This window comes from Rutidosis leptorrhynchoides, chromosome 10 (genome assembly GCF_046630445.1).
Source record: "Rutidosis leptorrhynchoides isolate AG116_Rl617_1_P2 chromosome 10, CSIRO_AGI_Rlap_v1, whole genome shotgun sequence".
NCBI classification, from domain to species: Eukaryota; Viridiplantae; Streptophyta; class Magnoliopsida; order Asterales; family Asteraceae; genus Rutidosis; species Rutidosis leptorrhynchoides.
Window position 1 is genome coordinate 203,878,688 of NC_092342.1, and position 72,089 is coordinate 203,950,776.

At 34.9% G+C, this 72,089-nt stretch overlaps 2 protein-coding genes across 5 annotated transcripts; one reads left to right on the top strand and one right to left on the bottom strand.

Moving 5' to 3' along the window:
- The first annotated feature begins 43,465 nt into the window (after positions 1 to 43,465).
- On the top strand, positions 43,466 to 49,780 carry LOC139871804 (long chain acyl-CoA synthetase 4-like). Of its 3 annotated transcripts, none has more exons than XM_071859539.1 (19): positions 43,466 to 43,656; positions 44,982 to 45,045; positions 45,136 to 45,225; positions 45,349 to 45,405; positions 45,559 to 45,607; positions 45,915 to 45,991; positions 46,089 to 46,128; positions 46,219 to 46,313; positions 46,850 to 47,017; positions 47,104 to 47,214; positions 47,305 to 47,392; positions 47,469 to 47,535; positions 48,022 to 48,097; positions 48,197 to 48,314; positions 48,423 to 48,668; positions 48,741 to 48,880; positions 49,004 to 49,186; positions 49,298 to 49,417; positions 49,512 to 49,780. In XM_071859539.1, exons 1-19 carry the CDS (start codon positions 43,505 to 43,507, stop codon positions 49,545 to 49,547), a joined length of 1,977 nt encoding a protein of 658 aa, XP_071715640.1. In that variant the 5' UTR covers positions 43,466 to 43,504; the 3' UTR covers positions 49,548 to 49,780. The 3 variants fall into 3 exon arrangements, with proteins under 3 accessions (XP_071715640.1, XP_071715639.1, XP_071715638.1); XM_071859538.1 differs by lacking the exon at positions 43,466 to 43,656 and adding an exon at positions 44,219 to 44,297; XM_071859537.1 differs by lacking the exon at positions 43,466 to 43,656 and adding an exon at positions 44,233 to 44,352.
- A 7-nt stretch (positions 49,781 to 49,787) lies between these two features.
- LOC139871803 (cyclic nucleotide-gated ion channel 1-like) lies at positions 49,788 to 54,275 on the bottom strand. Of its 2 annotated transcripts, none has more exons than XM_071859536.1 (9): positions 54,077 to 54,275; positions 53,609 to 53,697; positions 52,915 to 53,497; positions 52,606 to 52,818; positions 51,775 to 52,070; positions 51,580 to 51,691; positions 51,228 to 51,464; positions 50,728 to 51,122; positions 49,788 to 50,283 (listed from the first exon to the last, which is right to left on the bottom strand). In XM_071859536.1, the coding sequence occupies exons 2-9, from the start codon at positions 53,635 to 53,637 to the stop codon at positions 49,971 to 49,973; spliced, it is 2,178 nt and encodes a 725-aa protein (XP_071715637.1). In that variant the 5' UTR covers positions 53,638 to 53,697; positions 54,077 to 54,275; the 3' UTR covers positions 49,788 to 49,970. The 2 variants fall into 2 exon arrangements, with proteins under 2 accessions (XP_071715637.1, XP_071715636.1); XM_071859535.1 differs by having other exon boundaries at positions 53,609 to 53,711.
- Positions 54,276 to 72,089: the final 17,814 nt, after the last annotated feature.

Genomic DNA, 72,089 nt, shown 5'->3' on the forward strand with positions numbered 1-72,089 from the left:
TTCTAGATGCTTCAATGATGGTTTTCACCCATGCAATAACTCATAGCATGTTTTACCCAGTCGTTTAACAGTTAATACCCGATTCATAGTGTAACAAGCATTTGCAACAGCTTCACCCCAAAAATGAACAGGTAAAGATGAATCAGCTAGCATAGTTCTAGCAGTTTCAATCAAAACCCTATTCTTTCTTTCAGCAACACCATTCATCTGTGGAGCGTATGCAGAACTGAACTGCATATTGATACCTTTTTCAATACAAAAACCTGCAAGAAACTAATTCTTGAATTCTGTACCGTTGTCGCAACGAATCTTTCTAACTTTCAAATTAAAACCTGTCTCTAATCGATTGATTAGCACTTTCAAGTTCTCAAACGTATCAGACTTCTCTTTCAAGAACATTACCCAAGAGAATCTTGAATAATCATCAGTTACTACTAGACAATACTTACTTCCATCAATGCTTTCAAAACGGATTGGACCAAAAAGGTCCATATGTAACAATTCAAGTGGAGCAGAGATAAGATTGTACTTCACCAACTTATGAGCTTTCTTGCTCTGCTTACCCTTCTTACACGGAACACATGTTCCTGGGATCTGAAAAGATCGAAGATCAACACCTTCTACAAGATTGTTGTGAACCAGATGGTTCATCTTCCGAAAACTTAAATGACCCATGCGTTTGTGCCATGTAATAGAATCTTGTTCAGTCGCTTTAGAAACAAAATCTTGATGATGTTCAGCAGTTGAAGTAGCAACATTCATATCTATCATGTATAAATCAGCTTGTCTAGGAGCCTTCATCAAAATCATTTCTGGAGGAATCACAAACTCTGGTTTCAAAATGTAGCTGAAATTGTCATCAAATGCTACTTTGAAGGATTTTTCACAGATTTGTGAAACCGACAACAAATTGTTTGCAATCTCTTTACAGTAGTTTACTTTGCCGAAACTAACTTTATCATTCTTCAATAAACCTTGAGCTGAAATGTGACCTCCTTTATCTCCAGCAAATGCAACATAACCTCCCTTAATTGGGTGTACATCCGAGAGAAGAGATAGCTGTCCAGTCATATATCTCGAGGCACCGCTATCCACTATCCAGGTATTGTTTGCAGGTAGCCTGGTTCCCTGCATATCACATTAAAAGAATTAATTGATAATGGGAACCCACGCCCGGACGACAGTAGGTTGTCCATTAACACCCATAGCTTGAACTTCCATCCATTTCCCATTTGAGTTAGGTGGAACCTCATCGTCTGAAACCATAAACTTAGACAGTTAAGAAGAAGCAACATTGCTCTTCTAGTTTTTCACATTTTGCTCATCTTCAGAGCGATTTACTCGTGGTCTGGTACTGGAAAAATATTTCCTACGACTAGCTTTTTGCGAAGGTGATCGTGCCTTAAATTCTCGATCACTTGATTCGGCAACTCTTGCCTCGGTATCCTTCTTAGGAACCTTCATCTTCACAGGGGAAATTGACCTATTGAAGTTCTTTCTCTTATAGTCTCCATAGACAACATTTGTCGTATGTCTTCGAGTGCGAACTTCATCACGAACAGGTGAACCTGTTCTGTGAATATAAGGTGATTGGTGATCATCATATGTGTGGTCAATCTTACGTCTTGGTGTTCTAAACCTTGTAGGACAATTAGCAGCAATGTGTCCAAACACACCACAACTAAAACATTGTCGAAATTATCTATATCCTCTAGATTGATATTGATTATTAGAGTTAGAGGAAGAGGGATCTTGTGTTTTTGCATACACAGGAGAAATGTTTGACCTCTTTCTAGGAACAAATTTAGATACAGGTTTAGGTGTAACTGGTGGAACCACTCTATTAGCAAACTTTGGATTTTTCATAATCCGAATTGGCTCATCAGGTGTTATCACCTTCCTTTTCTCCGACTTATCTCCTAGGACAGTTTTCTTATCTTCCTCATCATCTAAAGATCCTTCAGTGGTATCATCAGAAGGTGCATTCTCAGTTGAGCTACACTTTTGGTTCTTCTCAACATAGTCCTCATAACTAGGTGGAATACAGTCTTCTGGTCGTCCATCAACAACATCTGCATTAACAAATTTGTTCTGAAACGGTGGAGATGCGGCCTTTAATCCAATACCCTTTCCCTTGGTGCCATTTAATTCCACCATTAATGCATTCCATTGTGACGCACTTGCCCAACATTTCATCTTAATTGACATAGCTTCTAAATCAGCTTTAACACATTCATTTTCTTTCTTCAATTCGTTTATTGTGTCAACACGTTTAACTAAAGCTTGATTTATATCAAAGTTATAACATTTCAGATCGTGAAGTTGTTTTTTATAAAATTTGATTTGCTCTTTCAACTCATTTTCAACCTTAGTGGTGACATGGTCAGCATGCCATTTTTCTTTCATTTCCGCATATGCCTTAGTTAAATTATCTATTGTTACCTGTTGAGCATTATTTGATGGATCAGTAGATGGATCAGAAGATACATGTTGAGCATTATTTGATGAGGAAGTCTCAGCCATAAATGCAAAGAAATCTGTCTTCTTCCCATCATCGAGCTCATCTTCTGATTTTGACGAGTCTGTAAGAAACTCTGAAGTATCAGTATCTTTTCCCAAATGAATCTGCTCAAGTTTATCCCATATATCCTTAGCTATTGTCAAACCGGAAACCTTTTCAAGATCACTAGCTGATAAGCACATCTTCAATAAGTCAACTGCTTGATTGTTCAATGCTTCAAAATCAGTTTGATCTACCCCAGTATGATCAGCTTTATCTTCAACCTCTGATTCTGATGTCTTGTCTGAATCATCAATTTCTGAATTTACACTCTCTAGATCTGAACCTTCACCCAAAAGAACTAACAGCTCCAATTCAACAGCAATCATTCTACCCCATTCGTCTAATTCCTTATCAGCATCAACCAATGTTTCTTTACTATGATCACTGTCCTCAAACACTGAGGTATCACCATACTTATCCTTCCAACTGTTGAAGTAGTAGTCCTCTGATGATGTCGGTGAAACACTTCCAGATTCAGGTGTACGAGGAACTAAATCATGTGCCTTTTTGAATTTGCTCACAACTTGCTTCTGAACCTTCTCTCTACGAATGGTTCTTGACAATTCTTCAGCTCTTTCAGCACGAGCAGTCAGCTTCTCAATTATGTTTTGACTAGTGACGCAGTCTTCTTCTACTTCGGTGATCTTTGCCATGTTGACTTTAGGTTGCTGGTCAGCCACATTTAACTTCATAGACCAATCATTATCATCATCTCCATGAATAACAACCAACGCTTTGTTCGGACTTTCAGCTGCATCAGCTTCATTTACTTTATCAGTAATGTAGATCTCACATTTAGTTGAATGACTCTGAGAACTGTAGTTCTGATTCTTGAACGGATTACGATTACCCTGCTTCTTATGTTTTGTGCACTGTATTGAAAAATGACCTAGTTCTCCACAGTTGTAACAAGTAACAGAATTCATATCAAAACCCAGTTTTGTATCCTTGGTCAGACTGATCGGTTTCCCAGTTCGCTCTTCATAATCTCTAGCACGTCTCACAAGATTTGCCATACCCCACATAATATCCATCTTCTCGGCTTCGTTCTTATCAAGTTGATGATAATCTTCAGTTGTTAGATGAATATTACCTACGCGACCATTAAGATAACTATCATAAGAATTAACAAGGCTTGACAGCAAAGCTATATCTTCACTAATATTCTCTTTCCCGACTTTCCTCATGTTTTCGATCTTAAGTGCAGAAAGAACATCTAATGCAGTCGGCGTAGATGACTCAGTAGTATTTGAAGTAGGCTGTGATTGATTGTTGAGTGAACATGGTGAAACTTGTGGTGATACGAAGTTTGTTGAATAGGTGTACTGCTAACATTCAAACCATACATATTCTGATTGTTCGTAGCAAAAGCTGTTTGAAATGGTGCATGAGCCGACTTAGGCGGTGTGTAACCATTTGGACAGTACATTTTGGTGTCTTGAACTTGTTTAGACCTCTTGACTTTGTTTAAAAACTCTAGTTCTTCTTCCTGAAGTCTTGCGATAAATGAGTTCACTGTAGCAGTAGCTAATTCTCCACTAGTTTTCATAGTTAATACAAAACCATTCCATTCTAACGGTAATGCTCCAGCTAGACATGTCACTTTGTCTTTCTCTTCGATAGTTACATCATGCTTATGTATTTCAGCTAGCAAATGACGATATCTTTCAACCAATTCTGTAATAGACTCTCCAACTTGCCAGTGAAAACGATCAAACTCAGATTTCAGCTCTAAACCTTTTCTCGTTCTGTAAGGTGAATTTCCTTCATTGAAAGTACGAAGTGCTTCCCATATCTTGAATGAATTATCATGACACAGAAATTGATGGAAAATCAGACCATCAAGAGCACTTGTCAAATTACAGTACATCTTTTTCTCCAAGTTATACTCCTCACGTTCTTCAGAAGGCATGTTGTGTAGTGTATACAACTCATTCGTAACTAGTGAACGTGGCCATTGAAATTCGGTATCAATGTACTTCCAAAGCTTCGTGTCCTGACCATCAGACCAAATCTTAAACCTCAACTTCTAAGTAGAATAATATCCCATATTCAGTAACCTCGGACATTTCGTACCACTTCCTGATTCACTCTCAGCAAGGAGTAATCGTTGAGTCATATTCGTAATGCTCTAAACTAACGGTACGGCCAACGCGTAATCATTTGAATTAAACATCTTGAAAACTTTACCAAAGGGTAAACCGTGCGGTTCAGGTTATCAATCGTACGTGTGATAGTATCAACCGTACGTGTGAAAGTATCAACCGTACATGTCACAGACTCAAGCGTATGTGTTACTACTTAACCAACAAACCTAACACAAAGAATCAATCATGCGAGTGACAATCACCCATGTGATTACTCGTACGTGTCACAATCAACCGTTTGATCACCCGTGTGATCAGACTGTAGTCACTTAACCTCAAAAGGTTATGCTAATCCGTGCGTGTGAGTTCACCAGTGACGATCAACAGTGTGGTCAACCGTACGTGTGATCAAAAAGTATGACCCACTCGTGTGAACTTCTGTTCAGCTCAATTCACTCAAAAACCTTAAAAATTGATGTTAAACCTCAATTTCTTCGTCCAAAAGCTGGATTAACACTAAACAAATATAAACACACTCTCTAATTACAATTACACACGTAAAAATGATTCCTTTTTAATTAAAATCACTTTTATCTCAAAAACCCAAATAATACACCCTATTAATTACCAAAAATCACTTGATGATGTTGAAATCACAACCAATGCTCTGATACCAATGATGAAACATGACTAGGAACTTCGAGATCAACAGGTTTAATTCACACAAAGGCGGAATTAGTTAATCAAACCAATCAAAGTGAATATGGGTAGCTTTTTGGGATTAAATTAGTCAAACCACAACAAGGATTGTGATTAGATTAATGCCTAGAGCTATTATTCACTACCATGAGTGATTTGGGTTGAGAGAGAATCGGATCAGGTGAACCAGATCTGAGTAATTGTGTGTGAGAGAGGCTTAACCTAAAATGAAGAACATAAGACTTTATATACCCCTGCTGTTGACTCACCCGTACGAGTCATCCATCACACGTACGAGTTAGGTTCATCAGCCGTACGGGTGATCACTCACTCGTGTCTTCTCATTCAGGTTATAATTATGAGTTAGCTCAGCATCAACCGTGCGTATGAGCCTGTCAGCCGTACGAGTGATACTTCACTCGTACGTCTGACTAAGTCTATCAAAGTCAAACATCCGTATCGCGTTCCTGCAGTACCTGTAACCACATACAAACACAGATAGGATAATAATGAGCGATCTTGGTATCCCATAAACTGAAGTACCTGCAATGGACGTAGGTTAGATGTCTAGGGACTTTACATAAAATGCATCAACAAGATGCTTTATGGGTGTAGGTGTCGAACCCCGATTTGTTGGGGTGAAGTGGGTCAAAGAGAAATCGGGAGTACCGATTTGGTTTTAGAGATGAATAGCAAGATTGATATGATTCGGGCTCATTTGAAAAAGGCTCAAGATAGACAAAAGGCATATTCCGACAAACGAAGGCGACTGATTGAGTTTCAAGAAGGTGACATGGTGATGCTTAAAGTTTCGCCATGGAAAGGTGTTATTCGGTTTTGAAAACGGGGAAAGTTAGCTCCTCGGTTTATTGGGGCATTTAAAATTTTAGCTCGTGTTGGTGAAGTTGCGTATCGTTTGGAATTACCCGAAGAGCTTACGAGGATCCATAATACATTTCATGTTTCCCATCTCTGTAAGTGTCTTGCGGATGATTCTTCATGGGTGCCATTAGACGAGATTGAGCTAAACAATAAGTTCGAGTATGTTGAGGAGCCGATTGCTATACTCGATGAGAAGGTCAAAAGGTTGAGAAATAAAGAGGTGAGAACTTTTAAAGTTCAATGGTGTCGTAGTATAGGTTCCGAATTTACTTTGGAGCCCAAAGAGTTTGTGTTGGTTTATCTTCCCTCTTATCATGCGGCTTGGATCGCGAGGACGCGCTCTGATTCAAGTGGGGGAGAGTTGTAAGACCCGGATATTTTATTGTACAGATGTGTAAATAGGATACTTGAAGTGTGGGTTGCATTGTGTAATTAAAAAGAGGTCAGATTCTGCCCAGATCCTTGTGCGCGCCGCACAAGGGTATGTGTGCGCACCGCGTACTACTGCTGTTAGCAGCTTTATGCTTTTTAAATTAAAGTTTAAGGAAGGGTATTCTTGTCTTTTCATATGGGGACGAGTTAGGGCATTAAAGGCTAGATTAGATGGTGGTTGAAACACTCTTAACTTTATCACCAACCACATCATCTCTTCCAAATTCAATTTCTAGAGAGAGAAACCCATTTGAGGGAGAGAAAGCTCAAATCAATGAGGAAGAAGTTGGTTTCGGGCCAAACCGCGTGTGTTAAAGTTGTCCATCTAATCACTAGCTACGTTGTGATTGTGGTGGTAAGCTCTAACTTTGATTTTCTTATTTTAATTTATTTAAGGGTTAGGGTTTGGGTTAGTGATGAACATAAAACCCATATTTGGTGATTTTGGGTGTTCTTGGGTAAGATTGGGTCATGAGGACCCAAGGATGACTAGCCTAGGGTTTTGGAAATGTTAAATGGACTTACGAGTCATAATTAGTTAGTTAATTACTAGCACACCTAGTTATTAAGCAAATGGGTGTTAATGGGGTTAGTGTGAAATGTCCCGTTTTTATTGATTAAAAACGTTCCATATTAATTGATTTCGTTGCGAGGTTTTGACCTCTATATGAGACGCTTATCAAAGACTGCATTCATTTTAAAACAAACCATAACCTTTATTTCATCAATAAAGATTTAAAAAGCTTTACGTAAATTATCAAATAATGATAATCTAAAATATCCTGTTTACACACGACCATTACATAATGGTTTACAATACAAATATGTTACAACAAAATAAGTTTCTTGAATGCAGTTTTTACACAATATCATACAAGCATGAACTCCAAATCTCGTCCTTATTTAAGTATGGGACAGCGGAAGCTCTTAATAATCACCTGAGAATAAACATGCTTAAAACGTCAACAAAAATGTTGGTGAGTTATAGGTTTAACCTATATATTATCAAATCATAATAATAGACCACAAGATTTCATATTTCTATACATATCCCATACATAGAGATAAAAATCATTCATATGGTGAACACCTGGTAACCGACATTAACAAGATGCATATATAAGAATATCCCCATCATTCCGGGACACCCTTCGGATATGATATAAATTTCGAAGTACTAAAGGATCCGGTACTTTGGATGGGGTTTGTTAGGCCCAATAGATCTATCTTTAGGATTCGCGTCAATTAGGGTGTCTGTTCCCTAATTCTTAGATTACCAGACTTAATAAAAAGGGGCATATTCAATTTCGATAATTCAACCATAGAATGTAGTTTCACGTACTTGTGTCTATTTTGTAAATCATTTATAAAACCTGCATGTATATTCTCATTCCAAAAATATTAGATTTTTAAAGTGGGACTATAACTCACTTTCACAGATTTTTACTTCGTCGGAAAGTAAGACTTGGCCACTGGTTGATTCACGAACCTATAACAATATATACATATATATCAAAGTATGTTCAAAATATATTTACAACACTTTTAATATATTTTGATGTTTTAAGTTTATTAAGTCAGCTGTCCTCGTTAGTAACCTACAACTAGTTGTCCACAGTTAGATGTACAGAAATAAATCGATAAATATTATCTTGAATCAATCCACGACCCAGTGTATACGTATCTCAGTATTGATCACAACTCATACTATATATATTTTGGAATCAACCTCAACCCTGTATAGCTAACTCCAACATTCACATATAGAGTGTATATGGTTGTTCCGAAATATATATAGATGTGTCGACATGATAGGTCGAAACATTGTATACGTGTCTATGGTATCTCAAGATTACATAATATACAATGCAAGTTGATTAAGTTATGGTTGGAATAGATTTGTTACCAATTTTCACGTAGCTAAAATGAGAAAAATTATCCAATCTTGTTTTACCCATAACTTCTTCATTTTAAATCCGTTTTGAGTGAATCAAATTGTTATGCTTTCATATTGAACTATATTTTATGAATTAAAACAGAAAAATTATAGGTTTATAGTCAGAAAAATAAGTTACAAGTTGTTTTTGTAAAGGTAGTCATTTCAGTTCGAAAGAACGACGTCTAGATGACCATTTTAGAAAACATACTTCCACTTTGAGTTTAACAATAATTTTTGGATATAGTTTCATGTTCATAATAAAAATCATTTTCCTAGAATAACAACTTTTAAATCAAAGTTTATCATAGTTTTTAATTAACTAACCCAAAACAGCCCGCGGTGTTACTACGACGGCGTAAATCCGGTTTTACGGTGTTTTTCGTGTTTCCAGGTTTTAAATCATTAAGTTAGCATATCATATAGATATAGAACATGTGTTTAGTTGATTTTAAAAGTCAAGTTAGAAGGATTAACTTTTATTTGCGAACAAGTTTAGAATTAACTAAACTATGTTCTAGTGATTACAAGTTTAAACCTTCGAATAAGATAGCTTTATATGTATGAATCGAATGATGTTATGAACATCATTACGACCTCAAGTTCCTTGGATAAACCTACTGGAAATGAGAAAAATAGATCTAGCTTCAAAGGATCCTTGGAGGGCTTGAAAGTTCTTGAAGCAGAATCATGACACGAAAACAATTTCAAGTAAGATTTCCACTCGAAATAAGATTGTTATAGTTATAGAAATTGAATTAAAGTTTGAATATGATTATTACCTTGTATTAGAAAGATAACCTACTGTAAGTAACAAAGGTTTCTTGATCTTGGATGACTACTTGGAATGGATTTAGAAAACTTGGAAGTAAACTTGCAATCTTGGAAGTATTCTTGATTTTATGAAACTAGAACTTTTGGAATTTATGAAGAACACTTAGAACTTGAAGATAGAACTTGAGAGAGATCAATTAGATGAATAAAATTGATGAATGAAAGTGTTTGTAGGTGTTTTTGGTCGTTGGTGTATGGATTAGATATAAAGGATATGTAATTTTGTTTTCATGTAAATAAGTCATGAATGATTACTCATATTTTTGTAATTTTATGAGATATTTCATGCTAGTTTCTAAATGATGGTTCTCAAATGTGTTAGGTGACTCACATGGGCTGCTAAGAGCTGATCATTGGAGTGTATATACCAATAGTACATAAATCTAAAAGCTGTGTATTGTACGAGTACGAATACGGGTGCATACGAGTAGAATTGTTGATGAAACTGAACGAGGATGTAATTGTAAGCATTTTTGTTAAGTAGAAGTATTTTGATAAGTGTATTGAAGTCTTTAAAAAGTGTATGAATACATATTAAAACACTACATGTATATACATTTTAACTGAGTCGTTAAGTCATCGTTAGTCGTTACATGTAAATGTTGTTTTGAAACCTTTAGGTTAACGATCTTGTTAAATGTTGTTAACCCATTGTTTATTATAACAAATGAGATGTTAAATTGTTATATTATCATGATATTATGATATATAATATATCCTAGTATGATATATATACAGTTAAATGTCGTTACAACGATAATCGTTACATATATGTCTCGTTTCGAAATCATTAAGTTAGTAGTCTTATTTTTACATATGTATTTCATTGTTAATACACTTAATAATATATTTATTTATCATTTAACATAATTAACCAAGTGTATCAATATCTTAATATGATTCATATGTACCTAGTAAGACGTTGTTATAACGATAATCGTTATATATATCGTTTTCGAGTTTCTTAATTTAATAGTCTCATTTTTTATGTATATAACTCATTGTTTAAATACCTAATGAGATATATACTTATAATAAAATCATGTTAACTATATATATAACCATATATATGTCATCGTATAGTTTTTACAAGTTTTAACGTTCGTGAATCACCGGTCAACTTGCGTGGTCAATTGTCTATATGAAACCTATTTCAATTAATCAAGTCTTAACAAGTTTGATTGTTTAACATGTTGGAAACACTTAATCATGTAAATAACAATTTCATTTAATATATATATAAACATGGAAAAGTTCGGGTCACTACAGTACCTACCTGTTAAATAAATTTCGTCCCGAAATTTTAAGCAGTTGGAGGTGTTGACGTATCTTCTGGAAATAAATGCGGGTATTTCTTCTTCATCTGATCTTCACACTCCCAGGTGAACTTGGGTCCTCTACGAGCATTCCATCGAACCTTAACAATCGGTATCTTGTTTTGTTTAAGTCTCTTAACCTCACGATCCATTATTTCGACGGGTTCTTCAATGAATTGAAGTTTTTCATTGATTTAGATTTCGTCCAACGGAATAGTGAGATATTCTTTAGCAAAACATTTCTTCAAATTTGAGACGCGGAAAGTGTTATGTACAGCCGCGAGTTGTTGAGGTAGCTCCAGTTGGTAAGCTACTGGTCCGACACGGTCTATAATCTTGAATGGTCCAATGTACCTTGGATTTAGTTTTCCCCGTTTACCAAATCGAACAACGCCTTTCCAAGGTGAAACCTTAAGCATGACCATTTCTCCAATTTCAAACTCTATATCTTTTCTTTTACTGTCCGCGTAGCTCTTTTGTCGACTCTGGGCGGTTTTCAATCTTTGTTGAATTTGGATGATTTTCTCGGTAGTTTCTTGTATTATCTCCGGACCCGTAATCTGTCTATCCCCCACTTCACTCTAACAAATCAGAGACCTGCACTTTCTACCATAAAGTGCTTCAAACGGCGCCATCTCAATGCTTGAATGGTAGCTGTTGTTGTAGGAAAATTCTGCTAACGGTAGATGTCGATCCCAACTGTTTCCGAAATCAATAACACAAGCTCGTAGCATGTCTTCAAGCGTTTGTATCATCCTTTCGCTCTGCCCATCAGTTTGTGGATGATAGGCAGTACTCATGTCTAGACGAGTTCCCAATGCTTGCTGTAATGTCTGCCAGAATCTTGAAATAAATCTACCATCCCTATCAGAGATAATAGAGATTGGTATTCCATGTCTGGAGACGACTTCCTTCAAATACAGTCGTGCTAACTTCTCCATCTTGTCATCTTCTCTTATTGGCAGGAAGTGTGCTGACTTGGTGAGACGATCAACTATTACCCAAATAGTATCATAACCACTTGCAGTCCTTGGCAATTTAGTAATGAAATCCATGGTAATGTTTTCCCATTTCCATTCTGGGATTTCAGGTTGTTGTAGTAGACCTGATGGTTTCTGATGTTCAGCTTTGACCTTAGAACACGTCAAACATTCTCCTACATATTTAGCAATATCGGCTTTCATACCTAGCCACCAAAAATGTTTCTTAAGATCCTTGTACATCTTCCCCGTTCCAGGATGTATTGAGTATCTGGTTTTATGAGCTTCTCTAAGTACCATTTCTCTCATATCTCCAAATTTTGGTACCCAAATTCTTTCAGCCCTATACCGGGTTCCGTCTTTCCGAATATTAAGATGCTTCTCCGATCCTTTGGGTATTTCATCCTTTAAATTTCCCTCTTTTAAAACTCCTTGTTGCGCCTCCTTTATTTGAGTAGTAAGGTTAGTGTGAATCATTATATTCATAGATTTTACTCGAATGGGTTCTCTGTCCTTTCTGCTCAAGGCGTCGGCTACCACATTTGCCTTCCCCGGGTGGTAACGAATCTCAAAGTCATAATCATTCAACAATTCAACCCACCTACCCTGCCTCATATTCAGTTGTTTCTGATTAAATATGTGTTGAAGACTTTTGTGGTCGGTATATATAATACTTTTCACCCCATATAAGTAGTGCCTCCAAGTCTTTAATGCAAAAACAACCGCGCCTAATTTCAAATCATGCGTCGTATAATTTTGCTCGTGAATCTTCAATTGTCTAGACGCATAAGCAATCACCTTCGTCCGTTGCATTAATACACAACCGAGACCTTGCTTTGATGCGTCACAATAAATCACAAAATCATCATTCCCTTCAGGCAATGACAATATAGGTGCCGTAGTTAGCTTTTTCTTCAATAATTGAAATGCCTTCTCTTGTTCATCCTTCCATTCAAATTTCTTTCCTTTATGCGTTAATGCAGTCAAGGGTTTTGCTATTTTGGAGAAATCTTGGATGAATCTTCTGTAGTAACCAGCCAATCCTAAAAATTGACGTATATGCTTCGGAGTTTTTGGGGTTTCCCACTTTTCAACGGTTTCGATCTTTGCCGGGTCCACCTGGATACCTTCTTTGTTCACTATGTGACCGAGGAATTGAACTTCTTCCAACCAAAATGCACACTTTGAAAACTTAGCGTACAGTTTTTCTTTCCTCAATACTTCTAGCACTTTTCTAAAATGTTCTTCGTGCTCTTGAACATTCTTTGAGTAAATAAGTATGTCATCGATGAAAACAATGACAAACTTGTCAAGATATGGCCCACACACTCGGTTCATAAGGTCCATGAACACAGCTGGTGCGTTAGTCAATCCAAACGGCATAACCATAAACTCGTAATGACCATAACGCGTCCTAAAAGCATTTTTTGGAATATCATCCTCCTTTACTCGCATTTGATGATATCCAGAACGTAAATAGATCTTCGAATAAACCGACGAGCCTTGTAGTTGATCAAATAAGTCGTCAATTCTCGGCAGTGGATAACGGTTTTTGATGGTAAGTTTGTTCAACTCTCTGTAGTCAATACACAACCTAAATGTACCATCCTTCTTCTTGACAAATAAAACAAGAGCTCCCCATGGTGATGTGCTTGGTCAAATGAAACCACGTTCTAATAGTTCTTGCAGTTGGCTTTGCAGTTCTTTCATCTCGCTGGGTGCGAGTCTATAAGGAGCACGAGCTATTGGTGCAGCTCCTGGTACAAGATCTATTTGAAATTCAACAGATCGATGTGGAGGTAGTCCCGGTAATTCTTTCGGAAATACATCGGGAAATTCTTTTGCGACGGGAACATCATTGATGCTCTTTTCTTCAGTTTGTACTTTCTCGACGTGTGCTATAACAGCATAGCAACCTTTTCTTATTAGTTTTTGTGCCTTCAAATTACTAATAAGATGTAGCTTCATGTTGCCTTTTTTTCCGTACACCATTAAGGGTTCTCCTTCTTCTCGTACAGTGCGAATTGCATTTTTATAACATACGATCTCTGCTTTCACCTTCTTCAGCCAGTCCATGCCAACTATTACATCAAAACTCCCTAACTCTACTGGTATCAAATCAATCTTAAATATTTCGCTACCCAGTTTAATTTCTCGATTCCGGCATATATTATCTGCTGAAATTAATTTACCGTTTGCTAATTCGAGTAAAAATTTACTATCCAACAGTGTCAATGGACAACTTAATTTAGCACAAAAATCTCTACTCATATAGCTTCTATCCGCACCCGAATCAAATAAAACGTAAGCAGATTTATTGTCAATAAGAAACGTACCCGTAACAAGCTCCGGGTCTTCCTGTGCCTCTGCCGCATTAATATTGAAAACTCTTCCGCGGCCTTGTCCATTCGTGTTCTCCTGGTTCGGGCAATTTCTAATAATGTGGCCCGGTTTTCCACATTTATAACAAACTACATTGGCATAACTTGCTCCGACACTACTTGCTCTGCCATTACTCGTTCCGACACCATTTGTTCCTTTCGTTCTGTTAACCCCTGGTCCGTAGACCTCACACTTCACCGCGCTATGACCATTTCTTTTACACTTGTTGCAAAATTTGGTGCAGAACCCCGAGTGATACTTTTCACACCTTTGGCATAGCTGCTTCTGATTGTTGTTGTTGTTGCGGTTGTTATTGTTGTTGGGATGATTGTTGTAGTTGTTGTTGTTGTTGTTGTTGTTGTTGTTGTTGTTGGGCCGTTTGTTGTAGTTGAGATTGATGTTGCGATTGTTGGGATAATTGTTGCGATTGTTGGGATAATTGTTGCGATTATTATTGTAATTGCTGTTGTTGTTGTATTGGTGATTCTTATCACCATTTTCCTCCCACTTTCTTTTGACTTGCTTCACATTGGCCTCTTCAGCCGTCTGTTCTTTAATTCTTTCCTCAATCTGGTTCACTAGTTTGTGAGCCATTCTACATGCCTGTTGTATGGAGGCGGGCTCGTGTAAACTTATATCTTCTTGGATTCTTTCCGGTAATCCTTTCACAAACGCGTCGATCTTCTCTTCCTCATCTTCGAACGCTCCCGGACACAATAGGCACAATTTTGTGAATCGTATTTCGTACGTGGTAATATCAAATCCTTGGGTTCGTAACCCTCTAAGTTCTGTCTTGAGCTTATTGACCTCGGTTCTGGGACGGTACTTCTCGTTCATCAAGTGCTTGAATGCTGACCACGGTAGTGCGTACACATCATCTTGTCCCACTTGCTCTAGATAGGTATTCCACCATGTTAACGCAGAACCTGTGAAGGTATGTGTAGCGTACTTCACTTTGTCCTCTTAAGTACACTTACTTATGGCAAACACCGATTCGACCTTCTCGGTCCACCGTTTCAATCCGATTGGTCCTTCGGTTCCATCAAATTCCAAAGGTTTGCAGGCAGTGAATTCTTTGTAGGTGCATCCTACACGATTTCCTGTACTGCTAGATCCAAGGTTATTGTTGGTATGTAGCGCAGCCTGTACTGCGGCTATGTTTGAAGCTAGAAAAGTACGGAATTCCTCTTCATTCATATTCACGGTGTGTCGAGTAGTCGGTGCCATTTCCTTCAAAATAGTCAAATGGAACAAGTTAATCATACAGAATATTAAGAGTAGTTAATAGTATTTCGTAGCATAATATGAACTCATTTATAAAAGCTTTTTCTTCATATTAGCGTTTTATAAGTTTAAATTCGGGTAGTACCTACCCGTTAAGTTCATACTTAGTAGCTAATATACCATTCAACTACTACAATTCTATATGAAAAACTGATTATAATAATATTTCGCGTTCAAACTTTTATACAATATTTTACAAACTTACAATACCGCTTATTTTACATAAAGCATGAAATATAGCACACAATAACTTTGATACAAGATAGTTGTGAAGGTAATTCTAGCTAGTACACAAGTCATTCAGCAAAGGCAATAAAGACACGTAATTCATACGTCCAGAAACAAGTCATGCATTCTGGTTTTACTAGGACTACTTCCCATCCTTGGTCTTGTGGAACATAACCATTATGGCCGTTGATAAGACAGTGTGTTGTAACGTCATCAAATGGACGAGGGTTACGTAATGTCCAATAGTCCCGTAACAATATAAAAACCTCATTTCTTACTCCAATTACCGACTCCGTCACTTGTGTGAACGTTTTGTTTAATAGTTGTAGCCCGATGTTCTTGTTCTCACTTTAGTGAGAAGCGAACATTACCCGTAAGCATAACATGCTTCTTTATGTTGCATGTTAGCCGCTTTTTCTAAATCACGAAGTCCTATATTCGGATATATTGAGTCAAAATAATTTCTTAACCCGTTGCATAAAATAGCACTTGGGTTCCCCGCAATATATGCGTCAAAGTAAACACATCGTAACTTATGGGTTTCCCAATGTGATATCCCCCATCTTTCAAACGAAAGTCTCTTATAAACCAAGGCATTCTAGGAACGTTCTTCGAATGTCTTACAAACTGATTTTGCCGTAAATAGTTGTGCCGAAGAATTCTGACCGACTCTAGACAAGATTTCATCAATCATGTCTCCGGGTAGGTCTCTTAAAATATTGGGTTGTCTATCCATTTTGTGTTTTTATACTGTAAAATAGACAAGAGTTAGATTCATAAAAAAAATACTTATTAATACAAGCAATTTTTAGATATATCATAAAGCATAAGCACACTATATTACATATATTACACCACACGAATACAACTATCTTATTCCGACTCGCTCGTTTCTTCTTCAGTTTTGGTTCGTTTTGCCAAGTTTCTAGGGATATATGATGTTTCCCTAATACGAGCTGTCGTTTTCCACAACGGTTTAGAAAAACCTAGTGGTTTAGAGGTTCCCGGGTCATTGTTACAACGTAAGGACTTCGGGGGTTGACGATACATATAAAGTTCATCGGGGTTGGAATTAGATTTCTCTATTTGTGTGCTCTTTCCCTTATTATTTTCTTTTGCCTTTTTAAATTCAGTTGGGGTAATTTCTATAACATCATCGGAATTCTCGTCGGAATCCGATTCATCGGAGAATTGGTAATCCTCCCAATATTTTGCTTCCTTGGCAGAAACACCATTGACCATAATTAACCTTGGTCGGTTGGTTGAGGATTTTCTTTTACTTAACAGTTTTATTATTTCTCCCACCGGTTCTATTTCCTCCTCCGATTCCTCCTCTTCCGGTTCTGATTCTTCTTCCAGTTCTGATTCTTCTTCCGGTTCTTCTTCGGGAACTTGTGAATCAGTCCAATATATATTCGAGTCTTCATTATTATTAAGTGAGTCAATGGGATTTGTGCTAGAGGTAGATATCTATCACACAATATCAAACATGTTAAGAGATTAATATATCACATAATATATACATGTTAATAATATATAGTTTCCAACAAAAATGTTAAGCAATCATTTTTAAAGAAAACACGGTCGAAGTCCAGACTCACTAATGCATCCTAACAAACTCGATAAGACACACTAATGCAAATTTTCTGGTTCTCTAAGACCAACGCTCGGATATCAACTGAAATGTCCCGTTCTTATTGATTAAAAACGTTCCATATTAATTGATTTCGTTGTGAGGTTTTGACCTCTATATGAGACGTTTTTCAAAGACTGCATTCATTTTAAAACAAACCATAACCTTTATTTCATCAATAAAGGTTTAAAAAGCTTTACGTAAATTATCAAATAATGATAATCTAAAATATCCTGTTTACACACGACCATTACATAATGGTTTACAATACAAATATGTTACAACAAAATAAGTTTCTTTAATGCAGTTTTTACACAATATCATACAAGCATGGACTCCAAATCTCGTTCTTATTTAAGTATGCGATAGCGGAAGCTCTTAATAATCACCTGAGAATAAACATGCTTAAAACGTCAACAAAAATGTTGGTGAGTTATAGGTTTAACCTATATATTATCAAATCATAATAATAGACCACAAGATTTCATATTTCAATACATATCCCATACATAGAGATAAAAATCATTCATATGGTGAACACCTGGTAACCGACATTAATAAGATGCATATATAAGAATATCCCCATCATTCCGGGACACCCTTCGGATATGATATAAATTTTGAAGTACTAAAGCATCCTGTACTTTGGATGGGGTTTGTTAGGCCCAATAGATCTATCTTTAGGATTCGCGTCAATTAGGGTGTCTGTTCCCTAATTCTTAGATTACCAGACTTAATAAAAAGGGGCATATTCGATTTCGATAATTCAACCATAGAATGTAGTTTCACGTACCTGTGTCTATTTTGTAAATCATTTATAAAACCTGCATGTATTCTCATCCCAAAAATATTAGATTTTAAAAGTGGGACTATAACTCACTTTCACAGATTTTTACTTCGTCGGAAAGTAAGACTTAGCCACTGGTTGATTCACGAACCTATAACAATATATACATATATATCAAAGTATGTTCAAAATATATTTACAACACTTTTAATATATTTTGATGTTTTAAGTTTATTAAGTCAGCTGTCCTCGTTAGTAACCTACAACTAGTTGTCCACAGTTAGATGTACAAAAATAAATCGATAAATATTATCTTGAATCAATCCACGACCCAGTGTATACGTATCTCAGTATTGATCACAACTCATACTATATATATTTTGGAATCAACCTCAACCCTGTATAGCTAACTCCAACATTCACATATAGAGTGTCTATGGTTATTCCGAAATATATATAGATGTGTCAACATGATAGGTCAAAACATTGTATACGTGTCTATGGTATCTCAAGATTACATAATATACAATACAAGTTGATTAAGTTATGGTTGGAATAGATTTGTTACCAATTTTCACGTAGCTAAAAAGAGAAAAATTATCCAATCTTGTTTTACTCATAACTTCTTCATTTTAAATCCGTTTTGAATGAATCAAATTGCTATGGTTTCATATTGAACTCTATTTTATGAATCTAAACAGAAAAAGTATAGGTTTATAGTCAGAAAAATAAGTTACAAGTCGTTTTTGTAAAGGTAGTCATTTCAGTTCGAAAGAACGACGTCTAGATGACCATTTTAGAAAACATACTTCCACTTTGAGTTTAACCATAATTTTTGGATATAGTTTCATGTTCATAATAAAAATCATTTTCCTATAATAACAACTTTTAAATCAAAGTTTATCATAGTTTTTAATTAACTAACCCAAAACAGCCTGCGGTGTTACTACGACGGCGTAAATCCGGTTTTACGGTATTTTTCGTGTTTCCAGGTTTTAAATCATTAAGTTAGCATATAATATAGATATAGAACATGTGTTTAGTTGATTTTAAAAGTCAAGTTAGAAGGATTAACGTTTATTTGCGAACAAGTTTAGAATTAACTAAACTATGTTCTAGTGATTACAAGTTTAAACCTTCGAATAAGATAGCTTTATATGTATGAATCGAATGATGTTATGAATATCATTACTACCTCAAGTTCCTTGGATAAACCTACTAGAAATGAGAAAAATAGATCTAGCTTCAAAGGATCCTTGGATGGCTTGAAAGTTCTTGAAGCAGAATCGTGACACGAAAACAATTTCAAGTAAGATTTCCACTCGAAATAAGATTGTTATAGTTATAGAAATTGAATTAAAGTTTGAATATGATTATTACCTTGTATTAGAAAGATAACCTACTGTAAGTAACAAAGGTTTCTTGATCTTCGATGACTACTTGGAATGGATTTAGAAAACTTGGAAGTAAACTTGCAATCTTGGAAGTATTCTTGATTTTATGAAACTAGGACTTTTGGAATTTATGAAGAACACTTAGAACTTGAAGATAGAACTTGAGAGAGATCAATTAGATGAAGAAAATTGAAGAATGAAAGTGTTTGTAGGTGTTTTTGGTCATTGGTGTATGGATTAGATATAAAGGATATGTAATTTTGTTTTCATGTAAATAAGTCATGAATGATTACTCATATTTTTGTAATTTTATGAGATATTTCATGCTAGTTGCCAAATGATAGTTCCCACATATGTTAAGTGACTCACATGGGCTGCTAAGAGCTGATCATTGGAGTGTATATACTAATAGTACATACATCTAAAAACTGTGTATTGTACGAGTACGAATACGGGTGCATACGAGTAGAATTGTTGATGAAACTGAACGAGGATGTAATTGTAAGCATTTTTGTTAAGTAGAAGTATTTTGATAAGTGTATTGAAGTCTTTCAAAAGTGTATGAATACATATTAAAACACTACATGTATATACATTTTAACTGAGTCGTTAAGTCATCGTTAGTCGTTACATGTAAATGTTATTTTGAAACCTTTAGGTTAACGATCTTGTTAAATGTTGTTTACCCATTATTTATTATAACAAATGAGATGTTAAATTGTTATATTATCATGATATTATGATATATAATATATCCTAGTATGATATATATACAGTTAAATGTCGTTACAACGATAATCGTTACATATATGTCTCGTTTCGAAATCATTAAGTTAGTAGTCTTATTTTTACATATGTATTTCATTGTTAATACACTTAATAATATATTTACTTATCATTTAACATAATTAAACAAGTGTATCAATATCTTAATATGATTCATATGTACCTAGTAAGACGTTGTTATAACGATAATCGTTATATATATCGTTTTCGAGTTTCTTAATTTAATAGTCTCATTTTTTATGTATATAAATCATTGTTAAAATACCTAATGAGATACATACTTATAATAAAATCATGTTAACTATATATATAACCATATATATGTCATCGTATAGTTTTTACAAGTTTTAACGTTCGTGAATCACCGGTCAACTTGGGTGGTCAATTGTCTATATGAAACCTATTTCAATTAATCAAGTCTTAACAAGTTTGATTGCTTAACATGTTGGAAACACTTAATAATGTAAATAATAATTTCATTTAATATATATATAAACATGAAAAAGTTCGGGTCACTACATAGTGGATGACCCGAAATGGGTGTGTGACTTTAAAATGGTTAAATGGGTAATAATTGACCTAGTTGGGAAAGATGGGTATGAAATACCCTAATTGTATATTAGTTAGTGTTGTTGGACCTTAGTCACTAGCTTTTAGTGATATGTGCTGGTCTTGACCTTAAATGGACGGTTTTGGTAAAAATGGGGCATTTAATGCATTTAAGTCATTAAATGAACATGAGTGAATGGTGGTGTTTAGTTCAACCAGTTTGTGTGTTGATTGAGTACTTATTGTATTAGGTACTTTGCCTTGAAGCTTGCGGAAGTATAAAACATTCACCGAAAGTGTTAACGTGAGTGGAATAATTATATGCGTATGTATATAATGTATTTATTTGTATGATGTGGTATGAACCAAAGAGCCAGTAGTGCCATAGTATGCGCGATTGTGCTATGATGTGAACCAAAGAGCCGGTAGCGTCATAGTACCTGTGTTGTAGTGTGAACCAAAGAGCCGGTAGCACTACGGCACGAGTGGTTAGAGTGTGAACCAAAGAGCCGGTAGCACTTTAGCGCGAGTATGACTCAGGTTGTGATGTGAACCAAAGATCCGGTAGCATCATAACCGATGCGTATGGTGTAAACCAAAGAGCCGGTAGCACCATGACGCGATAATGGTTAACCATGGTTGTGTATTGTATTGTAGCATATTGTATTATGTCGATTATATGCTATTGATTATGCTAGTTGTGGTTTTGGAGATTATTAGCTTCGTACTTGAGATGGTATGCTAATTATATTGCTAGCTTGTATGCGGTATGTGTGTAAGTGTTTGCAAGTAGGTATATTATATATGTATGTGTATAATTATTGCATTCACTAAGCGTTTTGCTTACCCTCTCGTTGTTTACCTTTTTATAGGCTCCGGCGTAGACAAGGGTAAGGGCTTTCGTTTGGATTAGTGATCCCGCTTCATTATATTAGGAGAAGCTTTTGGACATATAGCTTTTGGAGTTTGACCGAGTTTTGGGTAGTTTAACCCCAAACACCATGCTCTAAGTGTAGTTTGGAATTTAAACTAGTTTGGTCGAAACTTATATTTTGTACGAAACTCGTATTACGGCATATGTGGGCCCGGTTTTGTAAATCTTATTTTATTATTGAATCGTGTGAGTTTTAACTATTATAACATGTTTTGAAGAGCGTTTCATCTAAATGTGTCGGGAAGTGGGGGATCTTTATTTGAAAATTGGCAAAACTAGACAGAAGCTGATGGAGCTCTTGAGCGCCGCGCACCCCTTTGTAAAAAAAAATAAATAAAAAATTTTATTGTACGTATTCGGTTGGATAACGGGTTGGGTTGTTACAATAGTATTATTCCGCATAACTGCGTATATTAGTCTAATATCCTGACCGCATTTATTAATTAATTCTATTTGTTTATTCACTTTTAGTTGTGCTTTCAGATTTTGCGGAGGGGACAGAGCAGTTGTATAACATTGGTGGGGATATCCCCGAAGGCATTTTTGAAACTCCTGGCAATGTAGACTTAAACCTTCCCTCCGAAACCGAAACGTCAAACCGCGAAGAAGATGCCGAGGAAGCTGCAAAGGAAGAGTACGCCCACAAACCCTACCGAAAACTCTGCAAGTTTGTGCCAAGGAGTGTGCGTGCTAAATACTGCGAACTTTCATTTGCTGAAGCTGAAAGACAGTGAATAAACAATTGTTTTAACGCCATTTGCTTAACCATTGACAATGTCGATTGGTTTAACACTATCTCGGAGTACTATGACAAGAAATGTGCAACTGTTCAAGCTCAGCGCCAAAAGATTCAAAAGCTAGAGCTTCAATTGAAGAAGACTGAAAATGCACTTAAATAGTCTCAAAGTGAAAATTCCGCTCTAAAAATAGAGCGGAATTTGCGGAAAAGCTGTTTTTGCAACTTGTCAAGTATCTGCCCGAGTTTGGCGATAAAGTTATGGACTCGGCGCCGGTGACCAAAAAATTCAAGGCATACGCTCAAGCGGCTAAGCTCGCAACTCGCTGCGAGTTTTATGACCTACTCTGCCAACTTGGTGACCTTTCGCAACCGCTTCCTGCTGACATTGCCAAAGAGATATGCCCAACAGGAGAGGCACAGGAGGCACTAACCAAAGCGAAGAAAGAGGTCGAAAAGGTCACCATTCCAGCTTTAGAGGAGATTAGCCGGAAAGAAAATGTAACTTTCGAGGACATCAAAGCACTTGAGCTGTAGTGTACTCATTAAATTTGTACATTTGTAATCGCAATCTTGTATTGTACTTATTATATTTTTGCGCGCTTCACATAGCGCATTATTAATGAAAGTTTTTATATTTCGCAGTTGCAACTTTGTTTATTTATATAGCATTTTATTCAATATATTCATAATCTAGACTTGTCCTTTACGATTTCCAACTTTTATTATTGTGCACATAATAAGTATGTACTTTCGCGAAACAATCTATACTTGTATAAACTTATACATTAAGAACCTTCTAAGTCCGCCAAAACGATCCTTAGGTAATTTATTAGCATTGCGAAGCATCTAAGTATGGCAAGATCAAATACTCAGGAAATTTTATCCTTTCGCAACATTTATCATTTAACACAAGTGGGCAGTTTCATCACTTGGCTTTAAAGTTAAAATTTCGCAAAATATCCGCATTGTTACTGCATAAGTAGGCTGTATCATTACTTAGTGAAATAATGCCATGCATTTTAGAATTTCTGCGAATACTTAGTTACATTTTACATAAGAATTTATTCAGTGTTTTGAGATTTAAGTGTTTGCATTCTGCAAAATTATCACTGCGCGTGGCCACACGCAGTGTTTTCTGCTTTTTATAGAAACAATCGCTAAAACACAAATTCACTTCTTCTTATTCGTAATTTTCAAGTAGTAACAGTTCATTAATAAAAACAACGTATTAATCATGATTAAACATGATTAAGCATTCAACTAATGTTTTTTATTACAAACATTTATGCTATCCAGCGAGCACCGCATGCCCTTCAACACCAACGCTTTCTCACGCAGTAATCATCACGTAAAGTGGTTCAATTACCGCAGAAGTCAGCGTACCAATGCCCTTGCAAGTAGAAAATTTCACCATTCCATGCAACGTAGATGGTATTGCGCCAAACATGCGCAAAGCAGTGCGGCCAAGAATTATGTTAAACCTAGACTGATTACGCATGACATAAAGGTTTAATAAGGCTTGACGCATTAACGATTCATCACGGTCATCTACTAATTCAACTTGCAATTCCAACTGACCAATAGGCCAAGTTGATTCTCTTGAAAAACCAGCTAGCGAAACCGCAGTAGGTTTTAGCAAAGCTTTAATATGTGCAGGCAACTTGTTGAAAAATTGCTCATACATTACATCCACACTAATACCAGTATCAACATGGACCTTTAGAATTACAATGCCAGTATTCGCAATGCGGCATAAAACCACCACTGGTTTATCAAGATCCGCGTTCAAGTTTATAGCAGGGAAAGTAATATAGGGGCATTTTCCAGTTTGCGAATTGCTCAGATACTTGGAAAACTGACATTTCTCCTTGAACCTTCACCACATTAATAACCTGAATTTCGCGCAGATTCTCTTTCTTGCTCACCATTTTAGCCCCCTAGATTCTTCACTGCGGGAGCTTTTCGATCGGTGTGAAAAAATGCACCAGCATTTGGAACTTGTGGAGCATTAGACTCTGCGAGCAAGATAATAGTGTTCGCAGTACTTGCAGCACATTGAGCTATCAAATGGTCCAATTTACCTTGCTCAAATGCCTCTGCAATTAACTCTGCTAAATCTCTACGGCGGTTAGTATCATGACCATAGTCATCATGGAAAATGCAAAAATCGGACTTATAACGCCTACTATTTTCCACTAAAGGTTGAGGATCAGGAAAAGATCTCGCTACCCTTTCTTGCAAAAAAATTTCTTTAGGCATCTTTGTTAACATTTGGATAATGTTGAAGGACTCATTCTTCCATTTTCACAAAGAATAGCAATCGCGACGGTTATATCCATGATTATCACCTTGACCTTGATGTCTGTCACTACGTGGGTAACTACCACCGCCGTTTCTCCTTGGATATCCCGAACCGCGAAAGATGTTATTGTTTCCATCACAAAAAGAGTTATTATCATCCCGCCAACTTTTATCCTTACCCCATCCACATGCAGGGGTTATAGCACTATCCTCTCCACCTCTGATGTAATCATATGTTTCTTGTTGCACTTTGGCAAAAGTTGGCGAAACATCTCTTCTCAATCGCCGTACAAGTGTTGGATATCGTTGCGGATTAATGGCATACAAAAACCCAGAAATTTTTTGATCTTCATTCAAACTTGGTATCTTTTGGCATTCATAGATGTATTGCGTAAGTAACGTGTTTAAAGTTTCCTTGTTACCCTGTTTGATGTCATGGCATTCGATATGCGTCTTCTTCTATGGTAAAAGGTTCTGAAAATGTAATAAAAATTTATCACGAAGATCGATAAAGCCAATGATACTGCGGGCTTGAAAACTATGGAACCACTCCCTTGCTGACCTTTGTAAAACCATAGGAAATACTCAACACACGACCAGCTCATCCCAATTATAGGTGCTTACAACTCCCTCAAACCGTTGCAAAAAATCCAAAGGGTTATTTAAACCCGAGTAAACTCCCAACGTTGCTGGCACAATGGGCGGTGTAATAATCGAATAATCAGATATATGCTGGACAAACTTGTCTGCAGCAGTAGTAATCTCAGTCGCCTTTTTTGTGCGGGTATCAGTATTCTCCGCACAAAATTTAGCTATCATATCTTGCAAAAAATTCGGTTGATCAAATTTGTACTGCATTGATTTAGGCGCAATGCTTTTAAAAGCATCCGCTAAGAAATTTTGAGCATTTTCTATGCGAATAGCATCAGAAGTTTCATCCTCATCCCCATGGCAGGGAAAGGGTGTTGGTGGTCGCCTGCGCTTTACATACGGAATTTTTACAAATTCATCAGCACTATCTGAATCATTAGAATTATCACTTTCTTCTCTTGACGCTTTCGCAATCTTGGAATTATAAACAGAGTTTAAAACAATGCATTCCTCTGCATCATCGCTATCACTATCGCGATGTTCAACAACTAAGCGATCAACCTATGATCCTGTATCATTCAACGGCCATAAGTAAGTAAGCGGTATGCGAGGTTCGCGACCATACTTGGCATCTTTTTTAGCTTACTCAATAGCAGTGCAAACGACTTTGTCTGCTTTCAAACTCATTTTTCCAGCCAAAATTCTTAATCGCTTGCCTTCGGCAATGGTTTCATCGCGGTTCTGTTGCAAAAATCTGCGTGCAACCATTTTATCGGCAGTAACCTTTAGTTGCGAATCAGTATTAGTGGTGTTGACATTAGACGATTTAGCGAGCGGTTCTTGAACTGAATTGCTCGCGGTAGCATTAACATTTGCCTGCAAATTAACCGGCAAGGCATTTTGCGAATCGTTAGCCAGCACATCAGCATTCAAAGAGCTGTTTGCTTGCTTCGCATTAGCTACCATGTCCGACGATCAAACCAACTGGTACGCCTTAGCAATTTCCTGCAAATCATCATAACAATACACGATTAAAGTTAAACAAGCAATTTTGATTGTTTAATAGCAGAAAACAAAAAATTTCAAGTTTAATTTTGTTCGTTTCCCACGGATGACGCCAATTGATCAATCCTATATTAAAGAGGTACTTAATTAAGGATTGAGTGCAATGATATTAAGATGGTGGAATAGGATGTTTGATTATTGTTTTGGGCCCTAATGATCATCTTTCACTTTATCAATCAAGTGATCAACCACCCCGACCCGGTCTTGATTGTTAATTAGCATGATTTACCCTAACACAATGTAAAAGTTCCATGGGCAAAGTCACAAGTGAAAATTACAAAGGTCTAGGCAAATGGCAGAGAATCAACAACCTATAAATGAGAGGTCAAGCTCTCTATTTATAGTTTCCTGAATATTTGCGGTATGTGAATTGTCTAATCATCCGCACTAACTTAGCGAAAATAATCCGCCGTCTTTTGTTAATGCGCAATATGATCCGCAGGCTTAACTTTCAACGGATATGCCAAGCCTTTTGAATATACTTCGCGCAACTTCTATTTTTAGCCTTTAACAAATAAAATATACATATACAATGCTATGTATATGATCGTCGTTTTGGTATTCCCCGTGAAATTGTAAGTGATAACGGGGCGCATATATCGAAAGATCCGTTTAAAAGTTGGTGCAAAGAAATGAACATTGTACATAAATTTACATCAGTTGCGCACCCGCAAGCCAATGAGTTATACGAAGTTACTAACCACGATATTGTTTGCGGCATTAAAAAGCATTTAAATGAAAAACGCAATGGATGGGTTGATGAAATATCCAATGTGCTATGGGCACATTGTACAACATTTAAGAAAAGTACTGGCGAAACACCCTTTAGTCTTATGTATGGCTCGGAGGCAACGATTCCCGCAGAAATACTTGTGCCAACACATAGGATTGTCAAATTTTGATGAGACTGCGAATAATGATGCCTTGTGTGAAAATTTAAATTTTGTGGAAGAGCGCAGATTAATGGCTGCGATAATAGAGGCGAATAATAAATAATAGATTATGAAATATTCTAACAAAGAGGTGCGTGCTTTAGCCTTTGATGTTGGCGTGTGGGTTTTGCATAACAATGAAGTAAGTCGTGCAGAGAATGTTGTAAATTGGGACCCAATTGGAAAGGTCCCTACCAAATAATAGCAATAAACGCGGTTGGTTCTTACAAGCTCGGAGACATTGAAGGACGAATCATTCCTAATGCATGGCATGCTACGCTGTTAAAAAGATATTACATATAAGTTGTTAATTCGCAATGAAATACACGCAGAAATGTTTCGAAATATTGCAATTCTGTCAGGAATGTATATTCAATTTTATGCAAATAAGTGATAACTGTTTTACTTCTTTGAAATTGAAAGAATTTGTTTGCGGTTTAATAATTTTATTTGAGAAATGGTTAAAATCCATGCCAACGATTAAACACTCAGTAATTGCAATAGCGAAGGAACAAACCGCTATAATGGAACATATTTTATAATTAAAGTGTTAGAGAAATGATGGAACTTTTATATATTATTTTCCTAAGTTGTGAATTTGCCCAACTTAGATGCTTCGCTATAACACATTTGGCGTATTTTAAACGTAATTTTTTTTCCAAATGATCGTTTCGGCGGACTTAGAAGATTCGTAATGTATATTGATTATACGATAAAAAGATTGTTTCGCGAAAGTAAATATTTGTTATGTGCACAATAATAAATATTGAAATTGCAAAGGACAAGTCTAGTGATTACGAATATGAATTGAAACAAAGCGCTATAAAAATAAACAATTGTAATTGAGTACGATAAATGAAACTTTATTTTTATTATTAATATGCAGAGATAGCTGCGTAAAATGTTACAAAACAACATAAATGTGATGCCCCGTACAAAATCATCGTGTACGGTACATCAACAACAGGATCATTACAAGGTCAAACACTATATGCTGTTTGAAAACCAGTTTTGCATTCATGAACAGATAACGTTTTACAAAAGATGAATAGGAAACATTAACATGAGTACATGATACTAAGGTCATTACAAAGCTATTGTTTTGAAAATAACATAAGTTGGGAATGCAAAGTAAAAGTTTCATGCTTGAGACATCTCTAAGTAATGTAACGGAAGTCTAACACAGCAAGTCTGTAACAGCAAGTCTATACACCGAGACTAGAACAGCAAGGCTAACAGCAGAAGCAACAACGTCTAAACACCTGAGAAATACATGCTTAAAAAGTCAACACGAATGTTGGTGAGCTATAGTTTGTTTGTATTCAGTAATGTAATATAGGCCACGAGATTTCAGTGCTTCAAACAAGCGTTTCAAATCAGTAATTCAAATCAGTATGATAAAGTATATGTATAACCGTGGGCACTCGGTAACTAACTTAACGTTTATACCCCCTGAAAGTACACTTGGCAAGTGTGTATGTCTACGAAGTATTAAACACTCGTTAAATGCTAGCGCGACTAGCCCGAGTGGGGATGTCAAACCCTATGGATCCATATCTAAGATTCGCGTTCACGGTTCAAAAACCAATGATTAAACGTTACCGAGCTAAAGGGAATGTTTGTGCCGTTGTATAACCCACACATATATAAGTTTAAGTACTCGTGCCTAGTATGTAAAACATAAAATCCGCATGTATTCTCAGTTCCCAAAATAAGTTTAAAGTAAAAAGGGAATGCTATAACTCACAGTGATAAAAGCGGTAAAGTCGGTAATGAAAGTACGCAAGTAGTAAGTCGGTCCGAAAGGTCGTCAACCTAAATCAAGGGTTACTAGGTCAGTAGGTTGTTTTTATAAATTCTAATAGTGCATAAAATAAGTTTAAGTGTCATCATCATCATCATTCATCATCATAAAAGCTAAGTAAGTTCGACAAGAATAGAGATCGAAACAATAGGCTGACTTCGGTCAGCTGCTGCGACCTCTACGTAAATCGAAAAGATGCATAGTCAGTGGATATGGCTCCGTATGTGAGTCCCCTAACTGCTAACCAATTTTCAGAACCTAACTCGTCTTCGTTTGACCGTGGCGACGGTTTAAGTGCGAGTAGGTCAGAAATTTCAGCACAACGTTAATAGGGTGTAGTGACTCTCGGAGGGCCATAAATCCTAAACCGTAACTCGGATTAAGACGAGGCCTAAACGGAAAATCATCTACTCCAACCGAACTAAATGAAAATAAGCTTTCCAGTAGCTCAGGTGGTCTGATCAGATATGAAAATCAGTGGACAAGTGCTCCGGTGAGGTTCTTGGTGCTTGATGCTCATCACGGTTCTCATCCTTGATGCTTGTAGCTTCAAGTGTACAACTCGTTGATGGTTTAGCATCACTTTTGACCAAGATTCTACCATCAATACACAATATGTTAAGACCAAGTGGTAACACAACTCATTTAAGAGTCTTAGATGGATGATGAACCAAGGTTACATCATATCCTTAGTCTTAACACAATTACAAGTCCTATTTACAAACAAAGTTACAAACTTTACATCAATCAAACAAGTATGAACATGATCCAAGTCAAAAGAGGTGATGGAACCCTAAGCTAGAGAGCTTGGATCCCTTTCACACAATTTATAAGGTCACAAAGCTAGAAAGCTTGAACCTTTAGTGTTCTTGAAGATCTTGAAGCATAAAGCTTGGATCTTTAAGATATATGAAGATAACAAACAAAAGTTTGAATCTTTATCACAAAATAACAAGATTAAAGTAAAAGAAAGATGAATCTACAAAGTTGGTGAAGATTCAAAGCTAGAAAGCTTGAATCTTCCATGTTCTTGAAAGATTCATGCTTGAATCAACAAGATATAAGCAAGATCAAAGCTAAAAGGAACTTTGATCTCCATAATATGATGATGATGGCCACGAAAATGAAAGGAAAAGAAGAAGAAAAAGAAGACTTACAAGCAATACTAGAAAGGGAAGAAAGAAAGAACAAGTGCGTGTGAAAACCAAATGAGCAAGTGATTTGAATGAGAGGTAAATGGCTAGTATTTATAAGCAAGGAATTTGACAAGGATTGATGACATGGATAAGGGCTAGTATTTATAAGCAAGGAATTTGACAAGGATTGATGACATGGACAAGGGCTAGTATTTATAAGCAAGGAATTTGACAAGGATTGATGACATGGACAAGGGCTAGTATTTATAAGTAAGGAATTTGACAAGGATTGATGACATGGACAAGGGCTAATTAATTGGGTCACTAGCTAGAGTAGGGTGGGCTTGAGCCCAACAAGGTAGAAAGTCCAACAAGACTAACTATTGTGCATAATTAAATTACTACGCGTAATTAAGCATCCAAAAACCCAGGTAATTATTATTATAAAATAATAATTAATATTTCGCAGTCATAATATTCCGATTATGACAAAAGTTAAACGTGCGCGCAAGTTCGCGGTTTATTCGAAACGTCAAATAACACTAACGGTTATAAAGGCTTCCAATGATCAAGTTATGTATCCTACGTACTCTAAGGCACGTTTTAACATATAAATGGAAGTAAACCACATAAATCAAGTTTCCAGAGTATAAAGTAACACAGTACGCACAAATACGCAGTTTCGCAAAAACACAAGGCACAAAAGCAAGTCGAAAAAACCGGGTCGTTACATTACCCACCTGTTAATGGAAATTTCGTCCCGAAATTTGAGGAGTGACAAAAAAAATGGTACCGTATTTAAATAAGAAGTAGCGTATCAAAGTTCTGAAAGATTCGTGGGCTAAAAAGTGAGCTATTTACCTTGAAAGGTACTCTGGCGTATAAAAGTAAGAATAGGTATATGCTATTAATTAAGTCTCTTAGGAGATCAACAAATTGATTTCGTTTCTGGTTAACAAGAGTATGTTGTCTGAATATATCCACAAAAGAAAAGATGATGTTTTTAGCCTTACAGGCATCTTTAGTAAGCTGGATGCATGAAATACATCATGAATGTTACTAAACTCATTTAAAACATTGAGCGCTTATGTCGCAATACAAAGCTGACAGGTAGGATGGAAAACATGGTGATCATAACCATGCGATTTGATGTCTCGATAGTGTTAGCCACGGATTTTACTAACCCCTTGATTTCGGAAAGAGACCATAGGCATAAAGAACTCAATATTTAAGAACGTTTCATTTAACTATATGAATTGAAACTTTTACTGAAAGTGAATAATCGGACTTATATGCAATGCAAGCTATAATTATCTATAGTGCCTTCAGGACGGTCTGAACGAACAATGAAGGATATCACCCAGTTTACCATACTGCAGGTGAACTTATCCTTAGATGGAATGAAAGAACAGTTCCATAATGTAACTTTATCATTTCAGTTACATGTTGAAGTTAGGGTTAACATTAACTAGAACAACATATAGTTGCAACCAACGAAGAAAGGAATGTGTAGAGTAACCATATCTGTATTACGGATGTTTTAAGCAGTCCCTTCCAAGAGGATAACAAGATTCATAGATTCCTAAAGTATGTTACTTTACATTTCTGAAAGAGAATCGCACGAAAGGTGTGATCTTTGAACCAGGGTGAACACTTCGAGCGGTTTGTTCTGAATTTATCCTTATACTTAAGGAGATGCGTGGACAAGAAGATACGTGGACCCTTGGTCGTAAAGAACGGTTTACTCTAAGTGAAAAGAATCTCAAAACGATTCCTTGTACCTCAACCTACTAATTCATAGAGATGATTTTTACGAGGATGTTGCGATTAGCCGTGAAATATTGAGAATAGAAACCCACCTAGTGCCCTTCCTACAATGGGGTGACCATTGAGTGTACCTCAGAAAACTGATTTATCGGTCCGCAATTTTGCCATGTTTAACCTTAAAAGGAACATTTTTCGAGTACAAAGACTTCCTAACAAATATTTTTTTTTTTTTTATAAATCTGCCACCCAAAGTGGCTCAAGCGTTTTTAACAAGGATTTTAATAGTAAGCTTCATCCCTAACGGAGGGAGAGAAGAAGTGTGATCCCTACATGGTGTAGTCTAATACGGAAACCTTTAATAAAATCAACCGAGGAAGTTTTGAAAAACCTTTAAACGTTTGATGCGACAACATAAATGGAATGAAGTTCTTGGTAAATTTAGAAGTATGTATTACGAGTACCATTTGCACAAAATTATTTGACTTAAAACAACTCAATAAAGGAGCGATTTTTAATCATCTTGAAGGTATAACTTAGTATGTACTAACCCAAAATAAGTAAGGGTAAATTTATACATATATGATTTTATAAATCGCGTAAGTGATAGAAAAGTTTTTAGTACTTTCATTTGTCCATAAATCTCGTGAGGACCGCACAAATAAGCAACGTGTAAATCAACGTGTAAAAATTTTGATAAACATAGTTTTTCGTATTTCAGAGGTTACGAGTTGAAAAAGGTCGAGTGAAAAATCTTTGAATCATCGGTTGACATGTTACTAGGTAATGAAAACTAATGAATTAAATGTAGTTTTGATGATTATCCGAACTTAAGTCTTTGGCCCAAAAATGTTTACGTGCGAAGCCGTTGCTAAAAAGTGAGGTATGAAGGATAGAGCATGAGGATGAGAAGTTAATCGCTTCTTGACTTTGCAGAATGCCACACAGGTTATGGCTAATATTAAAGTCGGAATACTAATGATGTTAATATCGCTAGATGAGAATTTCCTTGGAATAGGTCAGAACTTTGAGTTATGTAAGATAGAGCATCGCTCCGACAGGTGTGAAGAATAAGATCCCTGGGGTAACGCAGTAATTTTGAATGGTTTAAGTGTTTGTGGATGCCCGAAGGCTCTGCATGACGTGGTAGTAAGTGCCTTCATCACATACACACACATGAATCTTTTAGTTTCGACAGTTGTCTGTCTTCATGATGACTTGGATACGAATAAGCAACGAAAAATTTTATATTGACAAGCAACGAAAATTTTATAGAATTCATTTAAGGTGACGATGTAAGAAAAGAAATTAAGTTCTTAGCAAACTAGGGTTATGTACAACACGTACCATTCAAGGTAAAATATCCTTTGAATAAAAGATTTGATTTGTAAAAGTGAAAGTAAAATTTCATATGTATTTGTCAAAAAGAAGTAATTATTTACTTTATTTTATATAACGTATACGATTTCAAAAATTTGCACGAATGGCAAATAAAATAAATTTATTTTTATTAAGTTTTGAGAGGATCGCACAGTAAAATAGTGTAAGTAAAATTTTGGCAAACAAAATTTTCATATTTCGGAGGTTACAAGTTGAAAAAAGATTGATGAAAATCGAGTAAAAGACTTTTGAAAATCTCGGGTGATATTTGAGCAAAAATGTTACGAGGTAATGAAAACTGTTGAATTTTAATGTGGTTGATGACTATTAGTAGGGCATAAGTCCTTCGACCAAAAATGCTTAAGTATAAAGTTGTTGCTTATAAGTGAGAAACGAAAGGGGGAGTATGAGGACGGGGATTAACTACCCATTGATTTTGGAAATTCCGAACTGGTATGACTAATATCGAAGTAAGAAGGGTGATGGTGTGATTATCATTGATTAAGAATTCTCTCGGAATAAGTTAGGATTCAGTGTCGCATAAGAATGAGTATCAAATACGATTCTTGGGTAGTATAGTATTTGAATTGCTGAAGTGACGGGATACAATTTCCTTTATGTATCGTTGTCCATTGTATCGGTTTCTTTCATGGCTAGAAAGTGATCAGATTTGGTGAGGCGATCAACGATAACCCCGATAGTGTCATAACTGCCGACTATTTTCGGTAGTTTCAGAATGAAATCCATCGTCATCCCTTCCCATTTCCATTGTGGGATCTCGGGTTGTTGAAGTAATCCGGATGGCTTTTGGCTCACCATTCTCGCGAGGTATACGAATAATCTTCTTACTATAAATAACTTTCGCTTTCGTCCTTGAAAGTCAGTCCGTTCCAACTATTTCCTCAAAGCTTTCTAACTCGATGAGTATTAGGTTAATTTTAAGGTCCATTCCAACCAAATCTTATTATACTGCCGTGAAAATTTTTATCAACCTTCTCAAATAACATCTGCTTGTGCGCAGGTAACTAATCCTTTCCAACTACTACTATAAAACTTCCAAGTTTTGTTGGCATGAGGTCATCTCCAAATGACCCACCTGTTAATTTTTAAGGTACTATCTTAAATTACTCATCTATCTCTGCCAACTTACCATTAGCTTGTCCTATAGAATACTTAACTCTTATGATTGTTAATGGCTTATTAGTCATCACACTAGGATTCTTAGATATAAGGTTTCTATCACTCTAGTATTAAACAATTCCGAGACGATAAATCGTTGTGAAGAAACGTACCCTAACTAAAATCAGGATCCATGCGAGTCTCCATAGCTGAGATAACGATTGCTCTATCGTATGTGAGTCCAAAGTTTTTTTTTTCCTATTTGAGAACTTTTTCCTTAAGTATCCAGGGTGTCTATATCTATAACAAATTTTCGGGTTATCAATTCTGCAGTCCAGGCCCTTCTCGTACAGTATCTAGACTAAGTGGTTATTCCTGCCTTTATCAGACCATAATGCGTATACTCAAGTGGTTCCTACCAAAATTTCCTTTGAATCGCTTCATATTCCTTATGTAGTAACATTGGGACTTCTGGATAATTCACTTCAATATAATTACGCTGGCCTGGCGTCATTATATTGTACTAAATCGTACGTTCATTCCAATATCACTCCATATGGTCAATGTAACGTGATCACTTTCAGTTCTACTCAATTTCATCCAACGGTGCTTTATCTATGCTATCTCAAAACAAAATCTACATAATTAATCTCACGGTTTCTCGGTGTGGGTGCGTAAGTTCCGTAGGTCATGCACCAATGCCTAAATGTCCTGAAATTTCTTCAAAATGTTCAGGTTCAGGTAACATCGTTAGGTTCCTTTCTAGAAATTCAATCTGGGTCTCGCGTCGAGTTGTATGTGTAGCAAGTAGTAGTACGATATGTCTTGAGGCGACTCCCAAGTCTTTGGGTATGGTTGAGCATCAGTAGAAGGCACTCTGACCTTGTGAAAGGAGATGTCCTCCCGACTTTCCCAATGCCTAAGAGTGTTAGGGTACTAAATCCAGAAATGTCGTCAGATCGTCGAGCAGTGGTGAAGAACGAAAGAGATAAGTGACGGTCATGAAAGCGTACGAGATACGAGCCATCTTGCAGGAACTGAACAACCTTCGACTGTTCACACATCGTATGTGGCTATTTAGAGTGAGCTCGGGGTGCGGTTACTCCGACAAATCCTCCAATATCTCCTCCTCTGAGGATCGACTTTAGTGGGCGTGTAATCCGAGGGGTACTCCTCCTAGATTGCGTGAAGAATCGTTTCGATCTCTGGAACGGTGGAACAGTAGTAATAGGTGGATTACAATACTAATCCTTAGGGTTAGACGTATGGGAAATGGGTTCAGAAGAACATCTGAACTAGGAAAGGTAAGTTTTTCCAAGTCGGTGCAGCGAATAGCAGGCATGAAGCAAGCACGTAATCAGGCACTACAGCAACCTAGCTCGTTTACATCAGTATATAGCATGGCAATATTAACAGTACTAAACAGAAGTAACATGCAATCGAAAGCAGATAGTAGCATGCAGTAGCTATAATAAGCAAAAGCATGTAGCGAGTTTACATAGCAGTAAAAGGAAATGGTAGCATGCAGCAAGTTCATACGGTAGTAAAAGTAAGCAGTGGCATGCAGTAGTAGTAAGCAGTAACATGTAGTAATATAACACAGTAGCATGCAGCAGGTTCTGCAGAAACAAGTAAACTAGCAAGTTGTAGATTAGTCCTATTAGTGAATCCTACTCGGGTCGGTCCTAGAATCACTAATGCAACCTAATTCCCTACAACCAATGCTCTGATACCAACTGTGATGCCCCGTACAAAATCATCGTGTACGGTACATCAACAACAGGATCATTACAAGGTCAAACACTATATGCTGTTTGAAAACCAGTTTTGCATTCATGAACAGATAACGTTTTACAAAAGATGAATAGGAAACATTAACATGAGTACATGATACTAAGGTCATTACAAAGCTATTGTTTTGAAAATAACATAAGTTGGGAATGCAAAGTAAAAGTTTCATGCTTGAGACATCTCTAAGTAATGCAACGGAAGTCTAACACAGCAAGTCTGTAACAGCAAGTCTATACACCGAGACTAGAACAGCAAGGCTAACAGCAGAAGCAACAATGTCTAAACACCTGAGAAATACATGCTTAAAAAGTCAACACGAATGTTGGTGAGCTATAGTTTGTTTGTATTCAGTAATGTAATATAGGCCACGAGATTTCAGTGCTTCAAACAAGCGTTTCAAATCAGTAATTCAAATCAGTATGATAAAGTATATGTATAACCGTGGGCACTCGGTAACTAACTTAACGTTTATACCCCCTGAAAGTACACTTGGCAAGTGTGTATGTCTACGAAGTATTAAACACTCGTTAAATGCTAGCGCGACTAGCCCGAGTGGGGATGTCAAACCCTATGGATCCATATCTAAGATTCGCGTTCACGGTTCAAAAACCAATGATTAAACGTTACCGAGCTAAAGGGAATGTTTGTGCCGTTGTATAACCCACACATATATAAGTTTAAGTACTCGTGCCTAGTATGTAAAACATAAAATCCGCATGTATTCTCAGTTCCCAAAATAAGTTTAAAGTAAAAAGGGAATGCTATAACTCACAGTGATAAAAGCGGTAAAGTCGGTAATGAAAGTACGCAAGTAGTAAGTCGGTCCGAAAGGTCGTCAACCTAAATCAAGGGTTACTAGGTCAGTAGGTTGTTTTTATAAATTCTAATAGTGCATAAAATAAGTTTAAGTGTCATCATCATCATCATTCATCATCATAAAAGCTAAGTAAGTTCGACAAGAATAGAGATCGAAACAATAGGCTGACTTCGGTCAGCTGCTGCGACCTCTACGTAAATCGAAAAGATGCATAGTCAGTGGATATGGCTCCGTATGTGAGTCCCCTAACTGCTAACCAATTTTCAGAACCTAACTCGTCTTCGTTTGACCGTGGCGACGGTTTAAGTGCGAGTAGGTCAGAAATTTCAGCACAACGTTAATAGGGTGTAGTGACTCTCGGAGGGCCATAAATCCTAAACCGTAACTCGGATTAAGACGAGGCCTAAACGGAAAATCATCTACTCCAACCGAACTAAATGAAAATAAGCTTTCCAGTAGCTCAGGTGGTCTGATCAGATATGAAAATCAGTGGACAAGTGCTCCGGTGAGGTTCTTGGTGCTTGATGCTCATCACGGTTCTCATCCTTGATGCTTGTAGCTTCAAGTGTACAACTCGTTGATGGTTTAGCATCACTTTTGACCAAGATTCTACCATCAATACACAATATGTTAAGACCAAGTGGTAACACAACTCATTTAAGAGTCTTAGATGGATGATGAACCAAGGTTACATCATATCCTTAGTCTTAACACAATTACAAGTCCTATTTACAAACAAAGTTACAAACTTTACATCAATCAAACAAGTATGAACATGATCCAAGTCAAAAGAGGTGATGGAACCCTAAGCTAGAGAGCTTGGATCCCTTTCACACAATTTATAAGGTCACAAAGCTAGAAAGCTTGAACCTTTAGTGTTCTTGAAGATCTTGAAGCATAAAGCTTGGATCTTTAAGATATATGAAGATAACAAACAAAAGTTTGAATCTTTATCACAAAATAACAAGATTAAAGTAAAAGAAAGATGAATCTACAAAGTTGGTGAAGATTCAAAGCTAGAAAGCTTGAATCTTCCATGTTCTTGAAAGATTCATGCTTGAATCAACAAGATATAAGCAAGATCAAAGCTAAAAGGAACTTTGATCTCCATAATATGATGATGATGGCCACGAAAATGAAAGGAAAAGAAGAAGAAAAAGAAGACTTACAAGCAATACTAGAAAGGGAAGAAAGAAAGAACAAGTGCGTGTGAAAACCAAATGAGCAAGTGATTTGAATGAGAGGTAAATGGCTAGTATTTATAAGCAAGGAATTTGACAAGGATTGATGACATGGATAAGGGCTAGTATTTATAAGCAAGGAATTTGACAAGGATTGATGACATGGACAAGGGCTAGTATTTATAAGCAAGGAATTTGACAAGGATTGATGACATGGACAAGGGCTAGTATTTATAAGTAAGGAATTTGACAAGGATTGATGACATGGACAAGGGCTAATTAATTGGGTCACTAGCTAGAGTAGGGTGGGCTTGAGCCCAACAAGGTAGAAAGTCCAACAAGACTAACTATTGTGCATAATTAAATTACTACGCGTAATTAAGCATCCAAAAACCCAGGTAATTATTATTATAAAATAATAATTAATATTTCGCAGTCATAATATTCCGATTATGACAAAAGTTAAACGTGCGCGCAAGTTCGCGGTTTATTCGAAACGTCAAATAACACTAACGGTTATAAAGGCTTCCAATGATCAAGTTATGTATCCTACGTACTCTAAGGCACGTTTTAACATATAAATGGAAGTAAACCACATAAATCAAGTTTCCAGAGTATAAAGTAACACAGTACGCACAAATACGCAGTTTCGCAAAAACACAAGGCACAAAAGCAAGTCGAAAAAACCGGGTCGTTACAATAAAAAGCGAAATCACTGCGCTTAATTCTCATCAATTTTGCTAAGGTCGAGTTTCATAATATCCTCGGCCGTCGCACCCTTGTTCTTGCTGATAACAATAACATGGGGGATGGGAATCTCAATAATCTCCGCCTTGGCTTGTTGGTACAGTTCATCCGCCTCTTGACGACCGCAAACCATATCTGCTATATCATCAGGCTGTGGCTCTGGTATTTTGCAGACATCGGAGAGGCACGATAAAAACTTGACGCATTCACGTTGCTGAAGTGCAGCAATGTAAACATCGAAACGCTCAGAAACAGGACGAGAGTCCATAACTTTTTGCACAAACACAGGCAAGTGTTGGCGCAACCTTTTGAATTCCAATTGTGAAGCAACTTTAGCGAAAGTTGCTTCATCGCGCTCAGAAGTGCTCTCTTCAAGATCTTTTTTCGAGGCCTCAAGGGCCGCTGACAGTTTCTTTTCCTCAATTGCCTTTTCAGACAATTGTTTTTTAAGCTCTTTCACAGCCTCGTTTGCAATTTTGAGGTCTGCAGAAAGGGTGGAACATTGTTTCTGGGCTTGAGCCGCCTTGTCGCGCTCCTCATCAAATTTGAGCTTTTCGCTCTTTAAAATGCCATAAATTTGCTCTTGGCGAGCAATCATGTCGAAGGCCGAGTTGAAGGCCATGTAAAAGTTCTGCACAAAACAGTTATGTGCATCCGTAGAATTCAGCTTTGAAATTTCATGGCGTAAGTCATCTGGAATTGCTAGTTTCAACTTTTGGTATTGTTCCGCCGCAGCAGATGAAGAAGCGCAAACATAACTAGGAAAGCCATCAATTCTCACTGAGCTGATGGGTTTGGGAGGAGTGCGAAACGATTTATCATATTTGGTGAGGGAAAGATGGCCGGACTCAGGAGGAGTACTAGTTTGCTCAGCTGCAAAAAACGCATACAAAAGCGAATGCATTAATTAGCAACGAATACACGCAATTCTAAATTGTAAAATTGCGAATGAAGGATAATGACAAAATAAACTTACGAGTTTTCACTTCAGAGGAGTAGTCTGAAACGATTGGATTCTCGACCAAACCTTTAGTGTTTGATCGACTTTGCTTCTGCTCAGATGCAGAAGGAACAACATATCTGCGTTTGTTTTTCTATGCTTCTGTGGCACTAGATGCCACCGCACCCTTTTTAATAGAAGAAGAAGGAGTTTTGGCTTTTGTGCTTCTAAGCCGTGAAGCGATGAAATTCTTGGGATTGTCTTTCTGGCTAATCTCTTGAATCTTCATCATTAAAGGTATAAAAGATAACAAAGAATGATGGTTGATAATTGATGTGTTAAGAATGAGAAAGCAAATGAGATGGCAATGTGAATTTTGCGAAAGGGTATCCCTGATATTTATAGGTGTATTAAGATTGCAACGATTCAATTTAACGGTTATAAAAAGCATAAAATACTTCGGGGAGATATATAGCCGTTATTCTGCTAAAAGTTAACGGTAACATTATTAATGCGATAAATCCCATTGCGGTATGAAAGTTTGCGGATCGAAATTAGAAGCATTTTTGAACTACATTTTTTAGAGTTTATTATGTTATATTTTCTGCGTAAATATAACACAATAAACTGGGGGGGGGGGGGGGGGGACTTGATCATATACATAGACATGTATATGTATATTTTAAGTGTAAAAGGCAACTCAAATACAAATGCAAAACAGAACTGCGCAAATAAACGAGCAACTGCGTATTATGCTATGTCATTGCGGATGCCCGCATAAATGGAGATTGCGAAGATGTCCCGCATAAACATTGCGGATCTGTTAAGTGTGCGCGAACATTGATTCCGCAAATATCCTAAGCCTATAAATAGGGAGATTGGTCTATCATTTTAGGTTATTGATTCTGTGCAATTGCTCTGGTCTTTATGATTCACTTGTGACTACGCCCAAGTATTAATCATAATCGAGCCAAGGTAATGCAATTAAGACCGGGACATGGTGATTGGTCACTTGAATATAAGCGAAAGACGGTCATAAGGTCCCAAAAATATTATCAACACCACCATCCACCCCTCATTGCACTCAATTCCTAAATTAGATCTTAGCATCTAATTTAGGATTGATCATATACATATATTTTTTGAAATTTAATATTTAAATGTATAAAGTACAATCCAATTAATCCATGATTAACCTCTAATTGCCGATTACTCCTTCCAAAGTTCTGACCGATTAATCTCCAAAATAGGAAATTTGGCAACCTTGGTTATTATCGTTGTCGTGAATAATATGTAGTAACGAGGATAAAAAAATTCACGCTTTGCTGCGGGATGATTATTCGATTAATTGAACGTTAAAAAAATGGTTAACGGTTGATTAATTGCTAACAACAAGATGAAGAAAGATCTTTTGTTTGACTCAATTCATTTAGTTTCTTTTAAATGGATACGTAGTAGATCCACTCGTAATGTTCGTTTGGTTAACTAGCAAATGAAGTCAATGCAATTAGTTGGTTGTTTCTTTCCTCTCTTCCCTAGCTTCTCTTTAGGGAGGTGAAGGTTTTTTTAAGTTGAATGAAAATTGTTCTTAAAGAAAAAACAGTTGGTTAATTGAACGTTTAAAAAAGAAAGTAATGAAAAAGAAAGGTGAAAAAAGAAAGGTGAAAAAAGAAAGGTGAAAAGTTTAGTCGATTAATAGAACAATTAAACAAAAAAAGATTAACAGTTGGTTAAAACGTTTAAGAAACAATTGTTTAAAAAACGGTTAACGGTTCGTTAGTGAACATTTAAAAATAAAGGAATGAAAAACGAAGGTGAAAAAAAGAAGTGAGAAAAAATAGTTAAGAAATAATGGTTTAAAATGTTTTTCGAAAATTTAAAAAATTATTACCAAATCACCCCCGAAATTGAGGGTAATTGAGGGTAATTACAACATTGCCATCGTGAATCGTAATCACATTTAACCATATTAACGGTTGGTTAATTGAACATTTAAAAAATAAATGAATGAAAAAGGAAGTGAAAAAAGTTTGGTCGGTTAATTGAACTGTTAAATAAAAAAAGATTAATGGTTGGTTAGTTGAACGTTTTAAAAATCAATTTTTAAAAAGGTTAACTGTTGGTTTAGTTTAACGTTTCAAATAAAGGAATGAAAACGAGGAAGAAAAAAGAAAGTGAAAAGAAATAGTTAAAAAAATAATGGTAAAAAATGTTTCTAAAATAAATAGGTTAACAAATTACCCTGAAGTTGGGGGTAATTACAATATTGTCATCGTGAATAGTAACTACATTTAAAAATTAAAGGAATGAAAAGGAAGTGAAAAAGTTTGATCGATTAATTGAATGGTTAAACAAAAAGGTTAACGGTAGGAATGAAAACGAAAATGAAAAAAAAAAGTGAAAGAAAATAGTTAAAAATGATGTTAAAAAATAATAAAAAAAATTATTAAATTATCCGTGAAGTTGAGGGTAACTACAACATTGCCATCATACATAGTAATCACATCTCACTATATTTATATTTAGTATATACTAGTAAATGAGCCCCCGCACTTCGTAGCGGAAGTCCAGAATAGACTCTAAGGGGAAACATAATAATAATAATAAAAAAACAATATGTATGAATAATAGCCCGAAATATTTAACGTTTTTTTAAAAAACGTCCATTTTGCGTATAGTTAGTTGCGCTGTGTTCGTAAATTTATTTCAAGTTGAACAATGGTTTCGAAAAAATTTAACGCGCGGAGAAGATATGGTCCGTCGAAGATTTTTTTGGGTTTTTTTTAAGTTGTTTTATTAGAGTTTAGGTAGTTTTTATTTTAGCCAATCAAATATGGGAAGTTTGACATTTTTTAGTAAGGGTTGCTAGTAGCTACAACTTTTGAAGGTATAGATACAACATTTTTAAGCATAGTTGAGGGTACTATTCATCAATAGTACTCCAACTATTTATAATAATATATATAGAGTAATAATAAATAATAATATAATAATAAAAATTAATATATGTAATATAAATATATGTAATACGAATGTGATATTGTATTAATACGTGACTATGGCAAACGATTCTCAAATTACATTTGAAATGAAGATACGGAGTATTACCTTAACAAAATAAGATTTTAAAGGCAAATAACATTAATTGTTGTTTTTAATTGTTAATTTGTTGATAACCATTAAAAGAAAGAATAGCTGAAAAAATTATTCTTGAGTTAGTAATTTGTTGAACTACTTGTCCTATAATTAGTCATCTCTAACATTCATTGTTTTCTAGTGGGAAAGTCACCTGCAGCTGTAACTTGCTAAGTTATATATCTCACTTGTTAGGCCAACAACAATACTCTCTTTCTTACCAGTTTTGTTTCAATATCTCATTACAAATTAAACATTTATTTCTCACTCACTCATTTATTGATTGATTGTTTGATTGATCGATCGGCCTTTTCTTGATTCATACATTTGCTCGATCAAACAAACAAACAAAAAACATGGGTATGAAGACATATGTGGTAGAGATTGAAAAATCAAAAGAAGCAAAAGGTGGTAGGCCGTCTGTTGGTCAGGTTTATCGGAATGTGCTGGCAAAAGATGGATTCCGGCCGCTTACTAAACGCATCGATTGTTGCTGGGATGTTTTTCGGTATGCCTCGTTCTTTGTCTCTTTATGTTTCCGTCTTTAAAGTTTAAGCATGATCAACTTATTATGAATGTTGAATTATATTTTTGTTTTCCTTCAATTTTAGTTTTAAAGTTTGAATTCAATTACTTGTCTTCATTAACTATACATTGATTATGATCATTTTTATAAGCGTGATGCTTCTGAATGTTTAAGTATATTACTATGGACATTGCTTTGTAACAAATAGTTACATTTGAATAATGTATCTTAAATAAGTTTGTTATTAGTGTAAAACATAGCAGGTTGATCATTTGTTGTGTATGGGTCAAGTTTTATTGTATACGACCATCTATCTTTTAACTTTATTGGTGTGAGGACCCACAAATCAATTCAATATCATAAAAAGATAATACAGCCAACCTTTTTCAATGCAAATGCGGAATGAATTTGTAAGAAATAAATATCTCTAAAAGAGGTAAATGGGGATAATAAGTCGATCAATCATTTTCCATAAAAAAATATTTTAGATTACCATGTATAACATGGCATCTATATTTGGCTAATGCCTGATGACGACTCCCATACAACTCTTTCCAGAGCTAGAGAAGCGTCTACTGATTCCCATCTACGCTTAGCCATTCATTACAAGTTTAGGAAACTAGGTAATACCGTAATAGTATCCCAATCAAAGAGTTGACAAAGAGGATCAGGGGAACAGTGAGTCTACTACCAATTTGATAAAAATTAAATTCTGAATTTTATATTTGGTTAAGCAGGAAAATTAGATTTGTTAATTATAGTATTTCAATAAGATTAAATCTTTAGTATAATAATGTAAACACCCAACATTTTGGAGGGATTTGGCCTCTGTATTTCAAGTTCATACCCAATGAAAAAATATGCTAATTTTAAATTAAACAAGACAGATTTTAAGTTTCAATTATATTGTTCACGTTTTTTTAATAATTGATTTCAAAATAATCGTGAGACTTCTAGTTTTAGCCAATAATAAAAGGTTGAGGTAGTAAAAAGGAATTTTATTGTGATGCATTCTTTTATTAAAAAAAAAAAAAAAAAACCAACCATTTAGACTCTAATCTGTATCGTCCATTTCACATGCCTTTAAACCAGAAAGAATTTAAAAACTCAATCTATTTTCACCTTGAGCATCTGTAGTATTTTGCTTCTTGAATTTAAATCAGCAAGAAATGGTCACACAAAATCATCTGACACCAAACTTGTGAGGAGGATGATGACTACAAAGCACACAAAAGACTATGTTGATGCATGCTTCATGTTTGGTTGGTCATTTATCTCTCATGTTGTATATAATTTTGTTTGCACAGTTCATCAGTTGATAAATATCCAAATAATCCGATGCTTGGTCAACGGGAGATCCTTGACGGCAAGGTATATATATGCTTGGTAGTTTTTCTGTTTTTATGATCTATATTTAATATCTATATGACTTGCTTGAGCTGAATCATATTGCTTATCCAGGCTGGTAAGTATGCTTGGTTAACTTACAAGCAAGTTTACGACACCGTTTTAGAGCTCGGAGATTCTATCTGCAGCCGTGGAATCAATAAGGTTTGTATTTAACTTTTTGTTTCACAAGTATGCAGACTTGCTCTTCAGTATGCTGCGTAATCTATTTGGTTGGATGGTATTATTCTCAGCCGCTAGTTTACTGTTATATTTGCTCATGTGCAGGGGGCTAGATGTGGAATATATGGAAAAAATTGCACCAAATGGGTTGTTAGCATGCAGGTAATGTTACTGTATCTACAGTTTTTCGTTCATCTTTAAGTTTTGTAATATTGACTCGAAAATTATAGGTTTCTGCCTAGTGTACTTAATACATCTTACTTTCCATAAGTACCAACTTTTATTTGAAAATTGATCGTATTAAGTTTTATGCAGGCTTGTAATGCTCATGGCCTTCATTGTGTCCCTCTATACGACACTTTAGGTACGTTTTCCAAACATTAAAGTGTGAATGGTCCACTTTTGTGGAGAAACTGGCATATGTTATGAATCTGTGGTACATTTTCATGTCTACTTAAGGTAGAAAATTAAGCACATGAGTACTGTTTTAGAACTACACATATGTGAAACAGTATCCACAATATGCACATGGCCTGATGTTGGTACAAAGTTTAAAGGGTGAATTGTAGATGATCCGAACAATTAATGATATCCAAATTGTACTCAATCCATTCCAGAATTTTCAATGTAACCCTGAAACTAGTAGTTTGACATTCGGTAATGTTTTTCAGGTGCTGGTGCAGTGAAATACATAATATGTCATGCTGAGATCTCAATTATATTTGCAGAAGAAGATAAAGTTTCTGAGGTACATTGCTTGAACTTAATTAAAATACTATTAGGCGATGCATAATGTCCTGTTTTCTTCTATTCTTATTACTGATAATAATTCATATATTTTGTAGGTATTAAAAACATTTCCTGATACTGGGACGTACTTAAAAAGTGAGTTTATATTATATCCTTCTGTCATAGTTATTTTATTTACATATTATGCTGAGGGATTCACATGCCTTCAATTTGCTTATTTTATAGCTCTTGTTAGTTTTGGCACAATTACAAATGAGCAGAAGCTAGTTGCTGAAAATTATGGTTTGGAACTTTATCCTTGGGATGAATTTTTGCATCTGGTAAGGACTGTTGCTTAATTTGTTTATTTGCAGAAATTAAATCTCTCCTTCCCAAAATAGTTGTCCCATTTTGACTTTTGAAAGTCTTTCTTTCTACACTTTAAACATTTTTACAACAACAATACACAATCCCGCGTATGTGGGGTATGAGGCAGATGATATGTAGACAATCCTTCCTCTACCTAAATATAGAAGAGAATTCGTTTCTCCACTCGTGTGGAGAAAGATTTCTCCACCCACGGGGAGAAAAAGTCATCCCTCTCTCTACCCGGTTTTAAATATTTTTGTTTGTGTTATATAATATTTAATGGAATTTATATGAATAGATTGAGTTTTAAACGTGTTTTTATTGGTATAATTTTCATTAAGTATTATATAAGAAAGTTAAATATTTAAAGTCAAAGTTGAAAAAAAAAAGACTTTTAAAAGTCAAAATGAACCAGTTTATTTTGGGACAGAAGGAGTCTTATTTTTGGTAGTGCATATTGGCAGAAATTTAGGACCTTAAGAAATTCTGTTTGTTATAACATTTGAAGGAAACAAAGGACCAGTTTGAACTGCCTTCGAAAACGAGAAGTGATATCTGTACCATAATGTACACCAGTGGAACAACAGGCGAACCAAAAGGAGTTATAATAACCAATGAAAGCATTCTTTCTATTTTGTCTGGAGTAAAACATCATCTAGAGAGCATGAGTGAAGAGGTCTGTTAACTCCCAATCGATATCTATACAAATAAGCTTTATCACACGTGATCTGACCATAGATGTTTTCCCCGTTTTCTGGTCAGTTTCGTGAGTGCGATGTATTTTTCTCATATCTACCTCTTGCCCATATATTTGATCGGGTCATTGAGGAATTATTCATTTCTACTGGTGCCTCTATAGGCTTTTGGCGCGGGGTAAGTCATAACGACCTCGAGGAATATTATAATATGTGAATGTCTGCATTAGATATAGATTCTGAAGTACTTTTCAATAATCATCCTCAGGACATCAAGTTATTGATCGACGATCTGAAAGAGCTAAAGCCTACTGTCTTCTGTGCTGTTCCTCGTGTGTTAGATAGAATCTATTCAGGTACCTTTACTTGTTCTTTTTGTAATGGAATTTAAAGAATCATGTGATCATGAAGTTGAATCAATTTTGTATTCAGGTTTGGTAGAGAAGATCTCTTCAAGTGGCTTCCTAAAGCGAAATTTGTTTAACCTTGCCTACACTTAGTGAGTGTTTTCTTCCAGCAATATCTATAACATTACGCTAATGTCTCTATTACCACTCTAAATCATCAATAAGAAAAACTACATAGTTTTGTATTGTTGCAACTCTTGCGAACTTAGAATGCTTGCTGTAGTTTTCTGGCCAAATAACTGCTTGACTCTTATATAAGTATATTTTAACTTCGTCAAACTATAAATAATAATTGAAGATCAGATAAGTCTGAATGTCAAACAAACTTGTTTCCGATAATCAGATTTTCTTAGTTTTAAATATATTACGGGTAAACAGATAAGGTTTTCCCCCCTTTTCGGCTACCCCGGGAGGGGGAGTATGTATGCGGCTTAACCGAATTATCCCATGACTGTTGCCTCCCATTTTCTCTAGTCACCCCAAGATATGCTGTTAGTGAGGTTTGAACCTATAGTGAGGATATTAGGAGCAATTTGCACTAGTCACTAGTTGTTTTCTTTAATAGTTCGAATTTGCAGCAAACTGTATAACATGAGTAGAGGGTACAAACATGAAGAGGCAGCACCAAGGTTGGACAAGATCATTTTTAGTAAGGTACAATTACAATACGTCTTCGGATGCTATTCAATATTCATTGAGTTCTGCATTTGCTATTAACATTCATCTATCTTCTCATAATTTTCAAAACCATAGGTTAAAGAAGGTTTAGGAGGAAACATGCGACTTATTCTATCTGGAGCAGCACCTCTTTCTACTTCTGTGGAAACATTTTTACGAGTGGTGACGTGTGCTCATGTTCTTCAAGGATATGGTATAAACCATCTATTATCTTATATTGCATATTTCACTTTAGAACTTATAATAATTAGTAAATTAGTAATAAATTGTTAAACAGAAGTCTTGATATGCGTTTGTATAGGTTTAACAGAAACCTGCGCGGGATCCTTTGTCGCACAACCAAATGAATTATCAATGACTGGCACGGTGGGACCCCCATTGCCCAACGTGGACGTCTGTTTACTTTCTGTCCCTGAAATGGGATACGACGCCCTTTCAACCACTCCAAGAGGAGAAATATTGTTACGTGGAAAGTCCTTGTTCTCGGGATACTACAAGCGTGAAGACCTTACGAAAGAGGTCCTTGTAGATGGCTGGTTCCACACAGGTTTGCTAAACAGTCCGCGTATAAAACCGTTTTTTATTTTTTGACAGTGTAGTCTAAAAATAGACGTTTCAGGGGATATTGGCGAGTGGCAACCGGATGGGAGCATGAAAATTATTGACCGAAAGAAGAATATTTTCAAGCTTTCACAAGGAGAGTATGTCTCAGTTGAGAATTTGGAAAGCATATTCTCCCTTGTTCCTAGTGTTGATTCGGTAATTCATTTTAATAACTATATTCTCCAGTACTACTACGATTACTAAACAGAGATCACTCAACCCTTTATTTTAAACTTCTTAGCTTTATTTTTGGAATTAAATTTAAGGAAAATGTTTCAGATATGGGTATATGGAAACAGCTTTGAGTCCTTCCTGGTTGCAGTAGTCAACCCGAACAAAGAATCGCTCGAACAGTGGGCAGCAGAAAATGAAGTTTCTGGTGATTTTTCTAATATATGTGAAAATCCAAAGACGGATGCCTATATTCTTGGAGAGTTAACGAGTATCGCTAAAGAAAAGAAGGTATAATCCCTTCCTTTTTCAACTTTTAAGTCCTTGTTTATCAGTATCTGTATGATTTATGATGTGAAACACCATTTTGAACTTATTATGAGTTTACCTTTTTTTTAACAGTTAAAAGGTTTTGAATTCATAAAAGCTGTTCACCTTGACCCCGTACCCTTTGACATGGATCGTGATTTGATTACTCCAACGTTCAAGAAAAAAAGAGCCCAACTTATTAAATACTACCAGGTTAGCTCTTACGCTACTTAGTTCCATCAAAATATGCTTAAAACTATATTAGTTATTATTTGGTAATTTGACGAACCATGTTGCTGTTTTACAGAGTGTGGTGGATGGTATGTATAAAAGTAGGAGATGAACACATCATTTTCAGATGGCATATTTGTTACTCTAAATGTCAACTTTATTACAATGTAAATGTTTACTATTATTGCTTATTGATCCACATTGAATCAAAGTTTATTTTCAAGATACCAGTAATTATTTCAACTCAAAACTTTAAAGTTTATTTTTAAGATACCAGTAATTATTTCTACTTCAATTGTTTAACAACTCATTGAAACAAATAGCTATTGATCATTGTGATGAGAAACTCAGATAACTTATATTTATATTTATATTATAAATAAGTGCTATTCATTCACTATTCAGTATAAAAAAAACAGAACTGCAAACATAACTTCTGTACAAAAGCACATAATAGAGAATGAAAAATATGTGCAGACACATAAACTACTGAAAGATGGCCTAAGAGAATGAGAATCTGTATATGAAAAGAACCTCATGCAAGATCCTCATCACTAAAATCAGGATCTACTGGTTTTTGTGGGAGCATGGATGGTACGATAGGAGGCAATATTTTTGTACTATGTGAACGGTTCCTCAACTTATGTAATATATTGGCAGCAAACCTGGATGCGTAAATGGCGGCACCAAGACTCGGAGAAGAGGTTTCACCTGCTGCTTTTGCTAATGCATCCTGCAGTCTCTTTTCTTCCTCGTACAACACTTTTTCATGTTTCCTTACACAATGTCTGCGCCATGCCACCTGTATAAAACATGCTCCCCACGTCCTCCATTGCTGTGAGTAGTACCTACATACGTGACATCAAATTTTAAATTATCAACGATAGACCATGTGGTGTATAGCAAGGTTGTAAAAGTTGCCAGTCAGGACAAGTCTGTCGGGACCTTGGAGGGACGAGTCGGTCGAGTCAGGGACGAGACAGGGACTAGTCGGACCTTGACCAACATTGACTTTTAGTAATAAATAAATAAATTAAACATATATGTTACACACAGATATATCAAACATAAATATACGGCACAAAATCTAAAATATAAATTTTTTGCCTACTGACCGATTCACCCAATTCGGCCAAACTCACCCGACCTTGACCGAATTTTTAGCGTTGACCCGACTTTTAAGGCGATTTTGACCGAGTCGGGACGAACTAGTCTCCAAACCGACACGTCGGCCAACTCAACCGACTTTTACAACAGTTTTATATATTTGTTGAAGCTTGAGTTGTAATTACCTAAAAGTATGTTGGAGACGCTTGCTGTGGAGTCGTCTGAACTGTGAGGCTACAAACTTGAGGTCATCAGCTTTGAGAGAGAAAGCTTCTACATCTGTAACTGGTCGTACTGTTCTAGTTGACAGGGGAAAAGTTGTCGAAAAGTTTGGGTCGAGTGCCCATGTGAGAAGCTCTTCTCCACAAAAGTCGCCCGCTTTAAGGCGACTAGAGTTGAAGAAACCAGTTCTTCCACCATTCGTTGTCGTCGTTAGCAACTCTCCACGCATGATGAATAACATCTCGTCTACCGGATCTCCCTCTCGTACTATGTAGCTATTCTCCGTGTATAGAACCGGCTGTAAGCAGTCACTCATAGCATCTAACAATCGCTCATCCATTATGTTAAAAAAAGGCACCTGCATCAACACATTCAATCCTAATTTAGCCGAATTTACTAAAATTATTTCAAGTACAAATAAAATAAATATAATTAATTTAGAAAAGTGGAGGTGTTGACTGACTTTTTTAAGTAGAGACAAACAAAGATGGCGCTTAATATCTCTTCGCAAGTCTTTGGGTAGATTACGGATGAGTGATTCTTCATCGACACCTCTGTTTTCTTGCCATTTGTACTGTTCATAACGCCTCACACGCTCCTTAAGTTGCTCAGGAAGCAATCGGTGTGACATCCACAATTCTGCATCTCTCCGTTTTACCCTCATTTCTTCCACTCTTACAGTCATGGATTGAAGATATTTCTGTTGCACACCAAACCATAACCACAAATCTCTGAGTATATATTTAAATTGAAGCATCAGTCAAACTATACACTCGTATTTCCTAATAATAATCACGTCATTATTAAGATTCTACCTGCATGTTACCGATAAGAAATGAAAATAAGACCAATCCAAGAATGGAGATGGAGATCGAAAAGAGTATCTCCCATTCGTACGTACTTGTCTTGAGGTTCTGTCCAAGTGAGCTGAACAAAAGAGTGTATTTATTTAAGTATATATAAATATTTAGTGAAAACATGTACTCAAACCAATGATATGATGCACAAACCTTAAATTTCTCAAACCCCACCAAAAGCAGTATAATAACTTCTGTGGAAAATCTTGTGTTTCTACAACGTGAGACTCGAGAGCATCAAGAAATATGCCGAAGTCAAAATCCGTTGAATTTTTAATTTGTTCTGGCTGGAGAGCAGGGCAAGAAGTATTTAGAAATGAATAGTCCCCTACTCGTTTTTCTCCACAGTATATATACTTGACTTCACAAGGGTTGTTAGCCTTGCAAGCAGTGCGCCAGCAGTCATCTGCCCTATCTATAGCGAATACGTACCAGAACGATCCAATTATCTACAACCACATATATATAAGTTCTACTAGTAGGAATAAACTTGTTCACTCACAACACTTGTCAAAACAATATTTATATATTTACCAATGAGCTGATAGGCTCAGTGGTACCCGTTGCCTTCGAAGCTGGGCCCCACCATTTACAAGTCTTTGTCAAAATGGACTTGAGTTCGAGTCCACTCTTGGCAAGGATTTACAATCCTTGACAAAACGGGATGATACTTGATCCTGCCACATGGGGGTATTCGGTGAAGGTATTTTACAGGTATCTTACTCTTACGAGGTGGGTTTTCAAAGAAAACACGGGTTTGTGTCTCCCTATTGATCTACACCTTTTGCTAACATATATTTAAATTTGAAATACGGTAACAGACAAAAAAATGAAGTTTTTTTAATCGATCGTGAAAAAAAGATGTTTGAATGTAGAGAAAGACTAAACGGATACCAGCAAAGCATCTTATAGACAAAACTATAAGATAAACAGAATAGACGATAGGTAAAGTTATGAACTAGGAACATGATTATGGAAACTTACATGACTTCCTAGCATATAGATAAAAAGATTGAAAGCAGCTCCGGCCCACGGGGTTTCAGTGAAAATGCCAGATGTCCTTGTGACTTCTCTGTATAACGGAATCATCCGAATAAACCGTGGGATGTATTGAACAAATATCACAAATTTGAGCAAATCCTTTGTAACTAATGAGGTTGGTCCCTTTTGGTTAGGTATGATTAATAATATTGTAACCTGGATAATATACATATACATATATGTTAACTAAAATTCAGAGCCAGAGTAGTATTCGATGAAACAAATTGGTTACAGTGTTGCAAATTGCAATACCTGTGGAACTGGAAGAATCGACAATATGTCGATAATGAAGTAGGAGAATAAGTATCGTTTTGCTATAGCAAAAGAGTCCGTAATCAGTTCACCCCTTCCAAAGACTCTAGAGTACGGAGCAATAAATCCAGTGCGAAACTCGAAGATTATATGGAGAATATAAATGAGGTCAATCAAAGTACGGAGAACACAAGATATGATCTTCATATTGTTGTCGACACCTAGGCACTTTTGGTTGCTGTCAAGTACAGGTATGTAAAAGAATAGCGGATCTAAAGATACAGCGATGATGCAAATGATAACGAATGTTTTATTCCATTTCTGAAGAAATGACCCTTGTGGGTCCAGGATGTTTTTCGGATGAACAATCTGTTTTACTGGTTTAACACTCAACTGATGAGAGGTTAGTGAATTTTTCAATCCACCGACTCCTGCAGAAGCCTGATTTAGTCCTGTTTTGATGCTACTCATCAGTGAGCTGAAATATAGCTTGATTTTCGTTTGATAAGAAACTCCATTATTAATGGGTATACGCGGATGATCGTAGCTAGGTGAAGATTGCTCTGATCTTGTGTCCTTAAACCTGCAATAGACGATAACCATCACATATAAATAAAATTAACATATGGTAACTAATTGCTGTCCAAAAAAAATAATAAATAAAGTAAAAAGGTATTGTACCATATATACTAACCTTACGTATCGTTCCTGCTTGAACATCATATCCAAAATATTGATGCTTTTGTTGGCAATTTGTTTGAACAGAAACGCTACCACATTCTCCTGAATCAAGTGACCTTTAAAGATAACAGATATGGACAATTTATAGAGCTTTTTAGATTAATACTACTTACATAATTACATATGCATCATACAGAACAGACACTAAGAAATTCATAATTAATTGATTAATGAATTATGTGGCTGATCCTTGAATAAAGCTACTTATTCATGACTGTAAATGCCTAAGCTAATTACATGATCGAATGTTCATATGATATGATAATGGCAGCAACATAAAAATTAAAATTCTCTGCCATAACAAAAAATTAAAAATCAACAAACCAAGTTAAACAACAAATAAATAATTAATAATAATAACTAGGCGAAACTAAGAATAAATATATTAGAAATTAATAAATGAGTAGAAGAAAGTATTTACAATATATATGATGAAGATGGTTTTGCAGCTGTAACTGTAACTGTAACTGCAACTGCAACTGCAACTGCAACTGAAGATGAGATGAAGATATATGGATCGATGGATGAGGTTTAATTACATATTTGATTTGATGAAATGATGTAACTAATTAACCTAACGAAATAATTATAGAAACTTACGTAAGTCAATTTTTGAGAAATTTCGCAGCGATTTAGTTTAAAGGTGCAGCAGCCATTTATATTGCATGGACCCAATTACATAATTAGTCTCGTTCCTGAGGGTAGACTTCATATTTTAATTAGTCGCTGAATAGTCAAAGGTCTTCCTTGTCGCCTGTCTCTATACTCGGTCTTTCTTTCTTTCTTTCCTCCAATTTTAATCTTATTATTTATATTTATTATTTATTATTTATATTTATTATTTATGTAAATTTAGTTATTTCTTTGTTTTTTTTAGCCAAAGTAACCAATACTATAAAATCGGGATCTTTAGCCAAAATAACGAATACTATAAAACCAAAATATTTCTTTATTTATTTCTTTATTTACATTAATTCTTAGTAGATCACTAAATAAAGAAGAAAATAATCTAATTTTATAAACCATTTAACACCAACCACATTTATAAACACTTATCTTGTTTCCGTTCTATTTTTTTTTTTTTTTTTTTTTCGTTTTTCTCCTATGAAAGAATATTTTGGAGTAAAATATACTCCGAATATTTAGCATGACTAAATTTAGGTGCTTACAAAAAACACGTACTTGATTTACACTTCAATCCTTAAACTTTTCAACATGTACCGGTAGCATCCATGTACTCTGAGGAGCAGGCCATAAGCATGTGTATTGCTTCGGGGTGTAAATTAGCCGAATTATTCGCGAGCAATTCGAGCTCGATTCATTAAAAACTTGATTCAAGTAGAGCTTAAATGAGTCCGAGCTTAAATATATTTTTGAAAGTTTTTTCTTTTCAATTTTGACCTCGAATATATTTGTATGTGTTATAATGGTTGCTGAATTTCATACCAATCAAAAGTACATTAATTTTCATCAAATATTATATAATACAAATAAATATAGTTAAAGTCAAAGTTGTTAAATAAAGACTTTGTTCAAACATGACACTTATTATGGGACGGAGGAATTATTATAATTAAATCAGATAGTGTTAAAAAATATTACATAATAAACGAGTCGAATTCGAATCTCGCTCGAGCTATAATAATATCAAACGAGCGGTGGTCGAACTTATGATATTAAACTCAAACCGAGCGGAACCGAGCTTAACTGCAGTCTAGCTCAAGTTCGACTCGACGTTACACCCCTATATTGCTAGCTTCACCCATTGATTCCCAATGAAACTTGTTTGCAACTTTATTCAAACTTAAATTGATCGACTATCGTTTTTAAATATTACACCATCTGTCTCACAAAAAGTGTCATACCCCGTCCTAATCCATCTGGACGAAGTCTTCAACAACTGGTATCATCACGATGAACTGACGTCTAAATGCCATGAACGACTCCATGTAATATCTTTAAAATGAGCAAATGCACAGCGGAAGATTTCTTTCATACCTGGGAATAAACATGCTTTAAAGTGTCAACCAAAAGGTTGGTGAGTTCATAGGTTTATTGTAAACATTAAAATTCAGTGATTTTTGATAGACCACAAGATGTAAATACTGCATGGTACAAATGGGCCCGAATTCTATACCCACCTGTAATGTACATGCGAATTCTTTTAAATACAGTACACATATCTCGTGTACGAAATCATTTTTCAAAATGCTTAATAAACCGTACACATATCTCTTGTATAAAAAATCATACACATAACCTGTGTATAAAAATCATTTTCTCGATATATAACATTCACTTTTCTTTCATAGCTTTCAATTCTTGGCTTGGTAACCGACCTTAACATATAATGCGCATCAATAATATCCCCAAAACAGAACATTTTGTCTGTATAAATATATAAACTTCGAAGTACTAAACATCACGCCCACTAGCCCTTCCGTCTAGTGAACATTCTGGGTGGGGGTGTCAAACCCGGTAGCTACCTTTAGGATTCGCGTGAATTAGGGCCATACCCGATTCTAATTCTTAGGTTACCAAGCATAATAATTAGGAAAAAAATATTCATATCAATTGGTGGCAATTATCACGTCCACATAATTCAATTGTGGCAATTATCACGTCCGCATAATTCAATGGTGACAATTATCACGTCCACATAATTCATTCGAGGAATGTTTTGCTTGTGTCTATCTTGTCAAACATTTATAAAAGCATTTCATGCATTCGCAGTTCAAAATATATTTCAAAAGCATTTAATAAAGCAGTTATGAAAACAGCGCATGTATTCTCAGTCCCAAAAATGTAAAGAGTAAAAGGGAATCAAATGAACTCACCATACTGTATTTTGTAGTAAAAATACATATAATGACATTGAACAACTGAACAATGCAGGGTTGGCCTCGGATTCACGAACCTCAAAGGAGTAACTGTAAAAATGCCCAAGTCCGGGTTTGAACCCGCGACATCCCGCTAACCCAACATCTCCCCAAACTACTCTTCTATCTTAACATTTTTGATTTAGTTCGCTAACCACAACTATTTAACCCGTTTACATCTTTTTCCTTTTCTTCTTCAAAACCCAAAACCCATAATTATCTTTTATCATGCTAAACCTTCATCATCTTATCTCGTCACCATTTTCATCTTATCACCATCGTGAACATCATTGTTCGAATCATAATCGTCACCTTATGTTTGCTATCACTTTCTTCATTAAATTATCATCATATACATGTTGTATTTATCATCTTTAACATAATTATCCTCACTCTTTTTAAAACATCATCATACATCACCATCTATCATCTTCATTCACATCATCATTAAATTATCACGTATCATCTACCATTATTAATATCGTTAACCGTCCACTAGTTGTAACCAATTTATGTTTCGGCCCAACAGCAAATCGAATATTAGGCCCAACAGAAAATCACATATAACAAATTCATTAAATTCATAAACGGTCCAATCTTGTATCTGTATGATTCTTGGTTCGTTCTACAACAAAAAACCATATTCGCTGGTCCACGTGATCCCACTTAATATCCTAACACTCTTGTGGCCGTTTGAGTGTCAACAAAAAAATAATAATATAGTTAACATCAACATCATTCTTGCATCGATCTCACCATAATTCTATCATCATAACCGAAATCTTACATACTATCCATAATCATCAACAACTTCATAAAAGGAATCATCATCATTATTAATATAGTCGTCCAAAAATCTAGTTGTAAAGTTCGAATTAGATTGAAATTTCAAAACTCTAAAGTGTTGGATTTTCGGCTCCACTCCTTGAAGTCCCTTCCAAAAGCAGCGAAAGAACCAAAATCTAATATGAAACCTAACTCTTAATTATTTCTTCATACACAGTATTGCGAAATATATATCCCATGCAAATCCAAAGTCTTAGTCACCCACTTCTTTCTTTAATAAAACATAAGGTCCTACCTTTATCTTTACCTTATATTTAATATCCTAATCGATCCAATTTGTAAATAAAAAAATAAATACGGCCCATACTAAGAGAGTGAATTCGAAATATATATCCCATGCTGCAATGATCAACAATTTAAAAAGTTGGGTTCCTTTCCCTTTTTAATAATTACTAGTGGGATCACAATCTAATAACACATAGCCCTTAATTTACGGATATCAAATTTGTTTTGGATATAATTTATATCTCGTGGAAACTAGCTGTATGTGGGTCTAAAATACTACTAAAGACATTACCTAATTATTAGGAATTTTTGAACGTCCCTTTAATTGGCACCACTTTCCATCTTGAAAACTTGATACAACACTTTATATATAAATATTCATTATGCACTTGATCAATATTAAACCATACTCCATATTTTTCTTTCTTTTCAAATCGCCAAAATGCTCAACACAGAAGGTTTTCGATTCGTTATTTCGAAACTGGAGTAATAATATAACGAGATGGGTTTTGATGGGTTGTGTATGATCATATGTACATGTATATATAAATATAACAAAATAGGTGGTGGATGGTTCAACAAGGTGGTGGTGAGGAAAAATGGTGATTTGTTTGGTGGTTCACGATGCTTGGTTGTCGACTAGCAAAAGAAGAAGAAAAGAGCTTGTTGGTTTTTCTTTCATGGTTTACGACTTGGAACCGAATAGAAGGCAACAATTTAGTTGCAGCTATTTATGATGGGTGTCTTGGTTATACTCAAAGAGTAGAATGAATGAAAAGAAGATGGTATTGGTGTTCGGTTTAAGTATTATGGGTCGTGTTCAAAGGTGGTAATAATGAGAAGGTGGTGAGATCAACGTGGTTTTGTTGTGATTTGAACGAGAATGAAGTGATAAAGGTGGCGTGCGTTTATTTGTGGTTTTTCATCAAAGAAGAAAGAAGATGGTTCTTTTATAACAATGAAGGGTTCGTCAGATATATTTGAGACAAGAAGAACAAACAAGAATGTATAAAGCAGAAAGTGAAGTGTAACAAATTCGTACAATATATACAGCACAAGATTCGATTACCGATTGTTTCGTAGCTTTGATTGGATCGACAGAAGAATCAATCCAGGAAGAAGAAAACAAGAATTTAAAGGAAGATGTGTATTGAAAATAGAATTGTATAATATATGGTACAAATATTTAACAAATTAGTCAGGAATCAAACTCTGTAAAGTTTGATTCGTTTGACAACATATCTTCTGTCAGAAGGAAAATAGAAAAGTAAATTACACTTTCAATACTATTTGTTTGATTCCTTATTATTAAATTCTGATTTGTACAATTTTAGAGACAAGAAGAACACAGTATGATAGATACATGAAACTGATTAGTACCAATTATCTGTCATTGATTTCAATGAATTTTGTTTTGTTTCTGGGAATGGATCGATTAGGTAAAAATCAGGAATAAATAAAAATAAAGAAACAGTAAAAGTTGAGTATGACTCTCAATTGAATTTTGTTTGTGTTTGTGGATTTGGATTCGCCGGTACAAATCTACAGATATGATTTTTTTTTTAACTTGATGGTAATGTATAACAAAATATTGGATTCTAGTATTAATAAATAAATAAGTATAATAATAATGATGATAATAATCATAATCATAATCATAATCATAATAATTATATAAATGATGATAATAATTAATAATAATAATAAATATAAAAAATAATAATAATAATAATAATAACTTACATTATTTTTATAATAATATTAATTCATAGTTAAAATAATGATCTTTACTAATAATACTAGTAATAATGAAGATATAATAAGTTACATGTTTTCATTTCCATATAATGATATTAATAATACTGATATTGATATTAATATTAATAGTAGTAATTTATTATAACAATATATTTTCAACTTGTAATTACGTTTAATATATTAATGTTACAGTTTGTTAATTATATCATATTTACTAATTATATATTATAAAATAACATGTATTGAATATTTAGTCTTTATAATTTTTTTTATATATATATTATTACTTATGCATAGAATTTATATATATATATATATATATATATATATATATATATATATATATATATATATATATATATATATATATATATATATATATATATATATATATATATATGTGTGTGTGTGTGTGTGTGTGTGTGTGTGTGTGTGTGTGTGTGTGTGTGTGTGTGTGTAGATTCATTTTAGTAACAGTTTATTTATTTTGCATATTACTTTATATTTACAATTTAACTGATTAAATTGTATTATATTATTTCAACAAATATATATACACTTATTTTTATATTTACATATAAATATTTATTTACACACAATTGTTCGTTAATCGTCGGGAATGGTCGAAGGTCAATTGAACATATGAAACAGTTCATAATTTTTTAGAATCAACCTAACAGACTTAGTTTATCGTGTCAAAAATATTAAATCGTATCGAGAGTTCGGTTTAAAATTAGTCGAAAATTTACGGGTCACTTCAAAAAGAGTCCACATTACTATCAGGGGCGGAACTTGAAATATTTTGTACCGGGGGCGAAACCATTGTATAAAATATGTAGTACCTTAAATTTAAATATATCAAATTCCAATTAAGATTATCATCACCGAACTAAATGCTCCGAAACATATAGGATGAAAAACGACCCATGCGGCGATTGTGATTTCTTCATCGTGTTTTCATCAATCTCACTAATTTTTGATTGCTCTTCAACGTTGATCAATCTTTATCCTGGCTTTGTATCTACGGATTAAGGTTCATGGTAAGAATTCGAGTGGAAAAAAGAAAAAAGATGTGTAAAATGTGCCTGGTGTTTTGAGGAATAGGAAGATAGGTTTCGATGATGTATGATGAGGGTTGATGTGTGCAAAGTGGGGTACGAAATAGTATTATATTTTTGATACGAAAATCGATACAGATTACACAAGTTTTAATTATTTATTTACAAATGGGATATACCTAAACCTTGCTACAACACTATAGGCATTGTACCTAATCGTAGAGTAGTATAATTTTTAGTAAGTCCAGTTCGTTCCACAGGGAGCGGGCTTATTGCACACTATATTTTTAAACAACTATGTTTGTACAAAATATATATAATTATATATAATAATATATAAAAGAGGGTTTACCGTTTAATGACCGGTTTGTCGATTTATATTTTAAGCGAAGCGTATAGTAAATGACGATATTTAAATAACAATATAAAATAAATAACAATAATTAAAATGACAATAAATAAAAGTACGAGGAAAAATGAAATAAAATATATTATGCTTATTTAAGCTTCCGTAACCATGATGTTTGACGTGTTGATTTTGGTTTTATGCCCATGGGTTAATTGTCCTTTGTCCTGGATTATTTAATATGCCCGTCTGGTTTTTGTCCATAACAGTCCATCAGTCATAAATATAAAGTGCGAGTGTCCTCGTCAAATTATCCTTATACCCGAAGTCAAATATTCCAACTAATTTGGGACTTAAACTGTAACAAGGTTTTAATACTTTGTTTAATAATTACACCAGGATATCAACTGCGTGTAACCCAAGGTTTTAATACTTTGTTATCAATTATGCCAAGTGTCCTTGTACATAATTTCACGCCTGTTTTAATAATTCCATAGACTATTAATCCATTCCCGTGTCCGGTTAAATGAACGATTATTCGTACATATAAATATCCCGCCCATCGTGTCCGATCGAGTGTATATGGTTATTTATAGGGACGTCCAATTGTAAATCTTTATATTAAAATTAACAAACTATCATTTAGTTAAACAAATATAAAGCCCATTAATAGCTCATAGTCTAATTTCCACAAGTGTCGTTCTTTTGTCCAAACCCCAATTATGGTACAAAGCCCAATTACCCCGTCTTTAATATTTAGTCCAACATCATGATTACTTTGGCTCAAATAAGCATAATAATAACTTAAGTACGAGACATTAATTTAAAAAGGAGAACATAACTTACATTGAGTATTTATCGCATAGTGTTACACGGACAGAATTTCGACTTCAAAACCCGTAAAAATAACCTTTACATAACCCGAACTAATCTAATATAAAACTACCCTATATATATATATATATATATATATATATATATATATATATATATATATATATATATATATATATATATATATATATATATATATATATATATTATATATATTTATTTATTATTTATTACAGAGTATTATTATTATATTTATGTTTAAAACTCGCAGAATTCGTGACCTTTTAGAGGCATTTTGGAATTTGGCAGCTCCGCGAGTCGTGGAGTTTTAAGCCTTCAAACTCCGCGAGTCGTGGAGTTTGAAAATCCAGCTCACATAATTTTGGAACCTTGCTTGTCGACATAATTTATACATAAATATAAAATATAAATAATTAATATAATTATTTATATATTATATTATATTCTTGTGCATAGTAGACTTGTAATTTTTGGTCCATTGCGTCGGGCGTTGATAGTTGACTCATGTCCCGGTTCCGGATTTTCGAACGTCCTTGCGTACAATTTAATATCTTGTACTTTGCGTTTTGTAACTTGTACTCTTGTCATTTTTAGACGTTTTTCATCAATAAATTGAACCTTTTGAATTGTATCTTGTACATTTGAGCTTTTTGGACGTTTGTGTCTTCAAATCTTCGTTTTTGCCTTTTGTCTTCGCACTTATTTATTTAAACAATTACAATGAAAATATAATACAATTACATATGAAAACCTATTATTTAGGAGGGATATTGCTATGAAATATATGTTCCTTTTTAGCCTTATCAAATATCCCCACACTTGAGCGTTACTTGTCCTCAAGCAATACAGAACTTGAAATAAAAACATCACTTTTTTTATTCATCACACTTTGTACATCAGTGATTTTGATATGGTGGTATAAACAATGATAGTAACGATAGAACCATGGTTAATGGTGGGTGTGTCATCCACAGTTGCCTCGGGTTTAGGTCAACGACACTTGCAATCAAATAGCCGATTTACTTTCGGTTTCTAAAGCAAAGTGCACATTTGAAAGGCGGTTTACAGTCCCACATGACTATGAAATTTTAGATCCGTTAGGAAATTGGATCTTTATGAAAACATTTGATCTTTTGAAAATTCAATCTAGCTTTTACCCTAGACAAGTTTTCCGGAATAACCCTTCACCGGTGTTTGCAAAATTATTTTTGTGGGTTGTGTGGGTTTCAGATTTGAAAATTTTAGCTCAACACTTTTGGTTTTGTGTTACCCACTTGCTAACCTTGTATTAGGAAAGCAACACGTCCAGTTTACTTGTCCCGTATATTATCTTTCGGCAAACTACCGTCCGGTTGTAAAGGAAAGTGATGAACAAGAAACTGTTAAGGCAATGTCTAATGACATGCATTTGATTATGGTCCAAAAACGTGTCGGATGCTATTACTATCCTTTGTAGGAGCAATAGTAAAGATCATCCTATGATTTTTTGGTCTGGCACAAGGTCCTGTCTTCGACCATGCTATGCAACCACCGTTCTTACGGTTGACACCCAATTTGGTTCAGGTAACCTAATGAATTCCAGGTGAATTCCTAGGATTTTACGTTCAATGGTAATGAACGCATTGAAAATGGGTTTTCAGAATACAAATCAGTTTATAATTTGATCAAAATATTTTCTAGTTCAAGCTCGAGTTTAGATATTATTGAATTCCATGAGTTTGAATTCTCAATCTTTAAGGTCAATCTCAAGGATTGAGTAATATCAGGCTTAAAAGCTGATTTTTAATCTTTAAGGAGATTATCCTTTCTGGGGGTCTAATTCATTAGTCTTATCAAGCTAATTTGCACGGCGCCCCCCATTGTACGAGATAAATCCTTCTCATGGTTAGGATAAATCTGACCACCTGGCGACCCTGTTTGATACCGAGGTCCGTGGATTTCCTGCTGATTTTAGAGATGACTTTTCTAGATTTTTCGTCAACCTACAGCTGGTCTGGACGACAACTTCTTGACCTAAATCAAGAAGCGCGTGTCTTTTTCGGAAGACTTTACTTCCTTTTAATGATGGAATTGATTCATCGTGTAGATCCATCTTTTCTTTTCTTTCATCGGGTAAAATAGTTAATTTAGTCCAAAACAAAAGCACCTGCAATAACTTTTCGGAAACATGTGATAGATAATTTTTTATTGAATAACTTGGTATATTCTTCCCACACTTAGCTTTTATTTATTATGTTCTTTGCCTTTTTATTCTCTTATATTCCATTTTAAATGAATTCAAGCGTTTTGGGTTGTTTCTCAATTTATGTCCTTTCCGAGGTAACGATAATTTCGGTATTAACACCTAGTTTTCATCGTTCATAAATATGTATAAACATGATTTTGACTTCATTTAGTTGAAAATTTTTCAAATTTTCACAAATTTTGGCAAATAAACTAAGTGTAAACCCAAGAGAATTTATAACCCTTCCCCACACTTAAGATCATGCAATGCCCTCATTTGCATGAAATTAGACTATAATTATAAATTCATGAGGGTGATTAGTGTAGAAAGTAGTTAAAGATACCATAAAATTGCAGGATGATAGATGGTGCACCTCATCGTTTATTCCTTCTTGTTTTATCACACATGCTTTTTTTCAAAAATGGTTGCTTTTCTGAACTGTTTGCTAATCTTTGAATATACGTATTTTACCCTAAATTATCATGCATTTTTATTAACGAGTTATGCACTAACCCGAACCCCTAATTTAACGTTAAGTGGGGTTAGACTTCCCCACACTTAGCTGACGACATGTGAAGTCGGTAGAATAAGTTCCACGAATTAGAGTAGTGAGCCAGTTATTTACATCTCGGGTGGTGTATAATATATCAATGGGTTTAAAGTTTAGACTCGCCCGATTGTCACTACTTAATTCTTTTTTAAGTGTAGCTTCTAGTAAATGGATATATCTCTTTTCTGGTTCTTGGTCAAATGGATCGATATACACCGACATACATACTATAGTGTGCACAATTCCTGACATTTCCTTCCGTTTATTCTCGGGATCAAAGTTTTCACCTCTATTACCCATTTGGGTGAAATCCGAGGTGTCAATATCTATTACAGCTCTTAGCTCATCTTCGGTAGATGAATCGTCTATTGAGAATATTGGGTTGGAAGGTTGTTGAATAGTGAATTTCGGGATCGAAGTAAATTCTTCTTTATTAACGGTCCTTATCAGTCCCTCCATTTTGGTCTCGGGGGTAAAATTTTCAACGTTATCGTTTTCCCATGAGTACCAATTTGTCACACTTACTTCTTCTTCATCCATTGATGGATCGATGATTTCGTCGGTAGAGGCTAATGTGTCGATATGTTGTGAAATTGGTAAGACTGAATAAAAAGTATCATCGGGATAGTTGGTGATTTCGGAGCTCTCGAATTCATCAAAATTCGATGATATGAGATTTTCTTGCACAATACTCCTCATATCAACAGGTGTGTAGTCTGATAGATTTTCAGCTTGCCGGTTTACAAACTCTCTCATTTGTTCATTTTGAGCATTGAGTTCTTCGAGTTTGATTTTCATATTGTCTAATAAATTTTCAGACACGTAATTTTCCTCGTCTACTGGTTGTTGAGTTTGGAAATATTCTTGGGAATAATCCCAATTTGAATTGTATTCTTCATAATCATTCCATTCAGGTTTCGTGGGTGCGTAATTTTCCATAGGAACGTAATAATAACATTCCCATGTTGAGTGATAATCTCCACAGATTTCACAACCAGTTATTGTTTCGTCATTCGTGATCCAAGATTGACCGAATGAATTTTCATCAACACTCGTTTGAGAGTATTGATTTAATTGATTTTGGATATCAAAAAGAGTTTCCATAGCCTTGTTTTCAAAATTTTTCATTTTATTGCGATGACCAAATTTTAGCTACAATGTGGTGCATTTACTAATTATCCTATTAGTTATAAAAATAGAAAAACTTATATAAGTTGTCCAATTAATAGACTTTTCTGCTTTTGCCCACGTTTCGAATAGCCAAAAGAGGCAGCAGGGAGCCAGAACCCTTTAAATCGGAAGCTCACAACTCAGCCACTAACAAATCCAACTATTACTACGAAGCAGAAAATTGTCAACGTCCATTAATTTAATCACTTAAATAATTTTTCTTTCCGTTTGAGATATTAGATAAGAAATAGAGAAAATTTCTAAGTCCTAAAAACTAAAGCGTCGAGAAATAAGAAAGAAAAAGAATGCGCGTCGAAAAACGTCGAAAGATAAAAATAAGAAAGAAAAACGTCAAAACTTAAAAGTCTAAAAATTATATCTAAAAAGTTGCGCCTAAAGGTATAAAGGTAAATGCAATTTTATTCAGAAAACGGCAATTACTTAAAGGCACTAAAATCTATTTAAAACTAAAGCGAAAAACGGCGTCGCAAAATTCCAAAGCGCCTAAATCTTAATCTAAAGAAAAAGCACTTAAGGGATTTTACGGCAAAGCCTAAAAATCTAGAAATAAAAATAAGCTACGGCAAAATACTAAATTTAAAACTAGCTACGAACAATAAAAATACAAATATTATGCTAAAAAAAAATAAAAATAAACAAAAAAAAAAATAAAAATAAACTTAAAGTTGTAAAAAGTACAATTTTTATAAAAATATTATTTTTATCTTTATTATTTTATAAAAGTATTAATTTTTATTTATAATAAAACTAATTAAAATACAAAATACAAATTAATTTAAAAACTAAAACTAAATATTATTAATAATAAATTAAATAGGGTTTATAAATAATAATAATTAATAATATTTCGTAATTAATGCGAAATAGGGTTTCTGGTCTGGCTGGTCAGGGCGGCTCCGCGAGTCGTGGAGTTTTAAGCCTGCAAACTCCGCGACTCGCGGAGTTTGAAAAACGTTTTTTTTTTAAATTTTATATTGTTTTTCTAAAATGATATATAAATATATTTATACAAAAATAAATTAAAAAAATAGCGTTTCGCCGAGTCCCCGGCAGCGGCGCCAAAAACTTGATGTGTGCAAAGTGGGGTACGAAATAGTATTATATTTTTGATACGAAAAGCGATACAGATTACACAAGTTTTAATTATTTATTTACAAATGGGATATACCTAAACCTTGCTACAACACTATAGGCAGTGTACCTAATCGTAGAGTAGTATAGTTTTTAGTAAGTCCGGTTCGTTCCAGAGGGAGCGGGCTTATTGCACACTATATTTTTAAACAGCTATGTTTGTACAAAATATATATAATTATATATAATAATATATAAAAGGGGGTTTACCGTTTAATGACCGGTTTGTCGATTTATATTTTAAGCGAAGCGTATAGTAAATGATGATATTTAAATAACAATATAAAATAAATAACAATAATTAAAATGACAATAAATAAAAGTACGAGGAAAAATGAAATAAAATATATTATGCTTATTTAAGCTTCCGTAACCATGATGTTTGACGTGTTGATTTTGGTTTTATGCCCATGGGTTAATTGTCCTTTGTCCTGGATTATTTAATATGCCCGTCTGGTTTTTGTCCATAACAGTCCATCAGTCATAAATATAAAGTGCGAGTGTCCTCGTCAAATTATCCTTATACCCGAAGTCAAATATTCCAACTAATTGGGGACTTAAACTGTAACAAGGTTTTAATACTTTGTTTAATAATTACACCAGGATATCAACTGCGTGTAACCCAAGGTTTTAATACTTTGTTATCAATTATGCCAAGTGTCCTTGTACATAATTTCACGCCTGTTTTAATAATTCCATAGACTATTAATCCATTCCCGTGTCCGGTTAAATGAACGATTATTCGTACATATAAATATCCCGCACATCGTGTCCGATCGAGTGTATATGGTTATTTATAGGGACGTCCAATTGTAAATCTTTATATTAAAATTAACAAACTATCATTTAGTTAAACAAATATAAAGCCCATTAGTAGCCCATAGTCTAATTTCCACAAGTGTCGTTCTTTTGTCCAAACCCCAATTATGGTACAAAGCCCAATTACCCCGTCTTTAATATTTAGTCCAACATCATGATTACTTTGGCTCAAATAAGCATAATAATAACTTAAGTACGAGACATTAATTTAAAAAGGAGAACATAACTTACATTGAGTATTTATCGCGTAGTGTTACACGGGCAGAATTTCGACTTCAAAACCCGTAAAAATAACCTTTACATAACCCGAACTAATCTAATATAAAACTACCCTATACTATATATATATATATATATATATATATATATATATATATATATATATATATATATATATATATATTTATTTATTATTTATTACATAGTATTATTATTATATTTATGTTTAAAACTCGCAGAATTCGTGACCTTTTATAGGCCTTTTGGAATTTGGCAGCTCCGCGAGTCGTGGAGTTTTAAGCCTTCAAACTCCGCGAGTCGTGGAGTTTGAAAATCCAGCTCACATAAGTTTGGAACCTTGCTTGTCGACGTAATTTATATATAAATATAAAATATAAATAATTAATATAATTATTTATATATTATATTATATTCTTGTGCATAGTAGACTTGTAATTTTTGGTCCATTGCGTCGGGCGTTGATAGTTGACTCATGTCCCGGTTCCGGATTTTCGAACGTCCTTGCGTACAATTTAATATCTTGTACTTTGCGTTTTGTAACTTCTACTCTTGTCATTTTTAGACGTTTTTCATCAATAAATTGAACCTTTTGAATTGTATCTTGTACATTTGTGCTTTTTGGACGTTTGTGTCTTCAAATCTTCGTTTTCGCCTTTTGTCTTCGCACTTATTTATTTAAACAATTACAATGAAAATATAATACAATTACATATGAAAACCTATTATTTAGGAGGGATATTTCTATGAAATATATGTTCCTTTTTAGCCTTATCAAGGGTAGCAAGACAGATACAAATATAGATACCAGTGTGGATTCTTCGAAAAAAGATGATATTGTTGCTGAAAAGGGTAGTGTACATTCGGCTAATGAAACATCTGGGGATGAATCGGTTGGTAATGGGGAGAAAAAGAATGAACCTATTAGAAAACAACCTATCAGTGATTAAAGGGATGTATCACTGATGTCGTAGCGTGGGGGTATGAAATAGTTTATATTTTTACTAGGAAAAGCGATACAAATTACACAAGTTTTAATTATTTATTTACAAATGGGATATACCTAAACCTTGCTACAACACTATAGGCAGTGTACCTAATCGTAGAGTAGTATAGTTTTTAGTAAGTCCGGTTCGTTCCACAGGGAGCTGGCTTATTTCACACTATATTTTAAACAATTATATTCGTACAAAATATATTATATTAATAATATATCAAAGGGGGTTTTACCGTTTAATGACCGGTTTGTCGATTTTATATTTTAAGCGAAGCGTAAAGTAAATGACGATATTTAACTAACAATATAAAATAAATAACAATAATTAAAATGACAATAAATAAAAGTACGAGGAAAAATGAAATAAAATATATTATGCTTATTTAAACTTCCGTAATCATGATGTTTGACGTGTTGATTTTAGTTTTATGCCCATGGGTTAATTGTCCTTTGTCCTGGATTATTTAATATGTACGTCTGGTTTTTGTCCATAACAGTCCATTGGTCATAAATTTAAAGTGCGAGTGTCCTCGTCAAATTATCCTTATAGCCGAAGTCAAATATTTCAACTAATTGGGGACTTAAACTGTAACAAGGTTTTAATACTTTGTTTAATAATTACACCAGGTTATCGACTGCGTGTAACCCAAGGTTTTAATACTTTGTTATCAATTATGCCAAGTGTCCTTGTACATAATTTCACCCCTGTTTTAATAATTCCATAGACTATTAATCCATTCCCGTATCCGGTTAAATGAACGATTATTCGTACATATAAATATCCCGCCCATCGTGTCTGATCGAGTGTATGTGGTTATTTATAGGTACGTCCAATTGTAAATCTTTATATTAAAATTAACAAACTATCATTTAGTTAAACAAATATAAAGCCCATTAATAGCCCATAGTCTAATTTCCACAAGTGTCGTTCTTTTGTCCAAACCCCAATTATGGTACAAAGCCCAATTACCCCGTCTTTAATATTTAGTCCAACATCATGATTACTTTGGCTCAAATAAGCATAATAATAACTTAAGTACGAGACATTAATTTAAAAAGGAGAACATAACTTACATTGAGTATTTATTGCGTAGTGTTACACGGACAGAATTTCGACTTCAAAAACCCGTAAAAATAACTTTTACATAACCCGAACTAATCTATTATAAAACTACCCTATACTATATATTATATATATATATATATATATATATATTTATTTATTTATTACAGAGTATTATTATTATTATTTATTATATATAAACTCGGCAGAATGCATGGCCTTTTATAGGCGTTTTGATTTCTGACAGCTCCGCGAGTCGTGGAGTGTTTGGCCTTCAAACTCCGCGAGTCGTGGAGTTTGAAAATCCAGCTCAGGATCCTTTGTCTCATAGCTTGTCGACATAGTTATATATATATTTATAATATATAAATAATTTATATAATTATTTATATATTATATTTTATTCTTATGCATAGTTGACTCATAATTTTTGGTCCATTGCATCGGGCGTTGATAGTTGACTCATGTCCCAGTTCCGGATTTTCGAACGTCCTTGCGTACAATTTAATATCTTGTACTTTGCGTTTTGTAACTTGTACTCTTGTCATTTTTAGACGTTTTTCTCAATAAATTGTACCTTTTGAATTGTATCTTGAACATTTGAGCTTTTTGGACGTTTGTGTCTTCAAATCTTCGTTTTCGCCTTTTGTCTTCGCACTTATTTATTTAAACAATTACAATGAAAATATAATACAATTACATATGAAAACCTATTATTTAGGAGGGATATTGCTATGAAATATATGTTCCTTTTTAGCCTTATCAATCACCTTCTGTTAACTTCAGATCCAAAACACCTCGGGTTGAGAAGAAGACTGATAGCATATTAGAGGATGGGGATACAATTTAACCAATATATAAGGCCATGCAAGGTGGCTCAACTACTACACGAAAAGTAAACTTCTGGTTTATGGAACAAGAAGCTACATTGGAGGAGGGTGTGGACTATTCCTTTATCTGATGTGAAGGAAGCAACGACTGGATACACACATACATTGTAAGGATACTTCTTAGGTAAGAGAATAGCATATCTGTTGTTCAAAATTATGTTTTGAATGTTTGGTGAAAATATGGGATTGAAAAGATAATGTTGAACTCGAAAGGTTTTTTCTTTTTCAAGTTCTCCTCAAAAGAAGGGATGAATGGAGTGTTGAAGAATGGATTGTTGGTCATTCGTTCGATCCCAATAGTTTTGAATAAATGGTCCCCGAATATGTCGTTGACAAAGGAAGATTTGACTAGGCTACCGTTGTGGGTGAAAACCCATGATGTGCCACTCATAGGGTATACGAATGATGGATTAAGTTCGATAGCTTCAAAAATTAGGAAACCGTTAATGCTAGACTCTTACACAAGTACCATGTGTATGGAGTTGCGGGGTAGGCCGAATTATGCACGTGCTCAAATCGAAGTTTATGCTAAAGATGAATTGAAAACATCTCTTGTCACCGCTACTCCATGCTTGGATGGTTCTGGTATAACAAGGGACGTGGTTCAAGTAGAATATTAATGGAAACTATCTAGGTGTGGGTGTTGCAAGGTGTTTGAACCTAAAGATATGCAATGTCCAAAAGCGATTCCGGTTATTCATGTCGTTATTGAAACAAGTGATGGATTTAAGGAAGTTAACAGGAAGAATGGTAAAGCATATGTGAAAGCTAGAGGGGAGAATGATATTTCTTGATTTACACATGTTTTACCTCGTAATATCTTCCTCGTTTCACTCGTTTTTGGAGGATTATTGAGCTCGAAAGGGTTTTATTTGATCACATTGATGGGTCAAGGCTAGAGATCACTACTTGGTGTAAAATTGACAAGTTTGGCCAAAAAGTGAACTAAAATGCCAAAAACCAAGGAAATGCAGAAGTTTAGCAAATGCGGCTCAACAAAATGGCTAATGCGGCGTATCTATAATGTAAATTGGACCCTTTCAGAACTAGAATCTTTGCAAGCACAAAAATGCGTCGCATTCATCAGTCAAATGCGGCACATCATCATCTAAATACAGCGCATCACTTATAGACCACCAAATGCGGCGTATCTCAGTAAAATGCGCCGCATCTGGCCATTTTAGTGCAAAATTTTGTCAAGCTATAAATAGAAAATGGGATTAGGTTTTGATAAGGCTAAAAAGGAACATATATTTCATAGCAATATCCCTCCTAAATAATAGGTTTTCATATGTAATTCTATTATATTTTCATTGTAATTGTTTAAATAAATAAGTGCGAAGACAAAAGGCGAAAACGAAGATT

What these genes read in the sequence shown, in the direction of transcription:
- LOC139871803 (XM_071859536.1), bottom strand. Translation starts at nt 53,637, where the DNA reads ATGATGTTCAAGCAGGAACGATACGTAAG. An exon ending in GTTTGTCTCTACTTAAAAAA is followed by an intron (nt 51,123 to 51,227) that starts GTCAGTCAACAC and finishes GTGTTGATGCAG; the next exon opens with GTGCCTTTTTTTAACATAAT. An exon ending in CGTCTCCAACATACTTTTAG is followed by an intron (nt 50,284 to 50,727) that starts GTAATTACAACT and finishes TCACGTATGTAG; the next exon opens with GTACTACTCACAGCAATGGA.
- LOC139871804 (XM_071859539.1), top strand. Translation starts at nt 43,505, where the DNA reads ATGGGTATGAAGACATATGTGGTAGAGATTGAAAAATCAAAAGAAGCA. An exon ending in AATGGGTTGTTAGCATGCAG is followed by an intron (nt 45,406 to 45,558) that starts GTAATGTTACTG and finishes AGTTTTATGCAG; the next exon opens with GCTTGTAATGCTCATGGCCT. An exon ending in GGGATGAATTTTTGCATCTG is followed by an intron (nt 46,314 to 46,849) that starts GTAAGGACTGTT and finishes TAACATTTGAAG; the next exon opens with GAAACAAAGGACCAGTTTGA.